The sequence below is a fragment of the Lactuca saligna genome, chromosome 6, assembly GCF_052625555.1.
Source record: "Lactuca saligna cultivar CGN05327 chromosome 6, ASM5262555v1, whole genome shotgun sequence".
Classification (NCBI taxonomy): domain Eukaryota; kingdom Viridiplantae; phylum Streptophyta; class Magnoliopsida; order Asterales; family Asteraceae; genus Lactuca; species Lactuca saligna.
This window is the reverse complement of record NC_136422.1, coordinates 167,934,350-168,006,438: the sequence shown is the minus strand read 5'-3', so window position 1 is coordinate 168,006,438 and position 72,089 is coordinate 167,934,350. Positions and strand designations below refer to the sequence as shown.

Below are 72,089 nucleotides of genomic sequence, written 5' to 3'. Positions count from 1 at the left end.
TCTGCAGTCAAGAAGCGCTAGAGTTAAATACTCTTTCGAGAGACATAGAAGTTACGATTAGTACTTAGGAAGAAGAGATAATGTATGGAATCATTATCCAAGCCCTATTTCGTTGATGATTCAGGGACGTAATCATCCTAAGGGCGGAGACAATTGTAACGCCCGTAGATTAGGGCTAGTCAATTTAGAGACGATAAGCGTCAAAAATGAATTTTTGATGAAAGATTATTTAGAATGAATAATCTTAAATTAGTTATAGTATATATCACAAGGATTTCGTACATATAAAAAACGCCGAAATCCGAGTTATAACGAAGAAGTTATGACCTATCGAAGTTTCGCGACAGAACCAACACGACGTTGAATGACATAAAAAGTGAATTTATGTTAGAGCTATATTAAGACTTAACGATCTAAACGAAAGTCGAAGAGTGCTTTAAATTGTGAGTGTGCATAAAAAGAACGTCCAAATCTGACTTCGTAAGAGGAAGTTATGATTTTTCTAAGTTTCGACATAGCGATATGCAGCCCGAATACTCAATTTGGGTTCGAGCGGTTTTTAGCCGAAACAATCTAAACGAGACTCAAAGATCTTGTTGATAGTAGTGCAATGGTAAAAAGACAGACGAAAACGGACGTCTGATGAAGAAGTTACGAATTTATAACGGAGTTTTATTGTCCCGGCCTACTAAAAATAAATAAAAAAATAAATTCAAAATTAGCCAACGAAGTCTAAACGAAAGTTGTAGAGCGTAGTCTCACCTACGCGTGGATATAAAAAACGTCAAAAACGGAGTTTGTATAAGGAAGATATGAATTTTTGAACTTTATTAAATAATTAAAATATTAAATTTAATTATAAATTTGGATATTATCCAAAAGGGGGGGGGGGGGGGGGAGTCAGCGACCTTATCCAGGTTACGCCCAGCGGCTCTCAGCCCCTATAAATAGATGTCGAGTGCAGCCGAGTTCTATTGCTCATTTCTTCCTTTCTCTCTCATTTTTGCATCGTTTCGCGTGCAAGAAATACCCCGAAGCCCAGGTATCATTCCCGAGCCCTGAAGCAAGTCCCGAAGCCCCGAAGATCCTGAGATGCAGAATTTTCGAGCCGAAGCTCTACCCACGAGAATCTCGGTTTTTGTGAAGATCTCCCGGTTTCACCAAAGAATACTACTTCTACAAGCCGTAGCGTTGTGCGATCATCTTTTGATCAAGTGAGTGTGTGGTTACTTTCATCTAACACATAAATATGAAGTATTTGCTTTGAAATACATGTTATGTGTATATATATTGTTGTTTATTTGAGATGAGTGTGGAATGGATGTTTTATATAGTTTTTAAATGAGTTAAACTATATATGTAATTTATATCTACAAATATGTTGGGTAGAACATGGGTAATAGTTGGTGTGTGATGAAATAATGTGATAAGAGATAGGTGAGGATATAATGGTGATGATAATTACGTGATGATAGATAGGTAATGAATTATGAGTCCAGGCAATGTTGTGGCTGTGTATTCATGCGATGATAGTCTAACACTAATTATGATTTACGAGTCCAGGCGATGTTGTGGCTACGTATTCATGCGATGATAGTCTAACCGTTATTATGATTTACGAGTCCAGGAGATGTTGTGGCTGCGTAATCATGTGATGATACCCTAACCCTTACTAGACACATATTGAGGGAGTGATCCCCGAATTAGTATTGTCTATGTGATGTAGGCGATGATCCTTAGGAAAAGTTCTTAGGAACAATCATATAAGGAAATAAGATGTAAGGAGATGAGAGGTAAGTATGATGTAGGATATGACCCTTAGGATAATATCTTTAGGGAAGATTAAACGAAGATAATGGGGATAGGTAATTGGGTTGATTGTTTGATGATTAAATATAATAATTGTATTATTGTGGGTTGAAAACCCTATATGCTCACCAAGCTCCCAAGCCTGACCCACTCAGTTTTCTTTGCATGACAGGTAATGGCACAAGAGTATAAATTGGTGGACTTGACGAGAGATTTTGGATTATAGATCAGTAGTTACAAATAACTGTTGTAAGGTCTGTATTGTACTGTTTATGCTTTTGTTCTGTATCGGAACATGACATCTCGCGGTTTTATTATTTAACGAAAATACATTCTCTTTGAGAAAATTTTTGATAAATTTTATCATATTTTGTTTTGGGAACGAATTCCGCAACTCTTTTAATCAAAGGATTACTCTGATTTTATAAAACAAAGCATAAACAAATCGGTCTTTTCTGGCCGTGAAATTGGTGATGTCACATATAAGTTCTAATATATTATTATGAAATCATGTTATTTAATTAGTATTGATCAAGAATTAATTTGGACTAAATTTAGTGATCAAAAGAGACTAATTAAATATATGAGGATTGATTGTGTAAATCATTCATTCTTATATGTGTGGGCTTATGATCCATGATTCCTTATGTTGGGTTTAACCCATGTAGTGACCCATGGGTACTCCATGGAGGTTAAAACCCATGTAGCATAAGGAATGGGTAAAGTCATGGGTTACATGGTGTAACCCTAATGTGCACACTATATAAGGACCCCTTTAGGTCAAACAATTGGTACTAGTTATACATATATGAGGGCTAGCCGATTGGAGCATGAGTGTCTTCTTCTCATCGTTATTCCATGTGTTGGTGATGTTGTGTGAACCATTTGAAGTGTCACACTTGAGGCACTAGGCTCTCGAGCTTCATGGAGTCAAGCTACATCAAAAAGGTATGTATTCTATATATTTTATTACCCAAGTATCAAAGATTGTATGCTAGTTAGGGTAATACCTTGGAATATTCATATTTGCATGTATAATAGAAAAACATAGATCCAGGGTATTTAGGGTTGCATGTACACAACAGGAGTTTAGAATGCTCAAAACCCGACAGTTTTCAACATCGAACACCTGGACACATTGCCAGAAATTGTCCAAATCGTGCATATGTTCCCTACTATGCACAAGGTTGGCAGAATGCGCCAAGAGGGAGATCTTTCAAAAGAAACACTTCGAGGCCACGTTCAAACAATGGTGACTGGAATGCCAAGAAGGGCAAGAATTAAACTCCCAAGGTCAAGAAGGAAATTTCGGCCAAAAAGCCAAGTTCAAGGGATGATCCTGTGAAAACAAGATAGGTTAGGTCAAAGCCATCTCAGCAGCCCATTTCATGTTCAAAAACAAGTGTTGAGGCATCCATTCGAAAAAATAAGAAATGGGTTAAACCTAACTACATATGGGTACCAAAGGTTCATTCTCCCAAATAATCTAATGATTCTAACATTTCTTCATCTTCTGTTTGTGATAAACAGGATATGTCATGGGAGAGAAGTACCTTGCATTGATGACAAAGGTCAACCCAGTTTCAAAATGGACTGCATTCCAAAGACCAATTAATAATGCACTTTGTGCTCGAGCAATTATGGAGGCATATCATCAAATTTCGGTTTGTTGGTAGTGGCTATTTCAGGCACATGATAAGGGACATCTCTCAACTGAACATCACTTAGAACTTTAAGTGAGATTATGTGTCTTTTGTGGGAAAGGAAGAAAGGAAAGGATGATATATGGGGTTTGTGCTTAATGATGTAAAGAATTTTTTGATCTATTCTAAGATTGAAATATGTGTGCTGTTCTCAGACCATGTGGATGAAAATTCAATTGGTGACTTACGGTTTAATTTTTCTTCTCGATACTCTTGAGTTTTTCTTCATATGATTCGTTTTGAAGACAATTTTTTTATTTTCTTATAAATTTTTTTTGTAGGTATCATTTAGAAGTGATATGAAGCTTAGTGCTAATGGGCAATCTGAAATTCGTGTAATGCACTGAAGCCAAAAATGTCTAGACTCTGTGTTCAATATGCTGGTAGGCACAAAGGATCCAAAAGGACTAGACTTAGATTGAAAAATGAAAGGACTTGACCATATGCACTTAGATAGTTTCATTTGGATAGGGCTGACAATACAACGTTTGGGTAGATTGAACAGTGGGATAAACATGGGAACTTGCAGGATACACTAAAAGTCATATGTATCTAGAACTGTGGTTCAACATTTCCTTGATGTATGGAATTATATCCTTAATTCCGGTATTGATAGGGTGACTGAGGGGTTCTGATAAAGTAGGTTTGTAGGAAATTGTTTTCTTGCTTTCTATCTGTCAGTCATATGTTGCTTCCTTTGCGCGATTGGAACATATCCGACCTAGAATGCAACATATACAACTCTATCTCTATGCATTCCCTTATCTATGCAATTCTTTCTGTCTGTTATCCATATTTTTTCCCCTCTACGTGATCGGAAGATCCAAACTGGGACACAACATATGCACCCTACTATCTCTCTAATCCTCTATATATGTTAGTCATATGTTGTTCCCTCTGCGTGATTGGAAGACATCCGACCTGGGATACAACATATGCACTTATATATCTGACTTCTCTCTAAATGATTGAATACTCACCTAAAGTAAGGAGTTCTTTGGAAGTTCTTGATTATCGGGGTATGTCGGGAAATGGGGAACACGTTCTAGTGCATCTAAAATTGAACCATTTAATATGTAACAGCCCGGAATTTCAGGTATTGTTATAATATTGTTTTTGGGGTGTTTTAGGAGGGGACTCGGCGAGTTGGAGCCAGACTCGCCGAGTAGGACCATAGACTGGGTCACGGGTTCGCGACTGGACTCGATGAGTCCATTATGGACTCGGCGAGTCTGCGCTGTTCAGCGGAAACCCTATCCGTTCGGTTTTGGAACGTATATAACGGACTTATAGGTCGTCATTGTCCGTCTTTAGCGACTAAGAAGAACCCTAAATTGGTTGTGGGCATCTAGAACAAGGATTGAAGGCTATTGGTGATCTTGAAGAAGTTATTGTGCAAGGAAGAGAAGGGTTTTGGCTAAAGGAACAGCAAGGGAATCAAGTTCTGAGGTTGGGGACACAGAGAGTGCATTATTCAGGTAATATTTCGGATCATATTCTGCTATGTTGATGTGTGCATGGATTTAGGGTTTATGGAACCCTTTTGTGACTAGATTGATTATTACCCTTGTTCCCCAAACGATTGTAACCCTGTATTAGGACCTTTAGAGGTCCAGAATGTCCCATGCCTGTGTATTTCGGGAATTAAGAGAGGTTTTGGATTGGAATCCTTATGCCTTAAGTCAAAAGGTAAATTACAAGTCTTGGGGTGTAGCATGAGCACCTAAATGAAGGCCTTACGTGTTGTACCAGCTTAGGAGGACCAGACCTATGAATGGTCGGGACAATACTGATCTCAGGAAGCAGTTTGATCGACTGCATGGCATGGACTCGCCGAGTCCGATGAACAGACTCGGCGAGTAGCTTGGAGATTAACTGGGACTCGTCGAGCTGTTCTTCAGACTCGGCGAGTGGAGTCGGGGTGGCCCCGCGATTCTTCCACGAGGAACTCGTCGAGTCAAGAGGGATACTCGACGAGTAGAAAGGGAACATCAGGATTTGGTGAGGACGTCTAGACTCGCCGAGTCGCCTTAGCACTCGCCGAGTCTGGTCAAGTTGACCGTTGACCGTTGACCAGAGTTGACCTACATGTGTTTTCTTAGGGTCAGTGTCTTGAAAGATAAAAGTAGTAATAAGGGATATATGATATTATAGGGAGTCTGTAGCTCGGCGGATCGAGTGCGAGTGATTTCAGGAGTCGCTAGCTTTCATTACCCACGAGGTGAGTCTTCTCACTATACTGTACCCAGAAGGGTTTGACTGTGTGACCGTAAGGTTGGATATGATATGTGTTATAAGTGCTATAAATGGAAAGGTAATTGCTATGCGTGCTATGTATGTTTATATGGGCCGGAAGGCAATATGTTATGTGACTGAAAGGTCGGATATGATATATGATGTATGTGCTATATGTGATAGGATAAATGTATTATTTGTTGTGTATGTTTATGGGCCGGAAGGCAATATGTTATGGGCCGGAAGGCGATTATCTCAAGGGTCGGAAGGCGATTGTGTTGTGGACCGGAAGGTCAGGGCCTGGAAAGGCGTATATGAGTAAGTAGTATACTGGGGAACTCACTAAGCATTAATGCTTACAGTTGTTATGTATGTGTTTCAGGTACTAGCGAGGACCGTGGGAAGGCGCCGGCATGACGCGGACACACTGTTGATGTTTTGAGATCTTGGGGATTTTATGATTGTATTTTGATATGAAATTTGGAATAATTATATTTGGTTGAAATAAATCACTTATTTTAAATGAAAAATTTGTTTGAAAATTTGCGTTGTTACAATTGGTATCAGAGCCTTGGTTTGAGGGATTCGGGTGTACCTTCGGGTGTAACTGAACTCAAACCGAGGATTTGAGGAAAATCTTTTAAAAATAATAAAGGCATAAACTGTTATAAATGGTAAAGTGGTAAATAAGAAAGAAGCAGTGTGTACGATCAGCCAGCGCCCGAACGGTAAAGATCCCCAGAATACCTTACAATGTTATGTTATGCAATGAATTATGAATTGTTATGCATGCTAGAAGACTAGGTATTCATGATAGGACTAGAGTGGCCTGATTTGTGATGCCTTAGTCTAGGGAGTTTGCCGATATGAGATATTTGGTAGCGTGCAGGTAGATAGTGCATATCAAAGTAGAGTACTCACTATTCGGGGTTTGGGGAGGAAGATTTGGGACGAATACTGATACGGTGTGGTCGGTAGTATTGGGCCCGTACTACCGAGGACACCGGGTCGGTGGAAGACCCAAGTAAGACTCCCTGGATATCGGAGACTGAGTAGGGTTGCGTTATCGAGTACAATTGTACTTGATGGAGTCTCTGATAATTTTATGTTGTATTTCAGAGACATCATGGTTACCACACGCCACGGGGCGAGTTCGAGCGGTGTGAGTGATGAGGATATTCGTCAGATGATTCAGGAGGAGGTAGCTGCAGCAATCCGGGTTGAGATCCCGGAGATGTTTGGGTCTATTAAGACCACTCTGATGGAGACGTTCGAAGAGCGGTACGCCGCACTGACTGAGACTGCAGCCGCTGCCGCTACCGCAGCCGTGGCCGCTGCCAGGCCGCAAGGGGGCGATTCGTTGCTATTCCGAGAATTCAGCAACACGAAACCCCCTGAGTTCGATGGGACGCAGGATCCGATTGCTGCAATGCGGTGGATCGCCGACATTGAAGGGTGCTTCTACACTTGCTCATGCCCGGAGCACCTGAGGGTGCGGTTCGCTTTGAATCAGCTCCGTCTGGGAGCGAAGGATTGGTGGAAGTTCGTGACGGCGAACTTCACTCTGGCGGAGATTACAGCAGTGACATGGGAGAGGTTTACTGACATGTTCAGGGACGAGTACGTTCCCCCAGTGGAGAGGGAACGATTGATTCAGGAGTTCTTGACCCTTAAGCAGGGTACTGATTCGGTTGCGGTGGTTACGCGGAAGTTTCATGAGAGGGCGATGTTCTGCCCTGAGCTGGTGTCTACAGAGCAGTCGCGGATGAGCCGGTACTTAGGCGTTTCAAGGAGGGATATCCGGGAGTTTGTGTCAAACTCAACCTATCGTACTTTTACTGAGCTTCAGGCGAATGCCAGGAAGCGCGAGATCGAGTTGGAGACCCAGGCCAGGGAGGAGGCCGAGTCTCGGCAGGTGGACCGGCGGCCGGCTCAGTCTCAGCTGGCAGTCAAGCGGATCAAGTCCGCTGATTTGAGGACGGGAGGTCAGAAGGGCCGCACTTGCGGGAAGTGCGGCAAGGGTCATGAGGGGGCGTGCCGAGCTGGTGGTTGCTACAAGTGTGGCAAGGAAGGACACATTGCCAGGGATTGTCCTAAGGGGTTTATGGTTTGTTTTCATTGCAACCAGACAGGCCATCGGAAGGCCGAGTGCTCGCAGCTTTGTCAGGGACCTACACCTACTACCAGGACTACTGAGACTCGACCGGCGAAGGTCGAGGCCCCGAGGGCACGTGGGAGAGCCTTTCAGCTGACTGCGGAGGAGGTCCGCGCTGCGCCCGATGTTGTGGCAGGTATGCTGTAATTCACGTATTTATTTAAAGTCGAGATGTTATGCTTATGTTAATATATGTGTAGGTACTTTTCTTGTGAACTCTATGCCTGCTCTAGTGTTATTTGATTCGGGTGCGAGTAGGTCCTTTGTATCTGTAGCTTGTAGTCAGCATATCAGCATTAGTCGTGAGCCGTTAAGTCGGCCCCTAAGCGTTTCTATAGCGGCCGAGAGGGTGGTTTGTGCCACGGAGGTTCTTTGGGGATGCGTACTAGAGATTTTCGGGGTTGAGTTTCCGATTGACCTAATTCCTATTGCGATGGGTGATGTTTGTGTCATCGTGGGCATGGACTGGCTGAGTCGATTCAGCGCTGTCATCGACTGGGAGCGCCAGCTGGTGACTATACGAGACCCTAGTGGAGGAGTTCTTACGGTGTACGGCGAGGGTACCCGTTCGGGATCAGCTTTTTGTTCGGCCGCTAGGGCGAGGCAATGTCTACAACAGGGATGTAAGGGTTTTGTGGCGTATGTGATGGATACGCGGGAGGCTTCCGAGAGACCAAGGTCAGTGGAGGAGGTCCTAGTGGTGCATGAGTTTCCAGATGTTTTTCCCGAGGAACTGCCGGGAGTACCTCCTGCGAGGCAAGTAGAGTTTGGTATCGATCTGATTCCGGGGGCTGCGCCTATTACGAAGGTGCCTTATCGTCGCGCACCTCCAGAGATGCAAGAGTTGTCCTCGCAACTCCAGGAGTTGCTGGGGAAGGGATTTATTCGGCCGAGCAGCTCGCCGTGGGGAGCACCGATCCTGTTCGTCAAGAAGAAGGATGGTTCACACCGGATGTGCATTGATTACCGGGAGTTGAACAAAGTGACGGTCAAGAATCGCTATCCGTTACCGAGGATCGATGATTTATTCGATCAGTTGCAAGGGGCATCTTGGTTTTCCAAGATCGATCTGAGATCAGGGTACCATCAGGTAAGAGTGCGGGATGAGGACGTCCAGAAGACAGCATTTAGGACGCGATATGGGCATTATGAGTTCGTGGTGATGCCTTTCGGGCTCACCAATGCCCCGGCAGTGTTCATGGACCTCATGAACAGGGTATGCAAGCCGATGCTGGATCGGTCTGTGATTGTATTTATCGACGACATCCTGGTGTATTCGCGATCTAGAGAGCAGCATGAGGGACATTTGAGGGAGGTCCTTGGGGTGCTGAGGTCGGAGAAGCTATATGCAAAATTCTCCAAATGTGACTTCTGGTTGCGGGAGGTCCAATTTCTTGGACGTGTTGTTAATCAGGCAGGGATATTGGTCGATCCGGCCAAGGTTGAGGCAGTGATAAGTTGGGAGGTACCGAAGTCACCTTCTGAGATCAGGAGTTTCCTTGGGTTGGCGGGGTACTATCGGAGGTTTATTAGAGACTTCTCCAAGATCGCAGTACCGCTCACCAGACTGACCCGGAAGGGTGTTGCCTTCTCATGGGGACCCGAGCAACAGATTTCTTTCGAGACACTTCGCCAGAGACTGTGCGAAGCCCCGGTATTAGCTCTCCTGGAAGGGATGGAAGATTTTGTTGTATATTGCGACGCATCGATTTCAGGACTGGGTGCAGTGTTGATGCAGAGAGGTCATGTGATAGCTTATGCATCGAGGCAGCTAAAGCCTCACGAGGCGAGATATCCCACGCATGACTTAGAGTTGGGGGCAGTAGTGTTCGCTCTCAAGATTTGGCGTCACTACCTGTATGGGGTTCGATGTACGATATATACAGACCATAAGAGTTTGAAGTATTTGATGGATCAACCCAACCTAAATATGCATCAGAGGAGATGGTTGGATGTGGTCAAGGATTATGACTGTGAAATCCTATACCACCCGGGCAAGGCTAATGTGGTAGCCGATGCATTGAGCCGCAGGGTGGAGAGCACTCCATTGCGAGATGTATGTCTGAGACTGACGGTGATGACTCCGGTATTGGATGCTATTCGTGGGGCACAGGCCGAGGCTGTGAGATCCGACATGCAGAAGAAAGAACAGGTCGTTGGGTTAATTTCAGAGTTCGTTAAGGATGGACGAGGACTTCTGACGTTTCAGGGTCGGATTTGGGTACCGTTCGTGGGCGGTACGCGTGCTACTTTGATGGAGGAGGCCCATAGATCGAAATTCTCGATCCATCCCGGTGCTACGAAGATGTATTTGGACTTGAGGAAGGAATATTGGTGGCCCTGTATGAAGAGAGACGTCGCCTGGTTCGTTGAGAGGTGCTTGACCTGCCGTAGAGTTAAGGCCGAACACCAGAGACCGCATGGCAAGTTGCAGCCTTTGGAGATTCCCGAGTGGAAGTGGGAACAGATTACCATGGACTTCATCACTAAATTGCCGAAAACTGCCAGAGGAGTCGATGCAATTTGGGTGATTGTGGATAGATTGACGAAGAGTGCACACTTCCTTGCCATCAGCGAGAGTTCATCAGCGGAGAAGTTGGCGGAATTATATGTGAGAGAGGTGGTATCTCGGCATGGAGTGCCGATCTCGATTGTTTCGGACCGTGATGTACGCTTCACTTCCAGGTTCTGGAAGAAATTCCACGAGGAGCTGGGTACTAAACTGCATTTTAGTACCGCATACCATCCCCAGACAGACGGCCAGAGCGAGCGGACGATTCAGACATTGGAGGACATGCTTCGAGCGTGTGTGTTAGACTTCGGGGGTAGCTGGGATGCGCATATACCCTTGGCAGAGTTTTCCTACAACAACAGCCATCATTCGAGCATTGGTATGCCACCTTTTGAGTTGTTGTATGGTAGGAGATGTCGGACCCCCATTTGCTGGGGAGAGGTGGGACAGAGAGTGATGGGCAGTACAGAGATCGTACTTCAGACGACAGAGCAGATTCAGCAGGTTAGACAGAGGTTATTGACCGCCCAGAGCCGACAGAAGAGTTATGCAGACAGACGCCGGTCCGAGCTTGAATTTCAAGTTGGCGACTTCGTTCTCCTGAAGGTTTCTCCTTGGAAGGGAGTGATCCGGTTCAGGAAGAGGGGCAAGTTGGGACCCCGGTTCATAGGTCCATTTCGTGTGATTGCAAGGGTAGTTCGGGTAGCTTATCGGTTGGAGTTGCCAGCAGAGTTGGGACAGATCCACAATACCTTTCACGTATCGCAGTTGAGGAAGTGTATAGCCGATGAATCGGCAGTGGTTCCATTAGAGGATATTCAGGTGGATGCGAGCCTGAATTACGCCGAGAGACCAGTAGCCATCAGGGATCGGAAGATCAAGGTTCTGAGGAACAAGGAGGTACCTCTGGTGTTGGTTCAGTGGCAACACCGGAAAGGATCGGAGATGACTTGGGAGCCGGAGCGTGAGATGCGGGAGCAACATCCGGAGTTATTTGCAGAATGAGACTTCGAGGGCGAAGTCTAGTCCTAGTGGGGGAGAGTTGTAACAGCCCGGAATTTCAGGTATTGTTATAATATTGTTTTTGGGGTGTTTTAGGAGGGGACTCGGCGAGTTGGAGCCAGACTCGCCGAGTAGGACCACAGACTGGGTCGCGGGTTCGCGACTGGACTCGGCGAGTCTGCGCTGTTCAGCGGAAACCCTAGCTGTTCGGTTTTGGAACGTATATAACGGACTTATAGGCCGTCATTGTCCGTCTTTAGCGACTGAGAAGAACCCTAAATCGGTTGTGGGCATCTAGAACAAGGATTGAAGGCCATTGGTGATCTTGAAGAAGTTATTGTGCAAGGAAGAGAAGGGTTTTGGCTAAAGGAACAGCAAGGGAATCAAGATCTAAGGTTGGGGACACAGAGAGTGCATTATTCAGGTAATATTTCGGATCATATTCTGCTATGTTGATGTGTGCATGGATTTAGGGTTTATAGAACCCTTTTGTGACTAGATTGATTATTACCCTTGTTCCCCCAAACGATTATAACCCTGTATTAGGACCTTTAGAGGTCCAGAATGTCCCATGCCTGTGTATTTCGGGAATTAAGAGAGGTTTTGGATTGGAATCCTTATGCCTTAAGTCAAAAGGTAAATTACAAGTCTTGGGGTGTAGCATGAGAACCTAAATGAAGGCCTTACGTGTTGTACCAGCTTAGGAGGACCAGACCTATGAATGGTCGGGACAATACTGATCTCAGGAAGCAGTTTGATCGACTGCATGGCATGGACTCGCCGAGTCCGATGAACAGACTCGGCGAGTAGCTTGGAGATTAACTGGGACTCGTCGAGCTGTTCTTCAGACTCGGCGAGTGGAGTCGGGGTGGCCCCGCGATTCTTCCACGAGGAACTCGTCGAGTCAAGAGGGATACTCGACGAGTAGAAAGGGAACATTAGGATTTGGTGAGGACGTCTAGACTCGCCGATTCGCCTTAGCACTCGCCGAGTCTGGTCAAGTTGACCGTTGACCGTTGACCAGAGTTGACCTACATGTGTTTTCTTAGGGTCAGTGTCTTGAAAGATAAAAGTAGTAATAAGGGATATATGATATTATAGGGAGTCTGTAGCTCGGCGGATCGAGTGCGAGTGATTTCAGGAGTCGCTAGCTTTCATTACCCACGAGGTGAGTCTTCTCACTATACTGTACCCAGAAGGGTTTGACTGTGTGACCGTAAGGTTGGATATGATATGTGTTATAAGTGCTATAAATGGAAAGGTAATTGCTATGCGTGCTATGTATGTTTATATGGGCCGGAAGGCAATATGTTATGTGACTGAAAGGTCGGATATGATATATGATATATGTGCTATATGTGATAGGATAAATGTATTATTTGCTGTGTATGTTTATGGGCTGGAAGGCAATATGTTATGGGCCGGAAGGCGATTATCTCAAGGGTCGGAAGGCGATTGTGTTGTGGACCGAAAGGTCAGGGCCTGGAAAGGCGTATATGAGTAAGTAGTATACTGGGGAACTCACTAAGCATTTATGCTTACAGTTGTTATGTATGTGTTTCAGGTACTAGCGAGGACCGTGGGAAGGCGCCGGCATGACGCGTACACACTGTTGATGTTTTGAGATCTTGGGGATTTTATGATTGTATTTTGATATGAAATTTGGAATAATTATATTTGGTTGAAATAAATCACTTATTTTAAATGAAAATTTTGTTTGAAAATTTGCGTTGTTACATAATAGGTTGTCTGTAGATCTCGCTGTTGAATTTAAGTGGACAACAATATCATTGGTCTTCGTCAGCTAAATGGTTTATTTAGGAACATAGGTGCAAATGTATGGTCACTTATTATCTGTCCAAATTGTCAGTTTCCTTCGTGTTTAAGTGGACCACAATACCGATGATTAACCAGATCTAAACATGCATGCGTGTGCTGATAAACAATATTGAATCGCTTGACAACTTTGATCCCAAAAGTCTTTAATTTATACATTATTTTTGTTTTTGTTAAATTTGTTCATATTTTCATTTATGCACAAATTTAAGGGGGAGAATTAAAAAGTTAAAAAAAAAAATCAAACAAAAATCAGAAAACCAAAAATCTAAAAATATTGTTGTTTTTGTTTTATTATTTTTCAGAAAAATAAAAAATCCAATAAAATAATTTTGTTTATGTTTTATTTTTTCAGAAAATATGAAAAATACCAAAATATTGTGTGTTGAGTTTGTTTTCAGTTTTGTCTTGAAAAGTAAATTCAAATGTAGATGAGACTCATGGAGACTGTATTGAGATTTTCTGAGCCAAGGCTTCATTCGTGATTGTTGAAGAATTTTCATTAGAAGGAACATGAAATGAAGATTATTCTTTCAACATTCAATCTTTCAACCCGATAAGCAAACTGAAGCTATTCTTGAAGATTATGTGACATAATGCATTCAAGCCTCCTCAATCAATTTGCTGCAATCTATGAACCTGCTGACGTGATCCAGAAGAATCGGTCTCTCTATCATTCTCTTTGAAGATTCTCAAGCTGAAAGTGCTAATTTTCAAGAATCTGTATAAGAAGCATCCACACCGAATGTGCATTCAGAGTCAAATTCTGAATAAAAGTCCAACTGCTCAAGATGAAGTCATTCACATAGAAGATTCATTTGTTCATCTTGACGTTGTGAGGAAATTGAAGATAAACGTTGAAGCCAAGCTCAAAGTGGATATTGAAAAGAAAAGCAAGCTACAAACCTAAGGGGAGTTTGTTAGGTAAAAAAATCTATAAACCAAGGGGGAGATTGTTGGGTCAAAAATATGGTTTATACTTTGCTTTTCTAGGAATTTGTTATTTTCGGTCTTGGGCCGAAAACTATCTTGGGATTAATTGTAGCTTGGATTGAAAACTCATGGGTTTTCGGTTTGGGCCTTGTATTTTGTGTCCATACTTATATATAGATGTAAGGGTGAGGAGTGTTAAGGGGTGGCCATATTAAACAATGGAGGGGACCATTTTGGAGGAGCATATTCTAGAGAGAGAAAGTTAGAGAGAGAACTTGTGTGTGAGTGAATCTTATGTTGGATCATCATTCATATCATTTATACATTGACGATTCTTCAAGTTCTTCTTCTTCTTCTTCTCCATTCTATCTTGCATCATCCACTTGATTGGGATTTCGCACCATCAAGTGGAACGGATTGATACATCAAGTGAATTTAGGGACCTACAGTATGGCATACTCTTGAGTGTATATGTTGTCCTTTTGGGTGTTTTGAGGTGTATTGAGGCATAAAAATATGATCTTGTATCTTCATGATCATTCATGCAAAATTTTTGGAGCCTTTTAGTGGACTTTTAGTTAGGATATTGGTGTTGGGTTCCAGCAAGCAAATAGCAGGTGTTTGTGTAAGAATGTTGAGCGTTTGGACACCAAGCGTCCTAGGGCGAACGCCAAGCATTCTCACAGAAGCCTAATGGGCCGATTTTTGGGCCTTGGATTGTGACATCACCAAATTCACAGTCATTTTAAAAATTCTATTTATGCTTATTTGAAAATCAAGGAATAATAATGCAGAATTTGTTCCCAGAAAAACATGATAAATATATTATCAAAGCATTTCCGAAGAAATGTATTTTGTTTATATTAAAACTTTGGGATGTCATCATCAATACAAAAACATAAGCATAAACAGACCTTACATTCATTTACACTATTGATTTACATCTCCTTTAATCTCTCAGTGAAATGTAGCTTCGTATCGACACCTGTGATACATGAAAACTGAATGGGTCAGGTGGGAAACCTAGTGAGTACATATGGTTTTCAACCCACAATAATAAAGTTATTATGTTTCATCATTAAAAAATTAACCCAACTACCCATCCCCATTATCTTATTTATTTCATAAGTATCTTCCGTAAGAATCATCTATCATTCACTCATTCACTCCTAAGGATTTTCCTAAGGAATAGGCACGAGGTCCATCGTTGCTGAGGTTTGTATAATAGGCACTAAGTCCATAGTTGCCGTTGTTATTTCTTAGGTACTAAGTCCATAGTTGCCAGGGTTTATCTCTTTTATTGACAATATTATTTTAGGGAGTCCACCCATAAAACATGTCAATGGGTTTTCAGAGTATATCTAATGAACATATCGTTTACAACACCTACAAGTTGCGAGCCTGCTAGTGTTCCACTGGACTATCTAGAATAGTCTGTGGTTGTCATGTATACTCTGTTAGATGACTGGGCCATCGCTTGGGTCAAGGCTTCTCCTCATCTTCCACCTCTCATAAGCTATATCATCTTTCATCTCTCATCTTGTATTTCATTTACCCATCTTTATCCATTATAATTATAGGTATAAAAATGTATACAGTTTAAGTAGAATAAAACATGTATATTTTTGTGCATTCAACATAGATATCAAGAACACCGATAATATGAATAAATAACATGTAATTTATATTAACTATTTCATATCTATGTGTAAGATGAAAGTAACTATGCACTCACTTGTTAAAGTGATGATTCCAAACTTGGGTAGCGCTTCGCTTCTAACAATTCTATTTTCCTTCGACGAAACCTGGTATCATTACCGATACATTTTAGTCTAATATTTATAGCGACTATTTACGAGAGATATTGTTTTATAAGTGTTAAACAATACTTTTCAACCACTATGTACAGACAGGGCCAACCATGAAACACCGGAGGGCAGGACCATTTTGACATTATAACACTTCTGAAATCCAACAAACCTATGCGACCCTTCAAACCAGATTCCCTGTAACGCGAGTAATTAAAATATATTATAATAACAATTTGTATATTATATTTTATAATATATTTATTGTTTATAAGTTCATAATAAATATATTGAACCTAAACATAAGCTATACTTAAAGTAGAGTAAACATACCTCACTTACTAGGAGGTTTGGCTAGGAACCGGGCTCTGCGGGGGCAGAACTTCCGAGCCGAAATCTATTCTTCTCTGAGCCTTCTAGTGCTCTGGGCCTTGCCACTAGCACTTGGAAGTTACTAGGGAAAGGAAGAGAGAGGTTGGGGTTGGGGTGTTAGGAGAGAAGGTTTGAGAAAAGTGTGAGACAGGGTGGAATTTAGCCCAATTCGGTGAGTTCTAAGCCTCTAACTCATCGAGATGAGTGTCAAGTGTCACTATCTGGTGGCAAGGCATAGGGAGGAAGCAATGGTCAGGATCGCGCCACATCTTACTCGCAGATTATTCCAAAAACTAGTTATATTCTAAAATCCTTAAATTTCGCATATGACCTCCGTTTTTGACCTTCTTTATATCCACGCATAGGCGGAAACATGATCTACAACTTTTGTTTAGACTTCGTTGGCAAATTTTGAATTATTTTTAAAGTTATATTTTAACAGTGTTAGAAAGTTAGTATCCCTTAAAAATTCATAATTTTTCATTCGACGTCCGTTTCAGACTATATTTATATCGTTGAACTCCTATTAATGAGATCATCAATTCTCATTTTAAGTTTTAATCGACCGATCTAAAATTTGATTTCCAGGTTGTGCACTACTATGCTAAATCTTAGAAAAATTATAACTTTCTCATACGAAGTCAGACTTGGACATTCTTTTTATTTAAATTCCCACTTTAACATATACTATGACTTTCGTTTAGATTCATAAGGCTAAAAAGTAATTTATCATAAACACACTTTTTATGATTCCCGGTGTCGTGCTGGTTTTGTCGTAAAACTTCGACAGGTCATAACTTCTTCGTTATAACTCGGATTCCAGTGTTCTTTACATGTATGGAACCCTTGTGACATATACTATAACTTAGTTAAGATTATTTATTTAAATAGGCTTTTATCAAAAAGTCATTTTGGATGCTTATTGTCTCTAAATTGACTATCCTGGATCTGCGAGCGTTACATGGATCATTGTGGATTTTGGGCTAGACTTGTTTCGAGTTGGTGGGCCTTAGAGTTACGTTAATGGATCTTAAGTGGTGTAAGTTGGTCGTTTTGGGGCCTTGGGGCCCATTATTTTTTTTGGGCCAAGGTTTGTTGGGCCAATTATGGGAAAGGTAAATGGGTATTTACCTTAGGAGTTTGGACTTAGGGCTTAGGCCTATCATTATGGATTATAACCTAATTTTGGTTAAGGTTATTTGTTTGTGTTAGTGTGGGATCTTCCAGTTCAACAGACAAGCATCTAGTTATTATCAACAGAATGAGGTGAGTTTTTGTTGGGTTTTGAGCATTCTAACACTCTTATGGTGTACATGCAACCCTAGAAACCTTGGATCTATGTTTGACTAAGATACATGCAAAATTATTTTCCAAGGTTCATAATCCTATATAGCATACATGGGGATCTTATATTCTAATACTTAGTAAGAATTACATACCTCTTTGTAGCTTGGATTCCTTTGAAACCTTGTGAGCCTAGCACCTCAAGTGTGATGCCTCAAATGCTTCACACAACACCAAGTACACTTGGAGTAAACTCTAAGAGAATAAGAACACTTGGATTTTCGGATAGCCCTCTTTGATTCACTCTAGTGGCCGAAAATGGTGAAGAATAGCTTCTTTATATAGTATGTTACAATTAGGGTTACACCATGTAAACCCTAATTGTCATGACCTTTCATTTCCATGACCCATGGGTTATGTAACCCCCATGGAGCATCTTATTGATGGGTTTGAGCCATAAGAACATTTCTATGTGCACATACAAACCCTAATGCTTGGATCTAGGTTTCTCTAATTGAACATGCAATGTATCCAAGACTTTGATTGATAGATCTAGTATAATAACATAAGAAATCAGATCTAAAAGATTACCTTGAATTACTTGCTTGAATCTTCTTGTCCTTGGAGCTTAGAGTCACAAATCTCACTCCTCTAATGGCTTACAAACACCAACTTAGCAAGAGGATGATTTGAGAGAGATTGGAGGGTGAGAAAAGTCGGTCAGCGTTTCTCCAATACCAAGGGTGCTGATTTTCTTAACCCTAAGGGTCTATTTCTACTAGTGAGCCTCCTAAGGTTTCACCCTTAAATCCTAATTGGATTACTTAGGCCCTAAGCAATCCAATCTCCTTATTGATAAGCCTTGGATGATTTCTAGGCTCTTCCAAACCCTAAAATCGTCCACCCCTTATTCATAAAGAATCACTGCTCAAAATACAACTATCATACAATTGATAGTTTATGCCCCTTTACTCAATTAATCTCTTTAAGTCACCAAATTAATTCCTAATTAATTTATGACTTATATTAATCAAATAACAATATTATTATTCCTTATATTATTCTCATAATATATTAATAATATTTATTCTCTCATTATAAATCATCCTGTCAAGTTGCTGTGGTGAAGGCAACCCAAAAGGACCATGCTCAATCGGGTCAAGTACTTACCAAATATAGTTTCAGCCTTAGACACTATTCCAACAGTCTCCCACTTGGATAATTCTAGTCACTATATATACCGGTTAGCAATCGTAGCTCTCAAAGACGCTGTCAAACTCTGATCTTATCAATCCTATCCTTTAGATAAGGGATCGTACAGTCCTCTGTTTAGATATCATGCGGACAATTCTATGGAACCAATTGTCCAGCAGTTGGTTTCTCGGTCTCAGAACTTAATCGAACACATCAATTTAGTTCTGAACAGGCTTGGCACATAAGTCAAATCAAATCATCGAGCGACCGAGATATCGCTTTTACCCTCTTAGGATAAAAGTAACAGATAAACTTCGACTTATATGCATTTACTTATTTATTAATATATTATACACAACAATGTGTTTTATAACATCAATTTACTGATGCGGTTTCGCATTATAAATGTACAACCAATTAACAAATAACAAACCATATATCTAGGTTTTAAGACCATATGATATTATCGTCTTGCGATTAACCTTTTCGTCAAATTCCATAAGGTGATTCCAGCAAGCGCGGGTTTGTTCTAATGCTCAAAACTAGTTCATAAGCACTCATGAACGTTGCAGCAACCTTTTGTTATGTCTAATACCATTTAGACAATCTACACACCAATTCATGACAATCTTCATTCATACCTACTTCCAACATATGAGCGATTGTGGATTGTTTTAATAATTCGATTATTCTAAATAAACTGAATTATTCTGGAAGTCAAAACATGCAAAGTGAAACAATAGTGAAACATTTAACATAAGACAGTAACTTTACTTATAAATAATACTCCTTTATTTATTCATCAAACGTCAAATTACATTTATCTATTACAAGTTTCTAAAATTATCTAATCTAATCTAATATCATCTCTCAGTCCAATACTCCTAGCATGTTGCAAATGCATAACCCTACACAGTCCATTCGTAAGCGGATCTGCTGAGTTATCTTCTGATGATATCCTCTTCACCATGAGGTGTCCTTCTTCTACTCGATGTCTAATGAAATGATATTTTCTGTCGCTATGATGAGATCTACCATGATCCCTCGGTTCCTTGGTCAAGGCAACCCCTCCTTCATTATCACAGAAAATTTCCATAGGCTCCTTTATGGCAGGCACAACTCCAAGATCACCAATGAAGTTCTTCAACCATATTGCCTCCTTCGATGCTTCGCTCGCTGCAATGTACTCTGATTTGCACGTTGAATCAGCTACGATTTCCTACTTGGAACTCTTCCAAGTTACTGCTCCTCCATTAAGAGTAAAGACCCAGCCCGACTGCGAACAGTAGTTGTCCCTGTCGGTCTGAAAGCTGGCATCACTATACCCTCGCACCTTTAAGTCATCACTCCCTCCGAGGACTAAAAACCATTCATTGGTCCTCCGAAGGTACTTAAGAATATTCTTGACTGCAATCCAATGGGCTCTGCTAGGGTTCCCTTGATATCTACTAACCATGCTCAAAACAAAGGCTACATCAAGGCGAGTACATGTCATAGCATACATGATTGAGCCAACTGCGGAAGCGTAAGGTACTCGGCTCATCTCTGCTATCTCAGCTTCGGTACTCGGACTTTGAGTCTTACTCAACTTGGCATTACTTTGTATCGGTAATTCTCCTTTCTTCGAATTTTCCAAACTAAAACATTTTAGTACTTTATCTAAGTAAGTGTTCTGACTAAGTCCTATTAGTCTCTTACTTCTTTCTCTCACTATCCTTATTCCCAAAATATAGGAAGCCTCTCTGAGGTCCTTCATAGCGAAGCACTTCCCGAGCCAGGACTTAACCTCCTGCAGAGTCGGGATGTCGTTTCCTATGAGCAGTATGTCATCGACATACAAAACGAGAAAGCTGACTATACTCCCACTGGATTTGACATATACACATGATTCATCTTCACTTCGTACAAATCCAAACTCTTTGACTTTCTCATCGAATCAAAGATTCCATTTGCGAGACGCTTGCTTAAGTCCATAAATGGACTTCTCAAGCTTACACACTCTATTTAGATGCTTCGGATCAACAAAACCCTCTGGCTGAGCCATGTAAACATCCTCAACCAACTTTCTGTTAAGGAAATCGTTCTTGACATCCATTTTCCAAATCTCATAATCATGAAATGCGGAAATAGCTAGTATCACTCTAATAGACTTTATCTTCGCAACTGGTGAGAAGGTCTCATCATAGTCAACTCCAGGAGTTTGAGTAAAGTCATTCGCAACCAATTGTGCCTTATATGTGTGTACATTTCCATCCACGTCGGTCTTCTTCTTGAAGATCCATTTGCACCCAACGGTCTTACGTCCGGGCACGTTATCAACCAAATTCCAAACTTGGTTATCATACATGGATTGGATCTCGCTGTCTATTGTCTCTTTCCATTTTGCAAACTCCGGGCCTGTCATGGCTTCCTTAAAGCTATTAGGTTCATCTAGATTTATTAGTGTACCATCACTAATATACGTGTCCCCTTTGGTAGTAATATGAAAACCATAAAACTAGGGTTGAACTCTAACTCTTTCAGAACGTCTAAGAGGTAAGGACTGGTCAATAGGTTCAACCGGAGTTTCCTCCTCGGGTTGATTGCCAGCGGTAGAGGTTCCTGCATCAATCGATTCTTGAATCTCTTCAAGCTCGATTTGCCTCCCACTGTCTCCTTGGCTTATGAGTTCTCGCTCTCGGAAAACCCCTCTCCTCGCAACGAAGACAACATTGTCACTCGGTCTATAGAAGCGATATCCAAAGGATTTCTTTGGGTAGCCGATGAAAATACATCGCTCACTACGAGGTTCGAGCTTGTTGTGAGTATCTCGTCTTACGAAAGCCTTGCAACCCCAAACCTTGATATGTGCTAACGAGGGAGCTTTCCCCGTTCACATATCGTGAGGTGTTTTGGCAACCTTCTTCGTAGGGACTCGGTTAAGGATGTGGGCAGCAGTCTCTAAGGCATACCCCCAGAATGAGATAGATAATGAAGCACGACTCATCATAGAATGAACCATGTCTAACATGGTCCGATTACGCCTTTCTGCCACACCATTCAACTGCGGTGTCCTAGGTGGCATCAATTGCGAAACTATTCCGCATTCTTTGAGATAGTCGTGGAATTCAAGACTTAGGTACTCTCCTCCTCGATCGGATCGAAGCATCTTGATTTTCCTGCCCAATTGATTCTCCAATTCATTTTTGAATTCTTTGAACGTTTCAAATGTTTCTGACTTTTGCTTGATTAAGTAAATATACCAATATCTACTATAGTCATCGGTAAAAGTCACATAGAAGCGGTTCCCATCCTTTGTGGTTGATCTAAAGGGTCCACATACATCGGTATGTATGAGGTCCAATAAACCCTCACCCCTTTCACATGTGCTAGTGAAGGGTGACTTGATCATCTTTCCAAGTAAACAAGATTCACATGTGTCATCTTCCCTAAGGTCGAATGACTCCAACACTCCATCCTTTTGGAGTTGGGCTATGTGCTTCTTGTTTACATGTCCAAGACGATAATGCCACAAGGATGCTCTATCCATACTATTGGAGGAATCCATGCATAAAACATCATTTCCTAGTTTATCTACAATCATAACAGTTTCATAAATTCCATTACATGGCATTGCTTCAAAATATAAGACACCATTTAGATAAGCATAAATTGAACCATTCTCATTATTAAAATAAAATCTAAATCCTTGTCTAAACAAACCATGAAACGAAATGATGTTTCTTGCCATTTCTGGCAAGTAGCAATAATTATTCAAATCTAAACATAATCCATTACTAAGCACTAAAGAATACACTCCAATCTTGGTTACAGGCGACGATCTTCTGTTCCCCATGATTAGATTTATTCTTCCACGCTACACATCCATATTTCTTTTTAGTCCCTGCATTTCAGAACAAATGTGGTAACCACACCCGGTATCGAGGACCCAAGAAATAGCATGAGATGAATCATTAGATTTAATTGTGTAAATACCTACGAAAGACAGATTGATCTTTCCTTCCTTGATGGCTTGCAGATATTCTGGGCAGCTTCTCTTCTAATGCCCTATTTTGTGGCAATGGTGGCACTTTGCTTCTTTTGGGTTAGGATTGGGCTTAGCTTGATCAACTTTGGTCCCACTAGAAGAGGAACCATCTCGGGACTTTCCCTTGCGGTGGCTCTTAGACGGAGCCTTCTTCTTCTTGCCACTACTAGAAAAAAAGGCCTTTTACGATGCTCATTGCGCGTCGTAAAACGCTCAGACGACGTGCAAATGCGCGTCAAGGAAGGCCCTGTTATAAAAGAGAGACGACGCGCATTTACGACGCGCATTTAGGACGCGCATTTACGACGCGCGGTTATGACACGCACTGCGTATCAAGGAAGGCCCTGTGATAAAGGAAGACGACACGCATTTGCGTGTCGTAACCTTACGACGCGCGTGTTTATGACATGCAATGCGTATCAAGGAAGCACCAGTCAAGAAAGGCCATGTCATAAATGAAGACATCACACATTTTTGCGTATCATAATTTTAATTTTTTTTAAAAAAATATATATTTATATATTTATTAATTTATAAATTAAATTTGCATTTAATCGCTCATAATAGAAATAAAATATCATATACAAAAAATACAATCCATTGCATAATATAAAATAAAATACCATATACAAAAAATACAATCCAATGCATTTAATTTGTATGTATAACAAAGACACATGTGTTAAACTTATTACCATTAACATCTAATCGTATGGACTCGAGTGTTAAACTTGTTACCATTAATATCTGATTCATAAGTCCTTTCAACAAGATTGTTACCTGCATAAATGAAAACAAACAGGAACATTAACAACCCAGCTATGAACAATATTGTTACCTGCATAAGTTTGTAAGAGGATAGCTTTCATTAACAATGGAACCACCTGTAATTTATTAAAAAAACAAGGTCAAAACTAAAAACTAAGTATGCCCTTGCTCCTTTTTTCCCCTTAACATACGTAAATGATGATGTCTATCTTGATAAAGCTTGTTCCTTTTCTAGATTGTAAGAGGATTTTGATTGAGTCATTAAGTCCATTAAGTCAAAATGAAATAGATACTAAGTATGCCCTTGAATATGAGCCATCCTTTCATATAATATTTTTATAACAAATCAATAGAAGCTTTTTTATAAAAAATCAACCAACCACATCAGTCATATATAGATTATTATAATAAAAACAAACAAACAAATTTACACGATACAATGAGTTAAGAATATCAAATCTGCTTACCAGATGTTCTAGAATCCCACATTGAACTGCAAGAAATATAAAAGATATAATGATGAGGGTGAGAAGGGCAATTAAGTCTTTTTCACAATCAGCTTCATTTCTGTTTAGCCTAAAGAGAATATTCATTCTTTTACTAAGCCTTTCTCAACCATATTGTACCTGTAAATTGTAATTAGAAGAAGACTATAAGTCACAAAAAAAAGAGAGGAAAAGAGTTGATCCAATCAGATGAGTTATTACTTGACTGTGGTTAACCAGAATGTGAAAACTAACTTTTTTAAAATTATGTAGTGGCTAAAAGAGTAACTATATCAAAGCATAAAACAAAACTTATAATAACAAAATCAAAATCCAAAAAGAAGTGTGCTTTGAAATTTGACAGGAAAAGAAAATGAGAGATCTGGTTAACATTATCATTCTCCTCAATAACATCCAAGATAGTTCGATACAACAACAACGATGACCACACCTACAATCACATAGCCCGAATTAAAAACAAACACTTTTATTTACTTTTTGGGATTAATAATGGAGTAATAAAGATTTGAAATTTAAATAATAGAGATTAAGAAAATAACCTTAAAAACTGTGGGTTTTATGAGTTGGAAAATTAATGCATCGCCATCAACTAGTTAATGATCTTCAGCAAACAATTTCCATCCTCCACCAAGTCTTGTTTTCCTAGGGAGGTAATTTCTTGGCCACTCATCTCCATCTTCATGAACCAATGTCAATATTTCATCTCATTTAGGAAGGTAGCTTTTGCAAAAATACATAAGGAGACCCTGAGTACAATTCATAATAACATGTTAAATAGAAATTTTAAAAAAAATGTTATTTCATGTGAAATGTGAATCATGTACATTCAGTTGGTGCCAAATTCACAATGGCGTTAAAACTCTCTCCCCTTAACAGCTTCAGACTCTGGTGCAATTTTACATGTAAGTTTTTTTATATATAACCTATAAAGGTTGTTGATATTTTATTTATTAATACTTTTGAAATAGTGAAATGGGACAGGTGTTCATCCAAAAGATGCAACGAACGGATGAATAGAGGTAATTAATTAATAATCAATTTTAAATTTCTTTAACATGAATCAATGTAATAATATTCATCGATTTTTGGGGGTAGTTTCAGGGATTCTGAAGAGAATGAGTCTCTGAGGTCTGAATCACTCAGATTGAAGAATCAATTACGTGATAGTAGTGAAAACGGGAATATCCTTGATTTTGCTGAAGAAAGATTAATTACATTATATAATATATATGCCACTAAATACAACAAATTCTAGATTTTTCTTATAGATTGCTTTTTAATGTTAATCAGAATACAATTGTTTCAAGGAACTCAAAACCTCATCAAAAACAAAGATCAAACACATATTGGTCAATGGGTTCACTTTCAGATAGAAGTATGGTTGATTTAATAAAAATCCCAGAGCACGACAACAACAATCAAATTCAAAACAATGAGGATCATAGACTTTGTGCTGAAGCATCAAGAAATGCAATTGAAGTTTTGAAAAGTAATGTTTCAAGGTTGGGAAGGCAAGTGGAAATGTTAGATTTGGAGTTGGAGTCTCTTCATAAGCAAATACTTAAAGAGAATAAATGAGGACAAGATATGTTGAAGAAAGTAACTAAACTTCAGGAGGAGAAAGAAGCACTTGAAGAGGAAAGGAAAAAAGATATTGCTACAATGAAGGAGTTTTATGGTGAACTAGACATATGTATGAGTAGAAAGAAACAGACATCAGTTACTTCATTGTTGTATGTAATGAAAAAGAAAACAAAGGGCATAAATGTAAATTAACTTAGGAGCAGTAAGAAGCTTTAAGTTTAAGATAAGGTTAAGCTTTAAGGTTAAGCTTGCATAAAGAGACACTAACGTGCTTCTTTTTAAGTTGGTTTCTTTTTCATGTTTGTACCTTTTTCATGTTTGTACCGTTAACATTAGGGATTATTTGATAAAGATTCCCCTGAACAAAATTCATGGCAGGCATTTCCTGAGGAGAATCCCACAAAAAACTCCAAATCTATTAGAATAAGATTATAAGAAACAATGGGCACCAGAACAAGCAAGCAGCTGAAGGCCGCACCACCAGATAGGGTTTTGGAGAAGAAAGCTTCACAACGGTTCCTACCTCTGCTAGTTCTCACTCTCAGGTAAACACAACACCTAATATCCCTATCATCACCACTAATTTTGGGCGTTCTAGTTATGGGGAGGAGTTCAAAAACAAAGAAAGTAATTCAGCTTCACGACCTGCTGGATGGGCTGGTTTCTAGTATTATTATTATATAAAATCATGTGTTAAAAAGATACTTGTCTCATGATCTTGTCATCATTTTAAGAAAACTGGTTGGACTTGGGGTATTATAGTAACATGAGGGTCAAGAACCTTTGAAACAAATGATTGTTGATTTGTTGGTCATGGGCTTCTTTTTTCTCTTTTGGATTACCAATTCCAACTCCATTCCATGCATCTTATTAATTAATTAATTGATGACTATCAACTTACCTTTTGTTGTGTTACCTGTACATATTACTTTGTTAAGAAGTCTAATAAAAAACAAATAACCCATATGATAAGAAAGAAGGTGCCATTGGATCATTGATTATTTAGTTTAAAGTGGCCTGATCATGTCATTCAGTTTACGAAATGGTACTTAATGTTATAATAAGGTAATGAACTATTTGAAATGCTTAGTATCTATCATCTGACCATAAAATAAAAAATTCAGTTTTTTTTGAAGAATGTTTGCCATAATGGACCAAAACCTCTGGAAAAAAGCAGTCTTTTTAAGCTTTATGAACAATAACAGAGCTGATTTGGAAAAGGGGGACAATGAAAAAAAGACAAACTTACCCATGAACTGACTTTTTGTTAGGCTTTGAAAGTTCTGAACAAATTGACCCAAGCACTTTAATGTCTGATAGAGGAATAGAAAGTGAAAAGTGAGTGTACAATCACATAAATGGAAAGTTTGACTTATAAGTTAAAATTTATAAAATAGAGTTGACCTGTGGTGAGGAAACATTAGCATTAATTTTTTATCATTTTTTATCTTAGTAAGCTTATTTACACTTTAATGAATAGATTGAAAATGAATTTGTTACTTTCTTTCATAATGATCAAAAACTACCTCAATAGATATGGAATTAAATTACCTTGCAATAGAGGAAGCTGACATATGCCTTCTTTCATATTCATTAGCTAGGCAGGTAAAAAACTGCAAAAGAGTAAATTTCTAGTGAGGGCCATAAATTCACAGTCATGTGTACGTCAGGTGATGTTATAAGGTATGACTTAGGTGAGATGGCTCTTTCAAGAATTTCGTCAAACAGTTGGAGTGCATAGCTCCTCCCCTTTCATTTTTCATCTATTTAGTCTTAAGGGTAGGAATACGAACTTAAGACTAAAACTGAAAACAAAATGACAAACCCCATCTCTCTTTGTAATCTTGAATTGGCTCAATAGCTAGAAAAAAAAAGAATTAAAATTGATCAAAAACTACCTCAATAGCTTATTTACATCACATATAAGAGACTATATAACGTTAGTTTAAATAGTTGGTTCTTGATTTTAAGAAGTTATTCTTGTAACCTAGTTGTATATATTAATAATTGGATACCTGTTACATGTGGTTGATAGATAGCTTCCCAAACAACAGCTAGTTCTAAGCCAATAGCTATAAGCTGAAACGTGAAATAAAGTTGTTTACAGAGATGAGAAGTAGATACAGGAAAAAATCAGAGGCATAAAGTCGAAATTGACAATACTAGATGAAATCGCACATTTAGGGAAAAATCATAAGCCTTTTTCTTGATTGAGAAGATGAAGTCGAGATATGAATGAGAAATTGCGTGCCCCCTTATTTGTTGAATGACTGAAGAAATAGGGCAGGGTAGAAGCGTCCTTTTCATACCTTAGTGCAATCAAACCTTGGGCTTGTAAACCCGAGGAGTCTTAGTAAATGTATTAGGGTGGGGAAGAGGTGGAACGGTGAGCCTGAGGAGTTGATATCTAATCTTATGTACCAATGGTGATATATGTCATTCTTCTATGACGAGTATGAGAGATATTATTTGATAGGTGTGTAGTCGCCGATGTTCTAGCCTGAGGAGTCACAACAGCATTGCAGTGGAGGAGTCGTAGTTTTTGAATGATGTCGCAGTCGAGAGTGAAGCGAATGGGGCGTAAGTCTCCGATCAAAAAAATCCCTAGCTTACATTGTGCAGACTTGAAGAGTCGGTGTGGGTTGAATGTAGTGCAGGTGGGTGAGGGGCGGAGACGAAGGAGAGGAGATGTTAGTGAACAGATGGAGACGAAGGAGAGGAGATCAATCTTCTATTTTGTGAAAGAAGATATTACTATTTCAAATGTGTTATGTTTGATTAGGGTTTGCACATAGAAGGAAGTGAAAGTCGATCGGAGAGGAAGGGGTTGCAGAGAGAAAGAAGGGAGAGAATGAAGTCGATTTTGGCGGGTAGAGAGCAGAGAGGAAGAGGAAGCGGGTGTTCAAAATTTTGGGGGATTTAGTTTCCCCCCTTACCTATCAAGGAGTCCCAGAAACGCGCGTTTATTAAAATTATAAAGCGACATTTGTAGAGGACGCCCTTTTTATTATAGGTGCCCTCCGTGTTTTTAATATTTTTACATGAGACACTAATTTAAGGGCACTCAGTAATGCGCGACCTAAATCCTTAAAATTTTTGAAGAGATGACACTTTTTTAATGTCGCTCTCTAATGCGTAACATAAATCAAAGAGTGTCATGTTTTGCGCGTCGTAAAAGGGTCTTTTTCTTGTAGTGTGCCCCTTCCCTGCCCAATAGCCAAAACAGGAGCAGCGGGTGAATTGGGAGTTGGTGCAACAGACTTGTCCTTGAGTTTGCTCTTAGCAACCTTTAGGAGACCTTGGAGCTTACTTAGGGTGACCTATTCCTTGTTCATGTGGTAGGTCATCCTAAATTGGTTGTAACACGGAGGCAAGGAATGAAGTACCATGTCGATAGCCAAATCTTCCGCAAAATCGACATTCAACTTGCGAAGATGATCGACGTACCTTTGCATCTTTTGCAAGCGTACGGTTAGGGATTCTCCATGTCCTATTTTAGCAGAGATCATGTTAGTGAAGATCTCGTAACGTTCCTACCTCGCGTTTTGATGGTATCTCTCCAATAAGTCTTGATGCATCTCGTACGGATACATGTCCTCATAGGACTTTTGGAATTTGGCGTTCATTGTGGCTATCATGATGCAATGAACCTTCGTTGCATCACGCTCATGAGTCTCAAAAGTCGTCATTTCAGCCGGAGTAGCGATTTCTATATTGATCTTCTCGAGCTTTTCATCGAGGACATACTCCTTGTCCTCGTAGTGAGCAATCATGCGAATGTATCTTATCCATTCGCTAAAGTTCGTTCCACCGAAAGTCACCTTTTGGCAAAGGCTCATCAATGTGAATGAACTAGCAGCAGCGTTGTTCGCGTTCGACATCTACAAATAGAAAGGAAAAAGATTGATTAGAATTTGAATCCCTAATTATCACCCAATAAGAAAAATTAGGGATAGGATCCAACAACATTATTTACATATTAGAAAAGGGGTGTCGTAATCCAACATGCAAACAATTTAAAGGTAAGTGAATGACGATTCACTAATTCTCCACCATGAAAACATTACCTTTAAGTTTTAAGCGCATTGAGAATTCCTAGGTTTCGATGAGATTCATTGAACTTTTCAATGGCATGTTTAAATCTCGATATGCCCCTCTTGTTTGTGACTGGGATGCCGAGGATCACAAAGTGGGTGCGAATAACCATGCAAATCTACAAGGTGCCTTCATTGTAACAATCACCTATTCGATGTGCCAGTAAACCATACACGCTCCACCAAACTATGATAAACAACGAATCACCCATTGCCACCTATGCTTAGAACCAATTAGTGTGTCGGTAAACCACACACGCTCCACTAACTTCTTAGCAAGGGTGCAAAGTGTAATTTCATGGGATTGCATCAATTCACTTTTCCTAAAGTTACTAGGATTGGGAATTTTGAAAAACATGTAGTTACTTTGTATTTAATATTATACTTTTGACGAGGAGATAGAGTTGCCCTATCCTACCCGTTCGGATAACAACCCTCCACCAATCAAACAAGCGGTGGGTGTGAGTGTACACCCATTAAGTGCCATTTTATAGGCAGCAACCTTATACCCACCTTATAGACCGACTTCGTGAATGAGGCCTACTAAACGTAAGACTAGCATTTTAATCATATATATATATATATATATATATATATATATATATATATATATATATATATATATATTAAGCTTGTAATCATATAGAGTATAGGGTTAAATTTTAAACTTGTAAAATTCTAGGGTTTGAAATTTAAATTGTCCAAATTAAACTTTTAGTCACAAAACTAAATTTCAAAACTTGAGGGTTAGTTTTAACTTTTCAAAACACAAGGGATAAAATAACAAATAATTTAAATTAACCATTTAATCTCATAATTATCCATATTTGATTTATTTAAATGTTTCTTGCAAAACAATTTACCAATTTAATTAAAATAATTAATCAATTATCACATAACGTAATTATTATTCAATTAATTGGTAATTATCTTGAATTAGGTCAAGGATATACTGAAATATATGTTAAAATCGGATTTATATTGACCCATTAAGATAAAGTCAAGTTTCCATAAGATAAACAACAAGAAATCCCGAAACTAGCTCATCCTGACGCTCGAACTCGCCGAGTACCACAATGGACTCGCCGAGTTGAGGCCTACTCGCAGAGTCCACTATGGAACTCGCCAAGTTCATCAGGTAGATCGACAAAAATCAAATTTTGTAATCAACAATCAAGCAACCAATGCATCAATTCAGTAGAAACCAATCAAGGCTCTGATACCACTGATGGGTTTGAGTCATAAGAACATTCCTATGTGCACATACAAACCCTAATGCTTGGATCTAGGTTTTTCTAATTGAACATGCAATGCATCCAAGACTTTGATTGATAGATCTAGTATAATAACATCATAAATCAAATCTGAAAGATTACCTTGAATTACTTGCTTGAATCTTCTTGTCCTTGGAGCTTAGAGTCACAAATCTCACTCCTCTAATGGCTTACAAACACCAACTTAGCAAGAGGATGATTTGAGAGAGATAGGAGGGTGAGAAAAGTCTGCCAGGGTTTCTCCAATACCAAGGGTGCCGATTTTCTTAACCCTAAGGGTCTATTTATACTAGTGAGCCTCCTAGGGTTTCACCCTTAAACCCTAATTGGATAACTTACGCCCTAAGCAGTCCAATCTCCTTATTGATAAGCCTTGGAAGATTTCTAGGCTTTTCCAAACCCTAAAATCGTCCACCCCTTATTCATAAAGAATCACTGCTCAAAATACAACTATCATACAATTAAAAGTTTATGCCCTTTTACTCAATTAATCTCTTTAAGTCACCAAATTAATTCCTAATTAATTTATGACTTATATTAATCAAATAACAATATTATTATTCCTTATATTATTCTCATAATATATTAATAATATTTCTTCTCTCATTATAAATCATCCTGTCAAGTTGCTATGGTGAAGGCAACCCAAAAGGACCATGCGCAATCGGGTCAAGTACTTACCAAATATAGTTGCAACCATAGACACTATTCCAACACTTATGGGTTTAACCTAACTTGATAATCCATGGAGCCTTGGCCCACTATATAAATTATGGATGATTGACACAATCAACCCATATATATAATTATTCTTCTTTTGATCACATAATTAATTCTAAATTAATTATTGATCAATACTAACTAAATATTATTATTCTTATTATTAATATATTAGTACTTATAATATATTAATAAACCATAAGTTTCTTATTTCTCTCATTTAGTCTATCCAAGTGCATGATGCCATGAAACCCAAATGGACCATGTCAGGTTGGGTCAAGTACATACCAAATATAGTTATGGACTTAGACACTATATCCAACAGTCTACCACTTGGATAAGTCTAATAACTATAGTTGCAAGTATGACTTCAGGAACCGATCAGCAATCGTAGATCTTTCAAGGTCTCTCGGAACTGAAAAGATGATGGTGTGTCATTTTAGATAAGTGATCGTATAATCCTCTATTCTAGATATCAGCCGGACAAACACATTGAACAATGTCTTTCTATTGTCTAGCAGTTGTTTCCCGATTTCTAATTTGTTTGACATAGAACTTAATTGAACACATCAATTTAGTTTTGACCGGGCCCGGTACATGGGTCAAAACAAAATCATCAATGGGCCCAGATATCGCTTCTAATCTAAGAAGGAACAGATAAACTTCGACTCATATGTTTTCTCTACTACTTGTTGAATTACACACAAAGGTATGTTTTATAACATCGAGTTACCAATGCGTTTTCGTACAATTAATGCATAACCAACTCATAGGTAACAGATCAAATGTCTAGGTTTGGAGACTTATATGATATTACCGTCTCACGATCACTCGAGATAAATTCCATGAAGTGATACTAGTGAGCGTGGGTTGAATCCAATACTTAGATCTTATGAGCACTCACGAGTGTTGTAACCCCCTTTGTCCAACATCTTGGACCTCTACAAACCAACCCATGAAAGTCTTGATTCATATGTACTTCCAACATATGATTGACTGTGGAGAAATTGAATAATATGATATATGCCATAACATAATTATTCTAGAAGTCAAAACATGCAAAACAAAATACTAGTAAATGATTGACAAGAGATAGCAACACTTTACTCATAAATAACAACTTTTATCTATCATCAAATGTCAATTACATTTTACATATTTCAAAATTATCTAACTTCTAAAAACTAATATCATCTCTTAGCCATATGCTCCTAGCATGCTGAAGATGCTTAACCCTACTCAGTCCCTTTGTGAAGGGATCTGCCCGGTTCTCATCTGATGATACCCTCTTAGCCACGAGGATTCCTTCTTCTATTCGATGTCTGATGAAATGATATTTTCTGTCGATGTGCCTGGATCTCCCATGATCCCTTGGTTCCTTTGCTAAGGTAACTGCACTCTCACTATCACAGAAAATTTCCATGGGCTCTTTAATAGCTGGTACAACTCCAAGGTCTCCGAAGAAGTTCCTTAGCCATATAGCCTCCTTTGCTGCTTCACTTGCTGCTATATACTCTGAATCACAAGTGGAATCAGCCACTGTATCTTGCTTGGAACTTTTCCAAGTAATTGTCCCTCCATTTAGGGTAAAGATCCAGTCCGACTGAGAGCGGGCATTATCCCTATCAGTCTGAAAGCTAGCATCACTATACCCGACTACTTTCAAGTCATCACTCCCACCAAGGGTAAGGACCCAGTCCTTAGTCCTTCGCAGGTACTTAAGAATATTCTTTACTACAGTCCAGTGAGCCTTGCCAGGATTACTCTGATATATGCTAAACATGCTTAAAGCAAAAGCAACATCAGGACGAGTACAAGTCATAGCATACATGATCGAGCCTACAACGAAAGCATATGGGACTCCACTCATCTCAGCTATCTCTTCATCTGTACTCGGGCTCTGAGTTTTACTCAGTCTGGCATTACATTGAATAGGTAAATCTCCTTTCTTGAAATTTTCCATACTGAACCTCTTTAGTACTTTGTCCAAGTAGGTACTCTGACTAAGTCCAATTAATCTTTTACTCATGTTTCTCAAAATCTTTATCCCAAGGATATAGGCATCTTCTCCTAGGTCTTTCATAGTGAAACACTTCCCAAGCTAGGATTTCACTTCCTGCAAGGTTGGGATGTCGTTTCCTATGAGCAGTATATCATCCACATACACTACCAAAAAAACTAACTATACTCCCACTAGCCTTGACATATATACAAGATTCATCTTCACATCTCGAAAATCCAAACTCTTTGACTTTCTCATTGAAGCAAAGATTCCATATGTGAGGTGCTTGTTTCAATCCATATATGGATTTTTCAAGCTTACACACCCTATTAAGGTATTCTGTACTTACAAAACCCTCTAGATGAACCATGTAAGCATCCTCAGCCAACTTTCCATTAAGGAAAACGGTTTTGACATCCATTTGCCATATTTCATAGTCATGAAATGCAACAATGGCTAACAGAACCCTAATAGACTTAATCTTGGCAACTGGTGCGAAGGTCTCATCATAATCAACTCCCGGAGTTTGTGAATAACCCTTTGCAACCAATCGTGCCTTATAAGTGTGTACATTACCATCCATGTCGGTCTTCTTCTTGAAGATCCATTTGCACCTCACTGTCTTACGACCTGGTACATTTTCAACCAAGTTCCAAACTTGATTGTCATACATGGATTGTATCTCGCTATCCATAGCCTCTTTCCATTTAGCAGACTCAGGGCCTACCATGGCTACCGTGTAGCTGTTAGGCTCTTCCAGATTTATCAGTGTATTATCACTGATAATGGTATCACCTTCTGCAGCAATATGGAAACCATAATAATGCTTAGGTGCATTCCTCACTTTGGTGGAACGCCTCAGAGGTATGGACTCATCAGTCGGCTCAACATGAGTTTCCTCTTCAGGTTGAGGGCTAGGCTTTGAGGTTCCTTCACCGCTTGACTCTTGAATTTCTTCAAGGTCAACTTGCCTCCCACTGTCTCCTTGGCTTATGATTTCTCTCTCTCGAAAGACTCCTCTTCTTGCTACAAAGACCAGATTGTCACTAGGTCTGTAGAAGATATAACCAAAATATTTATGTGGGTAACCGATGAAAATACACCTCTCACTTCGAGGTTCGAGCTTTTCGTGAGTCTCGCGTCTCACGAAAGCCTCACAAATCCAAACCTTGATGTGGTCTAGATTTAGAACTTTTCCAGTCCACATCTCGTGAGGTGTTTTGGCAACCTTCTTTGTAGGGACTACATTAAGGATATGGGCAGTAGTCTCTAAGGCATACCCCCAAAATGAGATTGGTAGTGAAACTCGACTCATCATGGAATGAGCCATGACCAACAAGGTTCGATTGTGCCTCTCAGCTACACCATTCAATTGTGGTGTTCTGGGAGGTGTCAATTGTGAGACTATCCCACATTCCTTAAGATAGTCAAGGAACTCGATACTAAGATACGCACCACCTCGATCGGATCAAAGCATCTTAATGTTCCTGCCCAACTGATTCTCCACTTCTTTCTTAAACTCTTTGAATTAATCAAAGGTTTCCGACTTATGTTTGATTAAGTAGACATATCCATATCTACTAAAATCATCAATAAAAGTCACATAGAAGCGATTAGCATCTCTAGTGGCAATTCTGAAGGGTCCACACACATCTGTGTGTATGAGATCCAACAAACCTTCACCCCTAGCACAAGTTCCAGTAAAAGGTGACTTTGTCATTTTTCCAAGTAGACAAGATTCACAACTATCATCCGACTTTAGGTCGAATGATTCCAAGACTCCATCCTTTTGGAGTTGGCCAATGCGTTTATTGCTTACATGTCCAAAATGACAATGCCATAAAGATGATTTATCTAAGCTAGTGGAAGAATCGATACACAATACATTATTTCCTAAGTTATCTACAACCGATACAGTTTCATACACACCATCACAAGGTAATGCTTTAAAATAAATAACACTATTATAGAAAGCATCAATACCACCACTTTTATTATCAAAATAAAAGGTGAAACCTTGTTTATACAATGCATGAAAGGAAATAACATTTCTTGTCATTCTGGCGAATAAAAACATTTATTCAAGTCTAATGTAAACCCACTATCTAATAACAAGGAATAAACTCCAATCTTGGTGACAGGTAAAACTTTCCTATTCGCCATGATTAGGTTTATCTTTCCATGCTCCAAATCCTCACTTCTTCTTAGTCCCTGCAGATCATAACATATCTTAATTCCACAACCTGTATCAAGGACACAAGACTTAGAATGAGGTGAGTTATTAGACAATATAATGTATATACTTGAATGGTTGGGTTTTACTTTCCCATCCTTATGATCTTGCTGGTATTTAGGGTAGTTTTGCTTCCAGTGCGACTTTTCATGGCAATAGAAGCATTCAGCCTCATTAGGATTAGTAGAAGGAGTGACAAAACCTTTCTTGGTTTTTCTTGAAGAGGAGCCTTCAAGGGTTTTACCCTTGGTACCCTTAGAAGGGTTCTTTCTCTTCTTACCTTTGCCATGCCCGATTGCCAAGACATTGGCTGCAGTAGGAGTAGGAGGAGTAGTAACACCCGACTTACCCTTAAGACTACTTTCTGTAGTCTTTAAGAGTCCTTGAAGTTTACTAAGTGTAACTTCTTCCTTATTCATGTGGTATGCCTTTCTAAATTGATCATAACATGAAGCTAAGGAGTGCAAAATGATATCTATTGCTAACTCCTTAGGAAAGTCAACATTCAGTTTCTTCAAGCGATCCACAAATCTTTGCATTTTCTGCATGTGGGTCGTGAGGGACTCATTGCCCTTCATTTGGGTGGTTATCATGGAGGAGATTATTTCATACCTCTCTTGATGAGCACTTTGATGGTATCGGTCCATGAAGTCCATGTGCATCTCAAAAGGGTAATTGTCCTCATAGGACTTTTGGAGATCAACTGTCATTGTAGCAGTCATGATACATGTTACTTTGGTAGCATCCCTTTCATGTGCTTGAAATGCAGCAATCTCCTCTGGGGTAGCAGTTGACTCATCAATCTCCTTAGGCTCCCTATCAAGGACATGTTTTTTCTCCTCATAGCGAGTGACCATCCTGATGTTTCTGATCCAATCCATAAAATTGGATCCATCAAAGATGACTCTCCCACAAAGGTTCATGAGAGAGAAGGAGCCAGTAGGTTTTGATCCAGAAGCATTATTTTTGGAAGATATCTGAAATGAAAGAATAAGTTTAGATTAGATTTCAGGATAGTCCTTAATAAAGCACCCAAATGCTATATTGAGGCTAGGACCCAACATAATATTTTATAACTTAGAAGAGGGATGCTGTAATCCAACATATAAAATATTTGAAGGTAGGTGAATGACGATTCACCAATTTCCACCATAAAACGGAATAAATCTTATTATGTTTTAATTGGTTTAGAAATTCCTAGGTTCTTTGAGATTCATTGAACTTTTCAATGGCATGTTTCAATCTCGAGTGTGCCCTTTAATTTTTGTGACTGGGGTGCCGAGGATCACAAAACAAGGTGTGAAGTAACCATGCAAATTACTTGGTACACTTAATGTATTACCCCTCAATCGAAGTACCGGTTAACCACACACGCTCCAACGATACTATGATAAACATTAAGTCACCCTTTTCCTACCTTGATAAGTCCAAGTTAGTGTGTCGGTTAACTACACACGCTCCACTAACGACTTAATCAAAGTGCAAAGTGTAATTTCATGGATTAGCACCTTATTCACATTTTCCTAAAGTAACTAAGATTGGGAATTAATAAAAGTTTAGTTACTTCAGTATTTTCATAATACTTATTATGAGAATTATAGTCATTGTTCTACCTTTTTAGCTAACGACCCTCCACCAATAAAGGAAGCGGTGGGTGAGAATAGACACCCATTAAGTTACCATTTTATAGACCACAACCTTATACCCCCCTTATAGACCAGCTTCGTGAATGAGGCCTACTATTGGTAAAAAATGACTTTTATCTTATACATATATAATCATTATTCACTTATAATATTATAAAGTATAAGGTTGAATTTTAATATTTAAAATTCTACGGGTTGGAACTAAAGTTTTAATTATGACTTTATTTGTTCCAAAACTTGAGGGAAAGTTTTGTAAACTTTCAAAACTTTTCATTTCTCATAACTTATGATTTTATTAGAGTATTAAAATGAAGACTCTTCATTTTCATAACTCTTGTGTTCTTTTAATGTTTTGATTCAAGTGTGACTCTTGGTTTTCCATAACTTGAGGACAAGTTATGGAATCCATTAAAACACATAATGATCAAGAATTAACTAACATGGAGGTTACAAATAATTCCTATGATCATCTAAATTCATAAGTTCAAGAACATGATTATGAAGAATTTCAAGAATCATAATAAACTTATATAAAACTTGTAATTTTTTATAATAGCAATTGTAAATGGATTAGCATAAACATTATACCAACTAAAACAAGTTTTAAAACACCAAAACAATTTAGGGTAATGTTTCTAGTCCATTTCTAGCAGCATAACTCGAAAATCTGGACACTGTAGCCTATACTCGTCGAGTGCATGAACAGACTCAACGAGTAGCATGCATTTCTTCATGGACTCATCGAGTTCATACGTGCAGTGAACAAAAAAAAAATCGTTTTTCAGCTATTTTGCATCAAGTATCAGACAAACAAGCCTAGGCTCTGATACCACTGTTAGGTTTTGAGCATTCTAACACTCCTATGGTGTACATGCAACCCTAGAAACCTTGGATCTATGTTTGACTAAGATACATGCAAAATGATTTTCCAAGGTTCATAATCCTATCTAGCATACATGGGGATCTTATATGCTAATAGTTAGTAAGAATTACACACCTCTTTGTAGCTTGGATTCCTTTGAAACCTTGTGAGCCTAGCACCTCAAGTTTGATGCCTCAAATGCTTCACACAACACCAAGTACACTTGGAATAAACTCTAAGAGAATAAGAACACTTGGATTTTTGGCTAGCCTTCTTTGATTCACTCTAGTGGCCGAAAATGGTGAAGAATAGCTTCTTTATCTAGTATGTTACAATTATGGTTACACCATGTAAACCCTAATTGTCATGACCTTTCATTTCCATGACCCATGGGTTATGTAACCCCCATGGAGCATCTTATGGGTTTAACCCACCTTGATAATCTATGGAGCCTTGGCCCATTATATAAGTTATGGATGATTGACACAATCAACCCATATATTTAATTAGTCTTCTTTTGATCACATAATTAATTCTAAATTAATTAGTGATCAATACTAACTAAATATTATTAATCTTATTATTAATATATTAATACTTATAATATATTAATAAACCATAAGTGTCTTATTTGTCTCATTTAGTCTATCCAAGTGCATGATGCCATGCAACCCAAATGAACCATGTCAGGTCGGGTCAAGTACATACCAAATATAGTTATGCACTTAGAGACTATATCCAACAGTTTTCTCATTGTATCAATGGGTAGAAGGTACCAAGGCCGACCCATTATGTGTCACAATTGTATGAAAGATCAGGATCTGGCCCCTAACAACTGTATGAAAGACCAAGATCTGACTGTTACAATAGTACGAAAGACTTGGATCTGACCCTTGGTAATTGTATGTAAGACTGAGATTTGGCCCTCGGCATGAAATTATATGTAAGACTATGATTCATCCAACACATTAAGGTTTTGTTTACAGTTTTTATTTATGGTTTCAGGTTCTTCCAGTACTAAAGGGAAGGCCCGACGTGATGATAGAGCATTCGTTCCCATTATTTCCGCATTTATGATATTATACTCTAATGATTTGACATTTATACTATATGCTGATTTTTGGAACAAATTGATATCTGAAATTCTTGTTTTAAAAGTGAAAAAAAAAAATCATGGTTTTTGCGATGTTACAGAAGCTTCAGATGTCACAATATCGCAACTAGCTGACTAACTTTTATCGAGCTAATTTTATTGAGAAATGTTCACTTACATATCTCTAGATTAATTTTAAAAAATTAATCGATTTCTTGCAATAAAATATGAAAGTGATAATCATATAGGTATTCTTAAACACTAAGGGGCTGTTTGAGACTCATCTGGCCCAAACCGAGTCAGATGAACAACTTTCTAGGTCAAATGTGTTGTGTTTGATAGGAGTTGTCTCGATCAGCTTGTGTGGCCCAAATAGATGTCTCGCTCAGATCTGAAAATGTTGCTGACTCACCCAAAAGACCATCCTACCCTCTAATAATTTTCTCGCGACCTAAAAATAACGCGTCCAAAATCAGACGCCTCCTCCACCTCCATCGAACAACTCCCTCCCTGTCGCTGCCATCTCCGTTTTGATCTCCTCCTTCCTTTAGTCGGATCTTCTTCTTCTACAGCAGGTTAGCTCCCTCTCTATCGCTACCCTCTAATTTATGCATCAATTGAATTTGATTTTCTATCCTAGGTTGAATTTCTACATCAATTGCATCAATCAGAAGCCTTTTAGGTGTCATGATTCCTCTTGGGCCATATTCATGCCACTCCCACTCGTCTAGTTCTGGCCCAATGAATTCATACATCATCAAACAAAATCATAAGTTTATAGTCAATTGATATGTTTGATAAGCTTACAAAAAAATAATATCGTTATTTGCAATAAAATGATTTAGAAGACTGTAAGCATTTTAATAAATGTTAGAACAAAGTTCTTTTAGGATCGTATGATTCTAACCACGATATTAAATAAGAGCGTAATAAAGAACACAAGTATTGCTCTGAATATGTCGAATGATTAATGCAATAACACCTCAAAAGAGCTCAATAAAGAACTTCAATCTGTAGAGGCGTTTAGGGTTACAAGAATCAATGTAATGAACAACTTGTTAATATACGCATACATGCATATATATATATATATATATATATATATATATATACACTATAACCCTAACAATTAATCTAGATAACAACGAAACTAATCTAGATAGACACGGATGGACAGGCCCAATCCGGATACAAAATAAAAAGCCCAAGACGCAACACAAATATACTCAACAATCTCCCCCTTTGCGTCCTTGGAGCAGAAACTTCATTCCTTTTTAACTGCAGAAGGCTTCTTCACTGTTTTAAACACCTTCGGTATAATGGCCAAAATATGATGTCGAAACGTAATATACCACCGAAGCATGTCTGTAAAATTCTTCTTGTCAGCCGCCGAGTTCTGCTTGCATCGACATATGATATTGATGATATGCTCCAAACAATCTGTTGAAAACATATGCTTATCGACCAAAGCAAACAGAAACTTGTGTCTATCACCTTTAGTGAACATAACTGTCAGATTTGTTGAATCTATCTGCCCCAATTTCATTCTGTTTATGTCACCAGGCTTAGATGTCGGCTTCACAGTAGGCTTCTTGTTCATAACCTTTGCTATCTCCTGATCCATGGTTGCAAGCTCATGAATATAGGAGGCCAACATTCTTTTAAGATGTTCAAGAATCGACTCATACTCCCTAAGATTAGAGAGCAGAATGTTGTATAGCAGAATCCAATCATGCGGATTAAGGTTAGGAAGATCTGCCAGAGAGATAAAAGACTCCGTGTTTGCTGAACCACGGTTGATATTGAAATTGACATTGATGAATCTCCCTGCAGATGAAGGTTTCAGTACCTTGACTTTAGTAATCTTCTGTGCACTCCATGTCAAGTACTGCGGTTGACCATTCTTCAAGTAAAAATCAATTAGCTCCCTATCAACCTTAGGATGTGGATATGGAACCTCAGCAGTTGCCTCAAAGAAGTGGAATGTAAATGCTTTTCTGGTGATAGGCATGTCAAACTGCGAGTCTTTGGAGTTATCACAGTCAAACGAAGCAACTGGTTCCAACCAATAGACAGAAGGAAACTCAATCGCTTGATTGATAAGTGTATCTCTATTCCACACCGGAAATAGAGCCTTCTTGCATTGCAAGGCATCTTCATCTTCCTTGTTCTTCCTCTCCCTTTCTTCCGCTTCTCTAGCCACTTGCATTGTCTCATCAAGCTCTCTGTCTCTCTTCTTTCTCTTGAGAGCATTAGCAATTGTTTCTTCTTCTGTATCACTATCGCTTTCAACATGAATCTCTTTTTACTTTAACTGAGAACCAGAAACCGAAGCTAAACTAACCTTCGGTTCTGTCTTGACTTGTTGTGCACTACCCACTCCCCCTTGTTTTGGATGTATGTATCCCTCCAAAACACCCTTCATCTCGCTAAGAATTGCAATAGCAGGGAGGAGTTTGGATTGAAGATTCTTCCGAATGGTTAAAGTTAAAATTGGATCATGAGCTTCAAGCAGATTGGTTAGCATATCCTTGACATCTCCTGCACAACTTTTGTACACATCCCTTTGAGTTTTTAACAACGAAATTTCCTTCTCTGCCTAGGCTAGCTGCACTTTCTGTACATTAATAGTGGCTTGTTGTTTAACCAGCTCTTCCTTCAAAGTACTCTCAGTGGCCAGATTAGTAGCAAGAGCATCAAAACGAGAATCCACAGATTTTAAGAAGGAAGTGGTTTCTATTTTGAGCTCAGTACGAACAACCTAAAATTTAGCAGTTTCATTGTGAAGAGTGGCACCATAATTGGAGGATTAGGTTGGTGAAGTTGGTATGTTGATAATTGGAGGTTCAGTCACAGTAGTAGCCCCTGTATCAGATACATTGACTTCAACTGTGGATTTGGGAATGGTAGTGGTTGTTGATTCGGTTACGAGTGGAGTAGACAAGGGTATAGTAGAGATAGGATCTTAAGTAATTGGTGATGAAGTTGGCAGAGTTGTTGTTTGAGTGATAATGGGTGGAGTGACAGTAGGAGCAGAAAGTTGAACTGTCTGTTTCGGTGATGGAGGTTGAGTTGGAATTGTGGTTTGTTTTGGAGATTCTGGTGGAGTAGGAGAATGTGGAGGAGTGGGCTCTCAGGGCGAGACATGGTGAACCTCTTCTTCCTCAGTTTGCTCATCAGCAGGATCTGTTCTTGGAGGAGTGTTCTCCCTGGGTCGACGAGCCATCTTCTTTTATCTTCTTCTGTTTCGGTTGAGAAGAGTCTCCTTCACCAGATTTACGTTTAGAGGACTTGGCCTTGGGTTCATCAGGATCCTATTTCTTTGTAACTCTCTTTCCTCTATTGGCAGGCTTCTCCAATGCATCCAATGAAGCTTGCTGCTTAGGAGATAGAACTCTCGGTCCAATAGGAGGAAGTTTCCTATAATCCGCCAAAACGTTGCTCTGTTCCGAAACACACCTATACATCATTTCAGGAATCATTCCATAATGAAGAAACTTACGTGGATCAGAAATAATAATCTTCTTTGTATGGAATGTGGCAATAGTAGCAAGGAGAGCATCCTTCATGATTGGAATCTCCAATGAATCAATGGCCTTCCTGGTAATCAAGGTCCAAAAATGCCCACATGATATTTCTGAATGGCGTGTTGAAGTATTAAGACTCTGCACCACTTGAGACCAGATTATGGAGCCATAATCAAGATTGATCCCATTGTAGAGGCTGTAAAGAAGAGCAAGAAAACCTTTGTTGGTAGTATCGGAACCACCATTGCGTTCTGCCAAACCCTTAATCAACAGAGTGAGCAAGCCATTCCATTGAGATGGTAAGCAGGATTTCTTCACTTTTGTAATCGTCGTGAGCACATCAGTATACCCCATCTCGTAAATCATTGAGAACAACTGTGATGTCGTGATAAAATCTAGCGAGATGATTGAAGAATCGACTGCAAGGCCCAAAATCGAACAAAACTTCACTTTTGAAATCGAAGATTTCTTGTTGTGGATGGTAAAATAGATGCGATCCTTGTTCTTGTCATAAGTTGCTGAGGAATAAACCTGTGATAATAGCGACAATGGAACGGCTTCAACCTGGGTTAGGGCCAAAACCAGGGGAAATATTTTAAACATTCCACAACCTGTAGCATATATGAATCATATAAGAACGGACTAAGTTCAATGATCATGTTTTGGTTGGGTTTAATGGTGAGCAAAGAAGATGATGCCGTCTGATCATGTGCTGAAGAAGAAGTCGCCATTGATGAGTGAAGAAGAAGATGAACAGTGTTTACTTGTTGTTTATGTTGAGAGAATTGAGAGTTGGTAAATGACAAATAAAACGTTCAATCCTTTATATACCATTGCCTGGAGAGAGAAAATCGTGATGATGAGGTTGCTAAAACGTCGCCTGAAAAAGCGTGATGTGACAGTGTGGTTACTCCCAGGAATACATCAGCACGCATGGGTTTGGAAACCGATCAAATTCACGTGCCTAAATCTTATCTTTAATTGGCGTTTGAAATTCCAAATAGCCCCTTGTTTGGTTACAATGGATAACCAAAACTCATACCAACCAGTAACTAGAATGTTGGAAAATAAAATTTTCGTGCATAAGTGTGATAAAGATAAAGAAATAAATCAAATGTGTATGGGAAGTGAGAGATGTCTTATTATTAGACAGAAAGCAGAGGATTCCGGGCAAGAATCACTTCCTTCAAAGTCAAGAGATACTTGAAGTGCTTGTGTGGTTTCCCGAAAAATACGATCAATTGTTTGTTAATAAAACATTGAAAGGCTTCTTTTAATCATGGGCTTAGGGTAGCTTGTCTTCAACCGAACTTCGAGTTTTAACATAAAACCGATCGTTGGAAGAAGTACCCGTGAGACCGATGTGATCTGTTGAACTGGTAGGTGGGATATCTTATTTTTGTGACTATATAGGAATCAGAAATCTCAAAAAAAAAATAAATAAATTGGATCTTTTTGGGAAGAAATGCCTTGGCTGTAGACAATTTCATAAAAGATCACACAAAAATAAAAAGAGATTTCCTTAGGTAACCAGTAGGTTCTTGAATATATAATTCACCGTCAATTCATTTTTGGGGTCGGATATTGGGTTTCACTCAGCACGTGGTAAACGTATCTAAGATCACAAACACAGATGTTGTGTAACCATAAACCTCAGTGGTAAAGACCGAGAGTCTCGAGGGTTACATTGGTGAACCGAAAGTAGATGGAGAATATAAGGAGGTGGCTTAAGGATCGAATGTACTTTCTGCTAGATAATCCTGATAGAGTAGAGAAACTCTTAACTCATATGAGAAGAGTAAGGTAGCTCTAGACCGAGTAGCATAAATTAGCCTGATTTGGAAGAAACGATAGGTATAGATCGAATCATTAAGGCCTACTCAAGATCGTAGAGGCTTAAGACAACATGCAGCATCATGCTTCTAGGGACCCTTAACTAGTTCATTTTTGAAATTGAATCATACCTGCCTTAGATCCACAGTCGGTTATACTTGTATTCATATCAACAAACAAACCAAACAAACAATCGAGACAGATAAAACTTAGAGAAAGTTTTGAATTTTTCTGTAAAAATAATACTAAAAACAGAAATATAAAATGTTTTTGGATTTTTGAAGTTTTCCTGAAAAAGAATAAAAACAGAAAGATAAAATATTTTTGGATTTTTGAAATTTTCTGAAAAAGAATAAAAACAGAAAGATAAAATATTTTTTTTTGGATTTTTGAAATTTTCTGAAAAAGAATAAAAACAGAAAGATAAAATAATTAAGTTCAAAGCAAAAGAAAGATATGCACAAAATATACAACCGAAACCCTATCTTTTAATGAGTGAAGCGAAATAGACCGATCATTTGGTTCATTTTTGTTCCAGAAAATTACGGAGTCGAGATAGACAGAGCGGTCTATCCATTTCTGTTCCCTAAAATTCAAGAGCCGAAATAGACCGAGCGGTCTGTCCATTTCGGTTGTCTAATTTTTAATGAGAGATTTGAGGATTTGGTACCAACTCTCTTTCCATCATGCCCAAGCCTTGTAAGATTTTGTTAAAGGTTGCTTCGGGTAAGGCTTTAGTAAAGATGTCAGCCAGTTGATCAGCAGATCGAACAAAGTGTACTTCCATGTTTCTGTCTTCTACATGATCCTTGATGAAATGATACCTAAGTGCAATGTGCTTGGTTTTTGAGTTTTGCACTGGATTATGACAAATCCTAATTGCACTTTTAGAGTCGCAATAGAGAGGAATCTTTTTCATACTAAGCCCATAATCTTTTAATTGACTTTGAATCCAAACCACTTGTGAGGTACAAGATGCAACAGCAATGTATTCAGCTTCGGCTGTGGATAAGGAAACACAGGTTTGTTTCTTGGATTGCCAACTAACAAGTTTTCTGTCAAGAAATTGGCATCCCCCTGTAGTACTCTTTCTGTCCAGTCCACATCCTCCTAGATCAGCATCAGAAAAGGCTTGAATGAAGAATCAAGATCTTGCAGGATACCAGAGACCGAGAGATGAAGTTTTCTTTAGATATCGAAAAATGTTCTTCACAGCAAGCATGTGAGGTTCTCTTGGATTGGCTTGAAACCTGGCACAGTAACAAACAGAAAACATAATATTTGGTCTACTAGCTGTTAGATACATAAGGGACCCTATCATTTGACGATAAAATGTTATGTCCACAACAGGTTTCTCCAGAGATGGGGTTAGCTTAGTGCCAAATGCCATAGGAACCTTCACTTTTAAATCACCCTTCATTCCAAATTTTGTCAGTAAGTTCTTGGTGTATGCCTCCTGGTTTATAAAGATACCTTCCGGTCCCTGTCTAATATTCAAACCAAGGAATAAGTTAATTGGACCCATTGTGCTCATTTCAAATTTAGTCTCCATCAACTTCCGGAATTCAGCTGTTAAGCTAGGATTCGTGGAGTCGAAGATGATATCATCAACATAAATCTAAACAATCATCAAATGTTCTCCTTCCATCTTACGAAAGAAGGTTGGGTCAACCGAACCTTGTTTAAATTTTGACATTTTTAAGAAGCGAGTTAGCGTTTCATACCAGGCTCTCAGTGCTTGTTTTAGCCCATAGACAGCTTTATCCAGTACATAGCAATGATCAGGGTATTTTTCATTCACAAAACCAGGCGGTTTCTCGACATAGACGGTTTCTTCTAATTCTCCGTTCAAGAAAGCGTATTTGACATCCATTTGGAAAACTTTGAAGTTCTTGTGAGCAGCATATGCAAGAAAGATTCTAACATATTCCAACCTTGCTACTGGAGCAAAGGTTTCTTCATAATCTATCCCTTCTTCTTGACAATAACCTTTTACTACCAACCGAGCCTTGTTACGAATGACATTCCCCTCTTGGTCCAGCTTATTTCTAAACACCCATTTCAGCCCAACAACAGAGGCATCTTTCGGTGTAGGAATCAATCTCCAAACTCTATTGTGTTCGAACTCATGGAGCTCATCCTGCATTGCTTGAACCCAATCAGAATGATCAAGTGCAGCATTTACAGTTTTCGGCTCAATTTTGGAGATAAACGAATTAAACATACAAAATTCTACTTTAGAGAATAATGCAGTTTGTTTCACCTTCAGTTGAGACCGAGTAAGAACACTTTCGGAAGTTTCACCAATAATTTTCTCTTTGGGATGGTCCTTTGTCCATTTTACTAATGGAGGATAGCTTGGATCATATTCTGGATTCAATTCAGCTTCTACTTCTATTTCAACATCTGACTGATCACCTTCACCTTCATCAGTAGAACTATCACTTGCTTTCTCCTTCTCCCCCTCGACTGGCGAAGTGAAATCTCTGTTAGCATCAGAGTCTGCATTGCTTGTGGAAGTGGGTGTCTCCCCCTTGATTGGACTTTCACTTGTTAGTTTTGGATCAGTTGTCTCTCTATCATCTGAACTTTTAGATGGTGGGGATGAACTTGGATTCTCCCCCTCAACAGAAACTTCAGTTGTCTTTGAAGTGGTTGAGCTCTCCCCCTGGAACGTTGAACCTTTGTTTGGAGAGCCGTTTGATGACTTAGGACTTGGTGGTTTGCTTTCCATATATTTACTGGCTTCGTTTATGACCTTCTTGAGATTATCTACTTTGTTGTCTGCTGCTGTTGCCTCTGAATGAATTGTTTTTCGTGTTCATCGAATAGCCGAATGTATTCTTCAAACAGGCTGGATATTGGAACCGAGACCTATCCAGATTCTGGGAATATGTCTCCTGAAGCACTTTCAGTTCTTTGAGCCTTCTTCATATAATTTTCATCAAAGGTGACATAATAAGTTTCTTCAATTTTTCTGGAATGCTTATTCAACACCATGTATGGTTTTGATGATAGAGAGTAACCCATAAATATGCCCTCATCAGCTTTAACATCAAACTTATTGTGGTTCTCTTTAGAATTCAAAATAAAGCACCTTGAACCGAAAATATGGAAAAATTTTACGTTCGGTTTCTTATTGTTTAAGATCTCATAATGAGTTATGGAGAATCTCTTGTTGAGCAAAGACCAATTTTGAGTATAGCAAGCAGCAGCAATGGCATCAGCCTAGAAGTATAAAGGTAGGGAAGCGTAACTGAGCATGGTTCTGGCTGCTTCATATAACGAGCGGTTTCGTCTTTCAACAATCCCATTTTGTTGTGGTGTATAAGGGGCCGAAAAAATGTGAGTTATCCCCTTATCAGCCAGAAAGTCTTCAAAATCTTTTTTCTTGAATTCCAGTCCATTGTCACTTCTGATGTTTCTGACTGTCTTCCTTAATTTCATTTCCACTTGCTTGATGAACACCTTCAGCTTGGGAGTTGCATCTGATTTCTGTTTAAGAAAGAAAACCTAAGTGAAGCGTGAAAAGTCATCTACAATAACAAGAATTTACTTACTTCCACCGATACTTTCTATAGCAGAAGGTCCACACAAATCAATGTGTAACAGTTCAAGTGCTTCCACTATCTTAGTATTGATGCGTGTAGGGTGGCTTCTTCTGCTCTGCTTACCCATCTCACAGGCTGTACATAAATGCTCCTTATCGAACTTTAGAAGAGGAAGGCCTCGAACGTGATCACCAATCACTAATTTGTTGATATCTTTGAAATTTAGGTGTGATAGACGCCGATGCCATAACCAGCTTTCATCAGTGTTTGCCTTTGACAGCATACAAATAGTTGGTGTCCCTCGAATTGGATTAAGATTCAGAAGGTACATCTCTCCTTTTCGCGCAAATTTCAGCAGAAACTTCTTAGATTGTTTTTCAATTATCTCAGACCCCTCATCATCGAATGATACCTTCAAACCTGTGCCCACAACTAATTGTGATACACTGATGAGATTGTGCTGCAATCCCTCTACATAAGCCACCTTTCTGATTGAGAAGTCTCCATTAGTTATCATGCCGTATCATTTGATTGTTCCATAGGAATTGTTTCCAAACTTCACAGACCCACCATCTTTCAGGGACCGAAACTCCCTTAGCTCCTCCTTCCTCCCTGTCATGTGACGCGAGCAACCACTGTCTATATACCATTCGTTGTCAAACTGCTCGTCACTGATTACCTGCAAATTCAAGCCGATTTAGGAACCCAAAGTTTCTTGGGTCCTGGTGAGTTTTTCATAGAGAAAGGAATAACAATAAAAGCATCAACCAAATAATTTCGTTTAATAAGAGTGGTTTGATCTTTTCTTTTAATGGTATACACCTTGATTTTTGATTTATCTTCTTTAAATTTTAGTGTATCATTTGGTGTTGCTTGTGATGGTTTAGTGTTTTTCGTTTGCTTCCTAGGTTTAGTGGAGGATTTCTTATTTTCCTTCTCAGCGTCTGATACCAACTTCCCTTTTCCTTTGATGTCCTTTAAAGAATTTGTTTCATCTTGGGACTTGGAGGATCCATAACTAGGATTAGAACCAAATCTGGGTTTAGGACCGAATCTGGATCGAGGACCGAATCTGGGTTTAGGACCGAAACTAGGTCTAGGACCGAAACTGGGTCGAGGACCGAAAGTGGGTTCAGGACTGAGACTTGACTTTCGGTTCTGGGATTTGGAATAATAGGAATTTGGACTGAAATTTTCCTTTCCCTTGTCCATGGATTCTTTCCTGGGAGGCTCGTAGTTGGGATTTTGAGAATTCCAATGCCTTTCCCGTTCATTCAGATTCGTGGCGTATCTTTGATTTCTCAGGCGTTTCTGTTCAGCTAGCTCCTTCTGAGATTTGTGAACATTGAAGCTGGCCTTTGGTTTCTCCTTCTGAGTTACAGTTGTCTTACCTTCTATTTTAGATTCTGTACTCTTCTTAGTTGGAACTTTCGGTGCTTCCTCTCTCTTGAGTAGAACTTTTGGTTCTTCCCTTTTGATTGGAACATCAGGTTCAACCATTGGTTCTTCAGGAACATCTTTGGTTCCACTTGTGCTTGGAATATCGAAACTGGAGGGTTTGTTGATGGGTTCTAGTATGTATCTACCTTTGACTCTCCATGTGGCTTTCTCAGATAGTCCCACAGTCTCGTCTGCGTTATCAATAGGAGCAGACCAGAAATAGTCTTCGCATCCTTCAACGTTATCTTCATCAACTATTGTTCTTAATTCTGCCGTTTTCCTTTGAGTGACCCCAATCTTAGCATAAACCTGATTTGGCACAGTCTGAACCTTTTGATAGACCAAGGCTTTTTCCTTCAGTTTTGGTTTCTGTTCTTTTGATAGATGAGCAAACTCAACCGAGTTTTCTGATATAAGAGGTTTTTCACTCTCGGTTTCATTTTTCATAAACTTAGATCAATCAACTTCATCTTCTACTGAGATTTCACTCATCTCGCTTTCCGCATCGAATTCAGACGTATTATCTAAGTTTATTTTATTATCCTTAACAATTTTAGCATTTGACAGATCGAATGTTTGTATAGTTTCAGTTTTAATCTTTAGCCTATCATTTTCATCTAAGATATCTTTTAACATACTTTTATGTTCCTTAGAATCGATGAAAGTTTCTATCTTATCCAAACCTAGCCTATACGACATTGATGTTTCTTCAAAGGACACTTCTGATTCACATTCTGCTATAACTCCATCTTCTTTAAATTCAAGAAAGGGTAAAATCATCTTATGAATTTTCTTACCAATTTCACAATTTAAATGTAATTGAGCAATATTAGTATAAAGACGCTTAGCAATTAAACAGAAAACATTTCTTTGTTTTAATAACTTTAAATTGTCTCTTTGCAAATAAATACTTTCATCCCTAGCCCTAACTAACTCTGCTTCCTTAAGCTCAATCCAGATTCTCCTCTCCTCACTTTTTGAAGACACCCTGCCGAGTTGGTCAGTTAGGTTAGAATTTGCTAAGCAGGTTTGCATGAGGCTACTACTTAGGTTAGAAAATTTAAAGTTTAATTCGTTTAATTCTTCTTGATAATCAGCTTTTGAAATTTTAAGAGACTCAAGAATAGAATGTACCTTTTTGATCAATCGATCGCAGTCGTTGATCTTCTCACTCACCAACTTGGCCGCAAAACATTTGTTTTCTATCAGGTTCGACTACATATCTGCACTTTCGGTTGATGGACCAGTAGTGACGATAAACCACTTTCCACCTGAACCTTCATTGTTTGCCACATACGCCTTTCCATGAGGTGGTCTTCTAACCTCTTCATATTCAGAGTCGGTTGACCAGACTTCTACGCCACCGAACTCATCTTCCCCAGCATTCTCCTGTACGATTAAGACATTCATTGAGCTGTTGGATGCCTTTTTCTTCTTGACTTCTTCTAATTTGTGCATATCATACGCCTCATCATCTTCACCCTCTCTTTTCCCAGCCATCTTTCTCAACATGCAATCTTTGGCAAAATGGTTCTTGCCATGACAATAGTTGCAGTCGTATCCAGAGTCTCCTGCAAGCTTGTTCTCCTTTTTCTCTTCATCCTTTTGAGAGGAGACTTTTGGTTCATTCTTCATCTTCTCAGAACTATAACTTCCCTTCCAGTTTCGATTCTTGTTGACGGGAAATTTTCTCCTTGCGAATTTCTTTGGATTTGTGATCATCAAGGCATACTCCTCACTTGTAAGGTCGCACTCTGACATGTTTGACTCTTCTTCTTCTTCAACAATACTTTTTCCTTTAGAAACAAGAGCCAATGATCCCACACCAGAGACCACTTTCGCTTCCTTAGTTACAACACTTTCATGGGACTTTAGTATCCCTACTAGTTTCACCAGCGAGTACGATTTGAATTGTTTATGCGCCTTCACAGTGGAAACCACAACCATCCATTATGGTCGCAGCCCGTTCATGAACGTTACTTTCTGCTCGATCAGCTTCCTCTCTATCCCATGCTTGATCATCTTACTTAAGAGATGATTGAACCGATCAAAGGTCTGTACAAGCTTCTCTTCAGGTTTCTGTTCAAAAACTCCAAATTCTGATAGTAACAAAGTTTGAATGGAGTGTTCCAGATCTTCATCAGTTGAGTAAAGTTCCTTCAGCCTATCAAAGATCTCTTTAGCAGTTGTGCATGAACCTACAAGACAAAAGGTGTCAGATTGCAGGGCGAATATTATCATCTACATGGCTTTAACGTTACACAAGATCTTGTCCTTCTCATCCTGTGGCATCTTCTGAACATCTGTCACCAACTTGTTGTAATCCTTTTGTGTCTTAACAGTTGTGTTTGTCTCCGAATGTGCAAACGGTCCAAGAGTGATAGCTTCCCAAATGAGATAGCCATTATCTTCCGATCCAACCACGTAATCTTCAAAGTGATGAGCCCATACTTCGTAGTCTTGAGTATAGAGTATGGGTACTCTGGTTGTTGATCCGATGTTATTTGAGATGTTAATGTGGTTTGTATGTGAATCATCGTGAGACATGGTGAGCTGCTAGAATCAAACTTGTAAACTTGAGATTAGGGTTTTATCAAAAATAGAGTTGTCGTCGTTATGAAGACGACGACTTCTATTTATACGATAAAAGCGGAAACCCTAAAGTATTACGAATACAGAAGGAATGTGTATTGATCACACAGTCTCCTACTCTGATACCAATTTTTAGAACAAAGTTCTTTTAGGATCGTATGATTCTAAGCAAGATATTAAATAAGAGTGTAATAAAGAACACAAGTATTGCTCTGAATATGTCGAATGATTAATGCAATAACACCTCAGAAGAGCTCGATAAAGAACTTTAATCTGTAGAGGCGTTTAGGGTTACAGGAATCAACGTAATGAACAACTTGTTAATATACGCATACATGCATGCATATATATATATATATATATATATATATATATATATATATATATATACACTATAACCCTAACAATTAATCTAGATAACAACGAAGCTAATCTAGATAGACACGGATGGACAGGCCCAATCCGTATACAAAATACAAAGCCCAAGACGCAACACAAATATACTGAACAATAAACTTAAGGCAACTTCGATCCATCTGGCCCGTTTCAATTTTATGCTATAAACCCACTTCAGCTACCTTATTTTATATAAGGGTAATTTGGGAACTCAATAAATAAAGAGCATCTATAACACACAAACTGGAGTTGCTTATTATCGTATTTGATGTTGTTCTTTATATAAAGCTTCAATGTTCAAATAAAGATGTCAAAATTTGGATGTATAAATCTATCTAATGTTGTTATAAATCTATCTGATGTTGTTTATTATAAATCTATATGAATTTGTGTATTGCTCTATCTGTGTAAAGCTTCAATGTGTTATAAATCATAAAAACTTATGATAAAGCAATTGTGAGATATTTTAAGACTTATAATCTATCTGATGTTTTTGTTTATGATAAAGCTTCAATGTTCAAATAAAGATGTCAATTTTTTTTTTGTATTTCTCTAACTTTATGAAATATGAATTTGTTTATAAAATCTTTTGTTTAGATGTGTTATTGTTATAAATTCAGAATTTTTTTTTGTGTATTGCTCTAATTTTATGAAATCTGAGTTTGTGAGGGATAGGAAAGTCATTTAACGTACAATAAATCATTGATCCACTACCAAATCATATGTTTTTAACTCAAGGAGAACATGAATAAAAGGCATCTAAGAACATGAATTAAGCATGTTTCCATGGAAGTATAGAATTTTTTTTGTGTAGAATCTGAATTTGTGAGGGGTAGGAAAGCCATAATTTTTTTTGTGCTATTTTTATTTAGCATGATGTTGATTTCGGTAGAAAATTGTTATTTATATTTTAGGATGCTGGTTTGGAATGAGAGTGAGGATAAAACCTTTCTTGATGTTTGTATCCACGAAGTAACCACTAATGATCGTGAGGGTTGTGGGCTTAAGGCAAGTTCATGGAAGACAATACGTGAAAATTTGATAAACGAGCATGGTAAAGAGGTTGATCATAAGAAAATGAGAAACCACTTTGACTACTTCATATCAAAATATGTTGCTTGGGTGAAACTGAAAAACAAAACTTGCAATATATATGATCCTATAAAAAATAAATTTAATCTGACCGATGAACAATGGAAGGAAGAGGGAAAGGTAATATTTTTATAACAAATATTGTTATGATTATTTTAAAAAAATACTAATATTTATAAAAATTGTAAACAGTTGAACAAGCACATGTTGCCATTGAAAACTAAACTCCTGCTGTTTCCTGATCTTTGCACCCAACTATTTGAAGGGTCGACCTCAATCGGCTTTCAAAGTTGGGGGTCATCTTTTACACTCCCTCGTCTTGTAGAAGAGTTTAGTGCCCATGATTTTAATGATGATGTTCCAATGGAAACCTCAACACAACACATAGGTGCAAGTGAAGAGTTTTCAGGGTGTTCAAAACATACGGAAGTTGGTGGAAACACAAGAGTTGGTGGGAAAAAAAGAGATGCAAAGGCATTAGAAGTTGAAGAGGAGATTGTCAAGCTTGAAAGGTTGTTAGTGAAAAAAAAATGAAAGATTTCAAAAAAGTGAAATGGATAAGGATGTTGATGTGTGTATGGAGAAATTGAACAAAATGGAATAGGGAGAAGAAGACGAAAGACACAAGACCGCTCTTTTGCTATTTGGTGAAAGTGTTGATGTTCGAAAAGTTTGGTTACAACTTTTGCATACTAGTTGTGAGTCGTGGATGATGGGTGCGGGTAGGAAGTATGGTTACCTTTAATGGGCGCGGGTAGAAAAGTTTGGTTACTAGTTTTTTGGATCCTATGTTTGATGACTTTTTTGGATGATGTTTTCTAGTTTTATTGGTTACTTTGGATCCTATGTTTGATGACTTTTTGGATGATGTTTTCTAGTTTTTTTGGTTACTTTAGATCCTATGTTTGATGACTTTCGCATCTTATGTTATATGAATTTGTTAGTTTGAATGATATATTATTGGATATTGAATATGACTTTTGTTATTTAATAGTTTTTTGTTATATGACTTTGGTGCATGATTTTTTTTTACTTTAACATGTTACCTAATTGTTTGTAACATGGCAAGTATGGTTTCTGATGGTGAAGTTGTAGCTTTTCTTTTACTTGTGTTTTATTGGTTGACGTCAAACCAGCGCAGACTAATAAAAATTCATAGAATTAGAGATAACGATTCAAGCGGGTATGTGTATATGCAAAATTTGATGTACGGAGACCCCACTCAATGTTTTGATATGATGCGTCTTACACGAGGCGTTTGCATTATTATGCAACCATTTTACCCAAAAAAATTTGTTGCAAGCTAGTAGAACAACAAGCATTGAAGAGAAGATGACTATGTTCTTACATATTATAGGACATAACGAACGTTTTCGCGCGGTTAAGGGAAGATTTCATCACTCCACACAAACGATTCATCAATGTTTTCACGAGGTTATAACTGCAATGATGCGCTTTGCAAAATAAATTATAGTACCAACAAGTCCTAATCCAACAAGACATAACTCGGAACGACATAGACGATTAAAAATATTTTTTCCGGAGCAATAGGTGCATTAGATGGAACTCTTGTACATGCGGTTGTACCCATTGATCAACAAACTCGTTATAGGAGAAGAGGAAAAGGAGAATGTTTTCAAAATGTAATAGGAATTTTTTATTTTGATATGATATTCACCTTTGTTTGGACTGGATGGGAGGGTATAACACATGATTCAAGAGTTTTGAAAGAAGTTGCATTCAATTCGACTTCTGGATTTCCATATCCTCCACCAGGTTTGTAATCTTTATATAAGTTTTATTATCTATCTTCTGTATATAATACGTGTCCCATTCATTTGCATATAAATATTACCTTTGTGATGCCGCATATACAAACACTCGTGAGTTTATGGCTCCATACCACAATACTAGGTATTGGTTAGCCGATTTTCAAAGAGGCAGACCTTTAACTAGAGAAGAAAGGTTCAATTATGCTCATGCATAACTTATAAATGTTATTGAGCGTGCTTATGGTATTTTGAAGGTGAGATTCCCAATCATAAAACAAATGGCTCCTTATCCTTTTATAGTGCAAAGAGACATAGTTATTGCTTGTGTCGTGGTTCATAATTTTATAAGAAAATACAATATAGAAGATGACTTGTTTAGAAATTTTAAGGAGGACACCATGGTTACTCTTGACGTCCAAGATGGGGGAATTGATAGAGAAAATATACAAGGCATAGAATAGGGTCCAGAAGCCATTGAATATATGCGTGTTTTGCGTGATCAGATTGCAAATCAACTACTTTCGCCTACTTTACGTTAAATTATTATGTTATTTTAAATTTCATTATGTTTTTATTTGGATATTAAATGATTTGTGTTTAATTTACATTTTGTATGATATTTTTTATTTGTGTGTAATTTACATTTTGTATGACAATATGTATGTTTTTATAATTATTCAGCAACTTAATCCATCACTATATATAACAAAAGGGTAAAATGATCATTTTTCATCACTCAACACATTCAGTTAGATGTACAATCAAACAACATGATTTCTTACCCAGACAGATCTTTCCCAATCAACAACCATCAAGCGAGACCTAAATGTGTTGAATCTTTTAAGAAGAAAATGGAAAATCTAATAAAAATATTATTATTTTTGTTTAATATCGCCCAAAATTAAGTTTCAGAAATAATCATAAATTATACAAATTATTTTGGGTGTGTTCATCATATATAATTTACGAGCTTTCTACTTTTTTGATTTTAAGAAAAATCTTTAAAAAATTGTTAACCAGTAAAATCTTCTAACTTTTACTATAAAAAAAGCCAAAATCTAAAACCATTTCAAGTAGTAATTAACAAAAAGTCTATTGTGTAAATTTGTAGATCGAATTAATTACGATTTTTTTTTAAATAAATGATATGTTTTAGATAATTCTTTTTATGTAATTATATACGTTTTAAAAGATTTTTGTTAATTTTGCCGAACACTTATATATAAATAAAATCTATAGGTTCTAACTTCTAATTACAAGCTAATTGCCAAACACTTATATATAAATAAAATCTACAACTTCTAACTTCTAATTACAACCTAACAACTACCAACTCACATCTAAATTTGTAGTTTTTTGTAATTATGGAAAATGTTAAAAAAACATTGTTTTTATTTTCTTTTACAAATTGAAAAAGAAAAAAAAAACTTTACCAAAGAGTTTTTTAGCCCAACAAAACCTACTAATCAAGAAACCTTTTGGTATTAAAAAAAAACTTTAATATTTATTAATACATTTATTATTTCTCTAATTTAATCGGTAAAGTACTTGATACAATGATTATAAGAAAAAAAAAAAAAGGAAAACCTATAAACCAAGCGTGCGATTCACACGTAGTCAAAACACACACACACAAACACAGAGGTCTATTTGCACGCGCTGGGGGTTAAACATTGATTGTCAATTCCTTCGTCTATTTATTCTCTCTCTTCCCCCGTGCACTCTCTCTCCACCTTTCTCTTTTTCTCTCTCCCGTTCATCTTCCCGTGCTCTGCCTTTTATTAATCTCATTGTCTGCCTTCTTTCTGGGTTTTTCAGATTACAAGATTGCTGATTTGCGTTTCGATTCTTGCAAGGTAATTTTCTCTCAAATTTCGATTCTCATGATCAACATTCACTCTGTGTTCTGGTATTGTTCCTATCTGAGTCGTTTCTCGGTTTTGAATTTGATCTGATCTTGGGACTTGAGATTCATTACTTCATGTTTTAGTATCCCGATTTACTGTTTTCAGATGAACATTCTCTACTTGAATAATGTTTTTTTCGTATATTCTACATCAATTTTCTCTGATTATCTCTATTTGGATTCTGGGTTTTGGTGGTATTGGGGCTTCTTAATCCATTGCATTTTATGTTTCTAAATGGTTTATTGTGTGTTCTACAATCATTTATTATTTTGTTATTAATATATTATTGATCACCAAACGAGGATTCATTGCGTATGTGTAAAGTGAAGGGCATTTTCCTCCTTTTAAAACACTCGATACATCTATTTTGAATAGAAATTCGAGCTTAATTCTTTTAATTGATTTCAAACTCCCTACTTTTTATGTGAAACTATGCAGTAAAAAGTTATTATTCTGTAAAAAATCAAACTTACACATGCTACCAATTCCTCAAAAACTCAACCTTTTTGCATCAAATCACTTCATTGGGAGTAGTTCTCAATCTTCTAAAAGTCTATTTCGATTATTTATAGCTAATATACTTTCCTAATTGTTTAATATTGTTATATTAACAAGGAAGTCAAAAAGTTAAGAGTGGCATGAGGAAAAAGTGTGACCAAAATGGAACAAATCACAACATTTATTGTTATCGTTCTATAGAATTGGTAACTTCAATTTTGATATAAGTGTGAAATTACCTATCTGTTCTTGGTGTTCATAAAATCATGAAACTTCGTTTTCATATTCTTGTAATCTAATATGCATCTACTTATGTTTCTACAGTTGCTTTGAAAAAAAAAAACGAAAAGAAAGCCCTCATCACAACGAGCATGCGGTGGTATAGCTTATCAGTAGATGTTTATCGCAAAATCATCTCTCTCAACCTCTATTGTCGTGTGATTCTGTAAAGCCTATCGAAGCTCTGTTAAATTACCTTATTACCCCTCCCGATTTCTCGCTTTTAGCAATCGTTTTCAAACTTTCATCCATGGGAACCAATCTATTTGTTGTCATCCCTTGCTACTGTCGCTGGATTAGTTGAATCAAAACCCAAAACCCGTTCTAATTTCAATTAAAAATCGCATTTTTTTTTAGAATCTTTCTTGGGTTTTATTTTCTTGGATTGTTTATCAAGATCTTTAGGGGAGTTAAACTGAATATAAGAGTAGGTAAAAAGTAGTTATGGTGTGTCAATCAGCTGGACAAACAAGATTTCGGGCTTTGAAACACGAAAATGGAACAGCTGGGAGCGCCACCATAATTGTTAAAGTTATAGCATGCTTTCAACCTCTAGATGATTGTCAGGTTCGTTATAATTTCTACTTTCATTTATTAATTATTATTAAATGCAAGAAATCGCATCCTACTTTCATTCTTTTATTACAAGTATTATAAAAAACAAAAGAAAAAATCTACCCAATTATAGTAACACCATATAAATATAACGCAATAATTGGGTAGAGTTTTCAAACTACGATGATGTAGTTGGAAAAATCTATCTAATTATATTAATTTCATCCACATACAAAAAGAATTTTAATATTTTATCGCCTTAATTGGTTACGTTTTTCAAACTATAGTATAATGTCCTAATATGAACAAATTTAACGTGCAATACTATAATTGAGTAGATTTTTCAATGTACAATTCTTGATAAGAAAATCTACACAGTTATAGTAATATCATCAAAATCCTTGCGTTTCACGTTTAACGTTTATCATTATTATTATTTTAATCAATCTTTATTCAAAGAATTGAATTCTTTACAACTTTTTGATGTTCATTCTTGTCTTTGAATCACATTCGCTTTACAATATGTCTATGTTTTATGAGTTAGACAATATGAATCTAATACTGTTCTTTTTGTGGGGTTGCTTTTTTTTTTTTTTTTTTTTTTTTTTTCAGGCCGAATACTTCCGCCATTTGCTTAAACCTGTAACGTAGTTCTTTTTAATTTTATTTTCGTGATCAAATTAAGCTGTGGACTCTTTTGTTTTCATCTCGTTTAGAAGTTTTCAGAAATCTTTACACACACTTTCAAGTCATCATTCAACATCCCGTAAGTCTCCTGATGTTCAAGTTTGTATCTTTTTCATCCAAATGGAATCTTTTTCATCAAAACCACATTTTTTCAGGTGATTAATGGAAAGGGGTTTTGAATCTTGGTTTCAAAACCAGAAAATCGATTGGCAATCATCCAATCAGATTCCACCGAGTGTCCCATTTGGTTCTGGGCCTCGAGCTACAATCCCATGTTTTGGGAACATGGTGCGTCAAGAACCATGTGGTTGGTTCTACGGTTTGCCACGTCATCGCCAGGGTGTCAATGTCATCCCTGTGGTTAACAACAAAGAACAACTTCAAGTTACAACCACAATCCCTGATGTGGGTCACACCACAAATGGTGTACAAAAGAAGTTTCTTGTGTTTGATCAATCCGGTGATCAAACAACTTTGATTTATAGTTCGGGAGTGGGACCCGCTCCTATTCGATACCAATTCCCGTTGTCAAATAACCCGAAACCGCAATCCGGGTCAAACCCGGTTCGTATTAAAGAAAATGATTCAAAAAGTGAGATGAGGGAGGATACTGAAGAGCTTAATGCATTGTTGTACTCTGATGATGATGATGAAAATGATTATTCTGAGGAGACGAGTACAGGGCATTCCCCTAGTTCAATGATGTTTCTTGAACAAAAAGGGCAAAATGGGAAAGGAAAAGAAGAGGAAGTTGCGAGTTCTGGGGGAGATGGGAAAAAGCGTAAGCGGGAGGACGGGGGTAGTATTGTAAATTCACTCGAGGACACTGCAAGCTCGGGGGAATCTGGGGTTGGGAATGAGGGAGTTGGAGTGTTTGAGGAAGAATTGGATAATTTGTTGTTGAGTAATAAGAAATTGAGGAAAGACAAGATGAAGGAGACTATAAATTTGCTTCAGAATTTGATTCCTGGTGATAAAAATGGAAAGAGTGCTGTAATGGTTATTGATGAAGCTATCTGTTATTTGAGAAGTTTGAAGGAGAAAGCTAAAGATTTGGGGCTTGATTCTCTTTAAAAGATGTTCAAGATTTTTTTGTACTTTATGCTTATTATGTGGTACAATTGATGGTAACTTGATTGGAAGGAGAATTTGGTGATCTTGATGTGGGGTTGTAATGAAGATCCAGAATTGGGCATAAAGTTGTTAGCTTTTGTGAAGATAAAGTTTGAAGCTTGAAGTCGTTTCTTGAATCATGGATTATGATCGTGTATGGATACTAGTGTGTGTGTGTGTGTGTGTGTGTGTTTTGGGGGTTTGTATGTGTTAGGAGAATTTGGTAATTTTGTTGTGGGGTTGTGATAAAGAGCAAGAATTGACATAAAGCATGGAACCTTTCAACGCATCTTCAGGTGGGAATGATGGATGATGATCATTTTAGGAAGGTAGTGTGTGTTTGTATGTGTAAGGAGAATTTGGTAATTTTGATATGCGGTTGTGAAGAAAAGCAAGAATTGGTCATAAAGATGTTTGTTTTGTGAAGGTAAAGTTTGGAACCCGTGAAGGCAATCAAGTGGCGTCTTGAATTATGGTTTATGATCATTTAGGGAAACTTTTGCGTGCTTTTTTTAGGGAGAATTTGGTAATTTTAATGTGGGGGTTGTGATGAAGATCAAGATTTGGGCATAAAGTTGAAATCTTTGTGAAGAGAAAGTTTGAAAACAATCAAGGCATCCGTGAGTGGTTCCTTGATTGACGGATGGTGATTTTCAATGAAAGCTACGGTGTTGGGGATAATTTGGTAATTTTGATATGTGTGTTAGGGATAATTCGGTAATTTTGATGTGGGGTTGTGATGAAGACCAAGAATAGGGCATAAAAAACATAAAGTTGAAAGTTTTGTGAAGAGAAAGTTTTACGACCCATCAAACCATGCTCAAGTGTTTTCGTGAATGATGGATAATCATCATACATGTGAACCACCGTGTGTTATTTTGCGTGTGCAGGGGCAATTTAGTAAGTTCACATGTAGGGTTAGGGTGAAGGTCAAGGATTGGACAAAAAAGTTGAAAGCTTGGTGTGTCTTGAGTGGGACCCAATAGTGATTATGTCTTGTTTTCTTGTTGGGTATTTGGTAATTTTACTGTTGTAACTTGTGTTCTTGTCTTTCCTACACTGTGAACGTCAATGGAGGACCACCGCCACCATGAACCACCACTGTCGGCGGTCTGTAATGATGGTTTGAAAAGTCAATGTACCCAAATAGTGTTTTTTTTTTTTTTTTTTCTCATTTATTTTATCATGTAATTTCACATTTTATATATGTAAATATATGTATCAATTGTGTGTTTTTTTTTGCATGATCTTGGTCTACAATATGTGTTGCATTTTTCAATTAACCTTGATTTTGTGTTCGATATTATTATCTCATATTAAATCGAGTACATTTCATTTTTGGCTCAGGACAATTTATTATTGCAATTTTATCATAAAACGTATTCCCTTAACAATTTTATTCCACTGTTGAGGTTCTCCTAATGTTTTTTGGTTCAGTGGATTTGTATAGTTGACTTTTGCAAATTTAATCCAAAAATATAGTAATGCTCATGGAACTTGGACAAAAAACACTATAAAATAACTTATTAACGACAAAAATTGCAAGAGAATATTTTGGGACCAAAATTGAAAAAAAGGGGTTATGTTGAAGGACCAAAATAATTTACTCTATTAAATTTGTTTCATCATATTTAACTTATTTGAACCGATTATGTCATTTCGTTTTAACCATTGGATGTATGTGAATGGCTTTTTATATGCCCATTTTCAAACATGTGGGGTTGTCCTCCCCTCTTCAAACACTTATAACAAATTCATTCAATCATACAAAAGTTTGCCTCGCCTTCATATTATTTCTTGTGTTGTCACATCTATTTGTTTGTTTTTAGTATGTCTTAGGGTAGCAATTCTGTGTCGGATCCAGGTTGACCCCCCATGGAAAAAATTGGAAATCGAGCTTGACATGATTTATTAATGCTATCAAATTGTTGGTCTCAAACATGATAGACATAACCCAACTTTTTGCTTAAAGAATTTTGGTTCTCAATTATTTGGGAATAAAATTTATAGGGTTTTGGTATTTGTTAAGAAAAATTGAACATCATTTTGATTTCTCAAGCTTTATTAGGATCCTCCTATCAATGTTTATATGTTTTTAGTCAATTACATAAGAAGATCTTATTGTATTTCAACTTTTGGGTACATTGAAATGATACAAGTTAACATAGTTAGCTCCTTAAAAACATATGCTAAATGAGCACTTGATGTCATGATTTATTATGGAGTATGGACTATAGAACAAAGAGGGTTATAAACATGCTAATTATGTTAGGAGCAAAATAGATGATGATACCCAATTCCTCATAATGTCTCTCTACTACTACATGGTGGTGCATCTAGTATCGTTCACACACAAAAAATAAATGTTTCAACTTACTCTTGGATGTTGTCTTAGAAATGCACTCCAACGATCAATTTAGACGATGTTATAAATAGAAGTATGAGACTCTGAATATACGAGAGATGTATTGTTGATATCTTTGATTGTGACGTATGGAACATATTTATAGTGGAGCATGTTATTGCATTGGTTATGAGAGCAAAGTGACTAAAAGAGTCGCTATTTATGGTCACAAGCCAAATTGCTACTTGATTTGCATCAAATAGATGAGAAAGTATAACTTGAGTTTGATATTCAACCCTTTTTGTAACACCCGTTTTACTGATCCAATCAATTGAAGACCTAAGGATCCTGAAGATATTATTTTGGAGAAAATCTTTAGCCACGACATGGTAGGATGATTACCACGATGTGGCCACATCACGTAAATGAAGAATGTGTATCAAATGGTCACCACGGAGTGGTAAGGTATTCACCACAGTGTGGTGAATGATGCCGCCCAAATCCATTAAGTTTAGGGCTTCCTCCATATTTAAGGGCTTGATCTATATGTTTAGGTCATTATCTTCTTCCTCCATCATCCCAATTTAAAACCCTAGTCGACACTTCAGTATTCTTGGTTTTTGTATGGTGTTCTTAATGTTTTAAGCCTTGAAGTGCAACTTGAGAGAAGAAGGTGGAGAGCTTGTTGATTGAAGGGTTGTTTCTATTTCAGATCTTGCATCTCCTGCATCTTGTGGAACTTTAGAAGGTATAAAGTTTCCACCTTTATCATTCATATTTCTCATTACATGCTTTGAGGTCCTTTTGAATCCTTTAGAGGGATATTCTTGGAGTTTTGAGAAAACTCCAGAACCTAAGACTTGCTTAGTCACCATTTATGGACTTGATATGATGAAAAAATTGTTAGGTCTTGGTTCCTTTGAGTCATGCATAAAGTTTTTGTCACTATGAGAGCTTAATGGACTTAGGGTTTAAGATCTTGCATTATGGTGATGATTTATTGGTTAAAGTTGGAAACTTTATCCATTAAGTCATATAGAATAACCAGATATTAAGTTACGAGCCTTCATCTATAAGGATTAAACTCTTAATCAAGAAAATGTCATGTTGAATGAAACCACGACATGGCCAAGGAAGTCCCATGGTGTGGTGGCGTTCTGCAACACGTCTGTTTTGTCTGGAATTGGCCACAAAATGGCCAAGGACTCGACACGAAGTGGTACCATTGACTTTTGTTGACTGTTGACCAGTTTGACCATAGGCCAAACTTGAAGGATTTGGGTTGTAGTTTGAGGTTGATCCTATATTGGTGTTGGATTGTTCACATGTCTTGTTTGATTTATTGCTTTTAGGTAGGATCATATGTTCGACTGTCTATCAGATCTCTGACTACATATGTCAATTTATTCATAAGGTGGAATCATCCTTGGTATCGATATTGTTCTGGCTATAGGCCGATGATCACAGGCTGATTGAGGGCCGATAGTAGTTGACGGTTGAGAGTTGGTAGTAGTGGTGGCTGAGAGCCTGTAGTAGTGTAGTGATAGAGTGTCAATGTATGATATGTATGGTTTTTATATATGCAGGTTGATATGATAAATTGGTAGGTCGACACTAGAGCCGAGCACTTGTTTGTATGCATTGTATGTATGGTGGAATATGTGGTATACTGGGAAAATCACTAAGCTTTATGCTTACAGTTGTGGATTAAATGATTTTGTAGAGGTTTCGAGGTTTATGATAGGGATGTCCTCGACATCATCGTTGTAGAGGTTTTGAGGTTCATGATAGAGGATTCGTATGGTATGATCAACACATTTAGGGATGAGATGTTTTCAGTGATGGATGAGCACTTTAGGATTATGTGAGCTGAATTGGAGGCCAGTCGGCCATGGGCTTGTAAGGTCACCTTCAAGGAGTTTTATGCTTGTGGGGCTCCTTGGTTCATGGGAAGGAGGGAGCCTATCATCATTATACATTGGATCGCCAAAGTGGATAGTTCCTTTCTTGCCAGATGGCTTTGGTAGTGTCATAAGAACTAACCAAACGAAAAGTGTCAGCTTGCAAGGCAAATCGAATGATTCTCAATGCCTTAACATTGTCGACTAGTTTTTCTTTTTCATCTTGAGGAACGTCCTTAATATCAAGAAGGAGTTTGTTGTAGTCGTTTTGAGTTTTGATAACTCTTTTGCTTTCAATATGAACAAACGGTCCAAGAGTTATAGCCTCCCATATCGGATATCCATTATCTTCTAGGCTGAGAACATAATCTTCGAAGTGAAGTTCCCAAAGTTCATATTCATTAGGGAGGAGAATTGGGATCATGGTGGTCGATCCAATGCTGCTTGAAACATTGATAGAGTTGATGCGAGAATCTTCGTACTGCATGATGATAAGATCTTTAAAACCTGTTAACAATCAAACGTGTAAAACTAAAGCAATTTTAGGGTGATATTGAGATTGCTAAACAACGTCAAGAACAAAGTGATGATCGTTAAGCTTGACCCAGTAGTCACAGAAACCCTAAAAGCTCTTAAACAAAAGAGATGCGTATTTCTTACATAGTCTCCTACTCTGATACCGATTGTTAGGAATAATAATCCATGAATGATCGATTATATTTAAACAAATAAAAGCAAGAACACAACGATGACTCAAAATATGTTGAATGATTCAAAAGTCACGCCTCAAAAGAACTTGATGAAGAATTGATAATGTAGAGGCGTGATTAGGGTTACAATATAATATCAGAGTTACCAAAAAAAACGATGCATGCATGCATATTAAATACTCTAACCCTAGTAAATAAATATCGGAGGACAAGCCCAACCCATTTACAAAACAAACAATACAAAAGGCCCAATGACGCAACATAATTATCGTAACAAGATTGATTACATGAATATGAATATTAAGGAATATCGATCACATAGGAGTAATGATTTTGCTAGAAGAATCGAAGCAGATGAGTATGTTCTTGATGATGTAAATATGACACTAATAATCTATTAGATCTAGTGAAGATGTTATGTATAACCTAATGACTAATCTGCCCCTAATTATCTAATCAAGTACATTAATTAGTGTTAATCATGTTCTTTATGAGTCACTAGATTAGTTTTAATCAAAGGCTAAGATGTTGTCCCCATGTCTCACAAAATATCATTGGTCTCAAATGAACCTAATTATATATATATATATATATATATATATATATATATATATATATATATATATATATATATATATATTCTCTTTGTGTGTGATACCAAATAATTCACGTATAATCAACACTATAGTAAATTTTTTGTTCCTTACATAATAGATCCTAAACTTGATCATATAAAAATGGGGAATACTCAAAACAAATCTACATTTAGGTTACCAAGTGATATGCCACAGGTGGGAGGCTGGGAGCATGTCAAATAAATAGGAGTCAGGATTCTAGTAGAGGTCCACATAGTCAAAATATTATCCTATATTTGATTTGAACCAAAAGTAATAACATCATTTGCATTCAATAATATCTGAAGTTCTCATAGTGTAATGTCATATTTGAAAACTAATTTTTCATTTTATAAAGATAATATTTCAATTAAAACATTCACTCATTTATAAAGAAAGTTATAGTTTGATGATTAAAAATGGAATATCCAAATCAGAGTATAAGATAGAACATGCTGAAATCTCAAAATATATAAAGCTGATGTGAGTTTATAGTTAAGCATTACCCTTCCCACGATCTAACATAGTATCTAAAGAACATTTAATCCACAAATATAAGAATAAAACTTAGTGATTTCTTCAATATACCACATACCACAATACACATATAAACAAGGCTCTCACATTTAGTACTGATCCACCTGAACAAGTAATGAATAACTGCTCTAGTACACATTAATTCATGACTAACAACTCTGGTGCGTGTCTAGTCATTCCAGTGGTTAATGGCTCATGTGAACATCTACCCTGAACTTGAGGTTAAAGGGTTTCGTGCATGTCTAACAATTAACCAACGGTTAATGGGTTTTATGAATATCTAACCATGAACAAACTATTAATGGCTCTTTTACACATCGATATATCACACTTTCTAACAAAAAACAATCACATGAAAAGGACTAAGCTTGCCTACTTGCCTAATTAGCATACTACAGTACATCTACATCCTAGCTATCAAGGGACATATACTGCAACATATAGTATAGTGAGAAAATTCACTAGAATCCAAGACGTAAATAACCCTATTAGAAGCCTCGTAGATTTAGCTACACACACAACCTAAACCAAGCAGAGAGCAAACCTTAGCCTAAAATAGTAAATAGTCAACATACCATAACCAACGACTCATTGTGCCATGAGCCCCCACAAGACAAAATAGTCGCGTTTGCCCTTTTCTTGCACTGTGAGTTTTGTCTGAACCCACTTTTCCTTAAGTGCTTAATCCTTACAGATCATGGCTCACAACTTCATATATGAATCTTCATAAGTCCAATAACCTCTCAAAAAGGCTATAGCTTGTGCATGGACTCAAGGAAACTATATGGAAGCCCTTTTTCTCTAACATGAAAGATCTAAATACTTAATATGACACTAAGCATCTTTGGAGTTCAACAAACTCCAAGAACACATGGGTTTTGGGATGAAAATTACCACAAAGTCATCCATAACCTAGATATAGTGAGATAAGAGCATAAAGGTAGAGACTTTATACCTTTCGAGGTCTAGGAGATGAAAAGAATAAAGAAGATTAACTTGATTTGAGCTTATATAACACCTTTAAGCACCAAGGAACAACTTCACCACCTTTAAGCTTCACACAAATGGAAGATAAGGCTTAAAATTGCAATGAAGGTTAGAATTAACAGTGAAAGAGGGTTTCTGAGTATGGAGGCTACCAAATAAGGCAAACTCTATAGGTTAGTTCCTTTAAATATGGCCTAAAGGTCGATAATTAGGGTTTTTGTATGTAGCTACGTCGTTTCGTAACCAATACTTTTCAAGTCGCTACCTTCATTAATCCATAACATTACGACTAACCTTAGGCCATGCCACGATATTGCCAAAAACTCAATTCTCGAAATCGGGTGTTATAGTTCTCCCCCTTGAATTAGATTTTCTCTTCAAAATATGCCTTTAAAAGTCTATTCGGGTACCCACCCGCACACTTAGCATGGATTCTCCAAACCTATACATAACTATACCTGAGATAAACTTCTATTCCTACTAATGACCAGTTCTCCTCAACCCGACACAACCCATCTTAGAGCATCATAGTCCAAACCTAGTCTTAGTGTAATGTCCGATATTTATAAGGTATTTATTTAAATTTAGTTGTTTAATTATTTGATTTTGGGCGTTGAAGTCATTGGAATTTTTCATTTTGGGATTAGGGTGTGCCGTACTGGGGGCGTACCACCCCATGTACGCAGGGTGTACTAGAGTAAAATGAATGCACATACCATGCACATACACGTAACGTGTGAGTGGGTACATGCGACATACACGTCCAGACCACAAAACCATAATATTTAGGGTTTGATCATTATTTAAAGAGCATTATGTCCCAATGATCATTTCTACCAACTTCCCTTTAGTCCCTAATTAGCTTCCATGAAACCCTAACTACATTATTGAGTGTTATTGAGCTTAGAAGGTCATTTTGGGTGTATTTTGGTGCTTTTGAAGGAAGGAGATCATCTTGAAGCTTCATTGGAAGAGTGAGGGCTTGTAGATCTGTGACATCATCATCATTTGGCACTCATTAGAGGTATAAAGCTCTAAACTTGTTGTGTTATAGCTTAGATCTAGTTCTAGCTTGGTTTTGGTTAACATTTGGTCCCATTAGTGAGTTTTGGTGTCTTGATGCAATACAAGAAGTTATGAGTTTCCCTTCTTGATGTTTTTGAGGTCTTTATGTGTTAAAGTTAGCATGTTTTGGGTTAGATCTCACCCATGCATGAGTTTGAGTTCATTTCATGGAAGTAGAATGTTATATATCAAGTTTTGGTTCATTTGGGGCATGCAAAGGCACCAAGTCAGTGACTTTATGGTTCCAGATACTCTTTGGAACTTCGAGATGTGTTTTGGACCGTTGAAAATAAACATTAAGAGCTTAGTGGAAAGGTTGGTTTAATGAAGGAGTACGCTAGTCATATAAGTCAGTACGCACAATGTACAAGCCATGCATCATCTACACTTAGCGTACAACTAAGTACGCCTTGCATACTCGGTCTATTTGGGCTTCACATCTTTTGGGCCTCGGTTGGGTACTTCTTTAGACCTTGTTGCTTTGGGCCTTATTGGGCCATCTGAAATCAAGAGTTAGACTAAGGAAAATTATTTGGCTTTAGGGTAAGGCCCTTATGGGGGTTTGGTCCCAATTTGGAAAATTGGGCTATAAGTGGGCCTTCGAGGAACAATTGGTTTTGGGCCTTTTGGTTTGTGGATTTGGACCTTGTTCTCGGATCAAATTGGGTTAGTGATAAATGGTCATTTTATGCCAAAAATGGATTATTGGATATAGTTTAGAACCTAACTGTTAATTGGGTGGTATTTTGTACCGATAGCTTGGGGACTCGTCAGGACAACAACTTGTGATCTCCAGTGAGATTCCTCACCATGTATAGCGGGTCGAATGGACAAATGGAAACCCATGATATGATCTATTAGAATACTCATTGTCTGTGAGACACTAGTATGTGTCACACCCCCGAACCGTCAGAAAAACAACGGTGGAAACGTCCGCGGGCAGGTGATGTCATACGTAGTATCACAACAATCGTATCATAGCTATCAAAGTAAACACAACCATTACATTACAATATGAATATTTACATCTGTTTTGAGAACATAGTTTGTACATAACAACATATAGCAAAAGATAAAGACGAGTCTCCAAAAATGCTCTGTCTTCTCCAAAAGCTAGCAAGGTACCTGTCTATCATTGCCCTGAGAATACAAGCAGTTTTTAAAACGTATCAGCATAAAGTTGGTGAGTTCGTGAGCATGTTTTTGTGTATTGAAAACTAGTCACTGAGTTTGTATAAATGATTTCTTTCCATTACAAGTAAATATCGTTTGTATCGAAAACCATTGTTACCAAGTTTTGAAATACGTATGCATGTTTACCAAGAAAATCCAATATTTTCTAACATATTTGTTGGTTTCTGTATGAAAAGTACATTCTGTTTGAAAACCCTGGCTACCACCAGTATGTAATGTAAGTTTTATTTGAAAACCCTGGCTACCACCAGTATGTAATGTGTGATCGCTTAGAAACCCTGGTTACCACCAATATGTATAGTAGTTTTATTACTTAAAATAAAACCAAAGATTGTGTCCCTGGAATACCCTCCAGTAAGTACATCGGTAGTTTTGTTACTTAAAATAAAACTATGGAAGAAATAAATCCCGTAAACAAAGGTTAGTTTATACTTATTGTGATTTGTATAACCATACTAATATAACCGGTGACGTCGTTGACGTTCTTCAGGCGTCAAACGATTACAAAATTTGTCACCCCAGGCGTTCCCGCCTAACTGTAGCTAACAGTTTAGGTGTGGGATTGTCGGTCCCGAATAGATCTATTCACAAATTCCACACTCTCCTTGCAGGAGACTCTGGTTATACTACCGGTGAGGATTTATTGGTACCCTGAGGGGCATAACGAAGATAGTCTCACAATCCTGTATTAACTAGTTTACGTGTTTTTCGTTTGATCTCGAGTTCGAAATCATTTGTAAAGGTGTAGAGTATAAATAATTATACACACAAAGTAATTATTTAGCAAGATACTCTTGTTTTTTATTCGTAGTAACGGATAAACTAAATCTAACATAGTTTATATATTTGACTTTGTATGAAGTTTGAATCTGTAAGACTGGTAATGAAATCCCAAACTATACCTATTATAGTTTGAATGGTTTGTTACATTTATATGAGGTTTTGAAACTATGCAATTATGATTAGAAAACATCCCTTATGCTCCGCATATTACAAAAGGGATAACTGTATCTAAATGTTGGATAGAAAACCATTGTAATTGCATCAGTTTTTAATTTATGAAAACCTTTATGTTGAGCTTGTATTCCCCTCCCCCCTGAAAACATGAAAAACTCGGAAAAGTGTAGGGGTATGAACTCACAGTTTAATGTAGGATTCGAGTGTACGATCGATATGAGTTCTGAGTGTCAACGGATGTTCTGAACGCAAGTGGACCCTATTAATCATATGCTAACACATATACGTATTAGATTAGGGTATCTCATGACTAATCATGACGGGAAACCACCCTAAGGTCTTGGAAATGTTTGTACTAAGTGTTCTAGGTTCCACACGTAGTGATCTTTGCAAGTTTAAGGCCAAATATGAGCATTAGAGTGGGTTTATGGCCATAAAGGTGAGTGTGCGGCCGTACACTCCTCATTTGTGCCCGAAATGTCAATTTTTGAGGTGTTCAGGTGCTAAAACCAAGTCCAACTAGTAAATGGAGGCCAAACTCTTCACTTTTGAGAGTTTTAGTGTGTGTGTGGCCACCTTATGAAGTTGTGCGGCCACACTCCTTCAAAGGATGAAGAACACGAAGACTTGAAGAGTTTTAGACTTAGATTTAGGTGTTTTACCTGAATAACAAGCTAGATGATGGAGTTTTTCACGTTTTTAATGCCCTTAGAGTGTTCTTGGATGAGACTTTTAAGGAGAGAAAGTATAGTGTAGCCAAGAGAACTAAAAGTGAATGAAGGGGGGTCTCCTCTAATATATAGGGTCGGGTGTGAGGCTGGGGGTGTGTGTGCGGCTGCACACACCCTCTTTGGTGTGATTGGCTCGATTTTGTGATGTTAAACAC

The 72,089-nt window shown here is 37.8% G+C and overlaps 2 protein-coding genes across 3 annotated transcripts; both read left to right on the top strand.

Annotated features, from left to right (window-relative positions):
• The first annotated feature begins 53,906 nt into the window (after positions 1 to 53,906).
• Positions 53,907 to 54,617, top strand: LOC145003113 (L10-interacting MYB domain-containing protein-like). Its single transcript, XM_078962254.1, has 2 exons — positions 53,907 to 54,203; positions 54,276 to 54,617. Exons 1-2 carry the CDS (start codon positions 53,907 to 53,909, stop codon positions 54,615 to 54,617), a joined length of 639 nt encoding a protein of 212 aa, XP_078818380.1.
• A 2,922-nt stretch (positions 54,618 to 57,539) lies between these two features.
• On the top strand, positions 57,540 to 62,138 carry LOC145000065 (transcription factor bHLH143-like). Of its 2 annotated transcripts, XM_078959212.1 has the most exons (5): positions 57,540 to 57,711; positions 58,378 to 58,466; positions 58,585 to 59,106; positions 59,707 to 59,860; positions 59,937 to 62,138. In XM_078959212.1, exon 5 carries the CDS (start codon positions 59,944 to 59,946, stop codon positions 60,853 to 60,855), a length of 912 nt encoding a protein of 303 aa, XP_078815338.1. In that variant the 5' UTR covers positions 57,540 to 57,711; positions 58,378 to 58,466; positions 58,585 to 59,106; positions 59,707 to 59,860; positions 59,937 to 59,943; the 3' UTR covers positions 60,856 to 62,138. The 2 variants fall into 2 exon arrangements, with proteins under 2 accessions (XP_078815338.1, XP_078815337.1); XM_078959211.1 differs by lacking the exon at positions 58,378 to 58,466.
• Positions 62,139 to 72,089: the final 9,951 nt, after the last annotated feature.

What these genes read in the sequence shown, in the direction of transcription:
- LOC145003113 (XM_078962254.1), top strand. Translation starts at nt 53,907, where the DNA reads ATGCTGGTTTGGAATGAGAGTGAGGATAAAACCTTTCTTGATGTTTGT. An exon ending in AATGGAAGGAAGAGGGAAAG is followed by an intron (nt 54,204 to 54,275) that starts GTAATATTTTTA and finishes AATTGTAAACAG; the next exon opens with TTGAACAAGCACATGTTGCC.
- LOC145000065 (XM_078959211.1), top strand. Translation starts at nt 59,944, where the DNA reads ATGGAAAGGGGTTTTGAATCTTGGTTTCAAAACCAGAAAATCGATTGG.